The 72,089-nt window shown below is 36.2% G+C and overlaps 1 protein-coding gene and 3 pseudogenes across 3 annotated transcripts; 1 reads left to right on the top strand and 3 right to left on the bottom strand.

Annotated features, from left to right (window-relative positions):
• Positions 1 to 16,790: 16,790 nt before the first annotated feature.
• Positions 16,791 to 18,474, top strand: LOC143559086 (cytochrome b-c1 complex subunit 9, mitochondrial-like; annotated as a pseudogene). The gene is made up of 3 exons (XR_013139871.1): positions 16,791 to 16,963; positions 18,068 to 18,115; positions 18,319 to 18,474. The product of XR_013139871.1 is annotated as a cytochrome b-c1 complex subunit 9, mitochondrial-like (transcript).
• A 1,756-nt stretch (positions 18,475 to 20,230) lies between these two features.
• On the bottom strand, positions 20,231 to 25,765 carry LOC143559085 (transmembrane 9 superfamily member 5-like; annotated as a pseudogene). The gene is made up of 7 exons (XR_013139870.1): positions 25,498 to 25,765; positions 24,743 to 24,783; positions 23,675 to 24,262; positions 23,459 to 23,590; positions 22,263 to 22,419; positions 21,133 to 21,617; positions 20,231 to 20,509 (listed from the first exon to the last, which is right to left on the bottom strand). The product of XR_013139870.1 is annotated as a transmembrane 9 superfamily member 5-like (transcript).
• Positions 25,766 to 46,317: 20,552 nt separating this feature from the next.
• Positions 46,318 to 53,426, bottom strand: LOC143559084 (protein CENTRORADIALIS-like; annotated as a pseudogene).
• A 3,568-nt stretch (positions 53,427 to 56,994) lies between these two features.
• Positions 56,995 to 68,085, bottom strand: LOC143559091 (patellin-3-like). The gene is made up of 4 exons (XM_077047781.1): positions 67,162 to 68,085; positions 61,506 to 61,630; positions 57,447 to 57,597; positions 56,995 to 57,374 (listed from the first exon to the last, which is right to left on the bottom strand). Exons 1-4 carry the CDS (start codon positions 68,083 to 68,085, stop codon positions 57,120 to 57,122), a joined length of 1,455 nt encoding a protein of 484 aa, XP_076903896.1. The 3' UTR covers positions 56,995 to 57,119.
• Positions 68,086 to 72,089: the final 4,004 nt, after the last annotated feature.

The raw sequence follows: 72,089 nt of genomic DNA, 5'->3' as shown, positions 1-72,089 counted from the left end.
ACAAACCATTCAAGGAACAACAAAAAAGGCGCGCGCGCCGGAAGATGGTCACTATGTTCACACCGAACACGCTGATATTAGTGATGAGGAAGAGGTGCACAGCATGAGGAAGACGCGAGATACTCATGCAGGAGGGTCACAGCTCCGCGCGCACATGAACATAGCGCCGGAGCCAAAGCCGATATGGATCTATACACACCATACAACCCACAAGCGAAAGAGCAAGTGGACGTAATCACACCATATAGGCCAGCCATCTTGGTAAAACATTCAAAATTCACTGAGCGCATCGCGAAGGCTCCCATTCAACACAAAACCAAGATGCCAAGTGGTTTAGGCAAGTACGATGGCACAACAGATCCAGACGATTTCTTACAAGGTTTTTACAACACTGGAAACCTAGAAAGCTGGACGATGCCAACATGGTGTCACATGTTTGCTCGCTGCCTCACGGGCGCAGCGCGTGTTTGGTTCGAAAGCTTGCCGACAGGACAAATCGATGGGTTCGAAGAGCTATTGGAAAAGTTCCAGGCTCACTTTGTACAGCAGCGCAGACACACGCGCGACCCCGATGACATCATGCACTACGTGCGCAGGAATGATGAAACCATTGAAGACTACATAACTCGTTTCAATCAGGAATCTCTTGCAATTGGAGGTATCACTGAACAACTCTTGCGCGTGGCCTTTATACAAGGTGCGCGCAGTGATCAACTCCGCAGAGCTCTCGTGAGCAGAGATGGCATGCCAACCACTTGGGCTAAGCTTATGGAAGCATCGCGAGTCTTCGCGCGAAATGAAAAACAAATTGCCCAAGACAGAGCAAGAGATAGAGGGCATCAAACAGAAACACCACGCAACAATGAAAGGAGGAGCAAACAAAACTCCGTATGGTCCAGGTTGCAACAAACCATTTATTCTCCCGCATAAAAGCAAGCGCAACAAAGTTCACCCCAGCCCCAAAAAGACATGCTTAATCGCGGAGAGGGGGACAGGAAGGAAGGCGCCAGAGAGCCTAACAGACCTCTACCAAGAATATGGACCCCCCTCACCAAAACGCCTTCGCAAGTGTTAAACACAGAGAATGTCCAGTTTAAAAGCCCCAGGCCATTACTCCATAAGGGACCATCAAACAGTGGCAAGTATTGTGAGTTTCACAAATCCACAGGGCACAACACCGATGCATGCCACCATTTGAAGGATGCGATTGAAAAAGATGTAAAATCAGGCAAGTTGGCACACCTGGTAAAAAATCCAAGACCAGAGAATGAACAACCAGACGGAGCCCTAGCCAGTAAAAAGTTCAAAAGAATCTGTGTAGCTGAAGGAGGAAGGCAAGGGAAAAGATCGAGGAAGAGAAGCGCGCAAGTCCAAGGGGATTGGCACGAGCAACAAATAATCTTCCCAAGAATCAGAGGAGGCCCGTCTATCAGCAGTCCTCTAGTCATCACTGCACACATCGCTCATTATGAGGTGTCAAAAGTCCTGGTGGACACCGACAGTGAATCAGACATCATGTATGAGCAATGTTTCAGGAAGTTGGATCCAGCAGACCAAGCAAGGCTCGAAATTGTGAATGCACCAATCTCGGGTGTCTCAAATGAAATTATTCACCCCCTAGGTCAGGTACAATTCGAACTAACTATGGGGGATGAGAAACACAAGCGAGCTGAAATTGTCAACTTCTTGGTCTTTCCCACCACTTCATGCCATAATATAATCTTGGGTAGAGGAACGATTGCCCAATTCAACGCCATACCGTCACCAGCGCACGGCGCGTTGGGGTTCCCAACACCAACAGGAGTAACATTTGTATACCGAGATCATTTGTGCGCAGTAACAAGTATACCTCGAGAAGGGAGAATGAAGCTTCCAATGGCAAACAACGCGCCAGAGGAATGGATTCTCAACCCAAAATTCCCAGAACAAACAATCACAATTGGAGCTACGACATCAGATGACACAAGGGTAGGAATAAAAAGATTGCTCACAACGTATATATCGGTCTTCGCGTGGCAACATTCTGATATGACTGGGGTTCCGCGAGACCTGGCGCAGCATTCTCTCAACACATTCAAGTCTGTAGAGCCAATTGCTCAAAAGAAAAGAGTCATGGGAGATGAGAAGGCAAAGGCCATGAATGAGCAAGTAGAAGATCTACTGCGCGCAAATATCATCCGCCCAATACGATACCAAACATGGGTAGCCAATCCTGTGATGGTAAAAAAGAGCAATGGGTCATGGAGAATGTGCATTGATTTCAAGGACCTCAACAAAGCGTGTCCAAAAGATTGTTACCCCCTCCCAAACATTGACGCGAAGGTGGACTCTGTGGCGCCATTTAAGCTCAAATGTTTCCTGGATGCCTATAAGGGCTATCACTAAATTCAAATGGCACCACAATATGAGGACAAGACTGCTTTCAGAACTAACAAGGGTGTTTTCTGTTACACAAAAATGCCCTTTGGTTTGAAGAATGCATGAGCCACTTACCAAAGACTCATGGATGCAGTTTTCAACGAGCAAATTGGAAGAAACTTAGAAGTCTATGTGGATGATTTGGTGATTAAAAGCAGGGAGGAAAAACAAATGCTCAAAGACATCGAAGAAACCCTTCGGCGCCGAAGGGAAGTAAACATGAAGCTCAACCCGAGCAAATGCACATTCGGCGTAGAAGAGGGGAAATTTCTCGGTGTAATGGTCACCAAGGATGGTTTCAAGGTGAACCCAGAGAAGGTGGAGGCTATCCTCGACATGCCCTCGCCATCCACCATGAAGGAAGTTCAAAAGTTGAATGGTAGATTGATATCAATTAACAGGTTCCTAGCGAACCATGCAAGCAAATATACCCCATTCGTTAACACATTGAGAAATTGCTTAAAGAAAAGCCAATTCAAGTGGACGCCTGAGGCCGAGCAAGCTTTCAGTGAGATAAAAGAACGTCTGATAAATCTGCCTGCGCTCACAGCTCCACTACCTGGCGAAACTCTAACGTTGTACCTGTCAGCAGGCGAGCGCGCCATTGGCGCAGTGTTGTTGGTGGATCGCAAGGGAATCCAAACACCAATCTATTATGTAAGTCGGGTGCTGACAGATCCTGAGACGCGCTACACCATCATAGAAAAGTTAGTTTTATCACTAACACATGCGTCGCGTAAGCTTCATAGATATTTCAATGGTCATCCCATTGAAGTCCTGACTGATTACAACATCCAGCAAGTCTTGCGACGTCCCGCGCTCTCAGGAAGGCTGACAAAATGGGCGCTGGAATTAGGGGAGCACACGATCACCTACAAACCTCGTCTAGCAATCAAGGGACAAGTCTTAGCTGATTTCATTGCAGAAATCCCTGAAGGAAAAGTCGAAGAGGCTCAGCGCGAAGTAGACCCTCCGCAAGCCAATAATGAAGAAAATGTTTGGAGATTATTCACTGATGGAGCTTCAAACAACGAAGGGTCCGGCGCAGGCCTCAAACTGGTGGATCCAGAAAATCATGAGTATACTTACGCAATCATGTTGGATTTCAAAAGCACCAACAATGAAGCTGAGTATGAAGCCCTGCTAGCTGGTTTGCGCATCGCGCACAAGTTCGGAGTTAAAAAGCTAGAGGCTCATGTCGATTCATACTTGGTAGCAGCACAGGTCAATGGCCTTTATGATGCCAAGGAGAACACTATGCCTCTGTATTTAGAACAGGCGAAGAAACTCACCGAGCAATTTGACTTCTTCAGAATCATACATATTCCGCGCAGTGAAAACAAGTCTGCCGACGCGCTGAGCAAGATGGCATCAACCAGCTTCGATCACGGCAAAGATGTCAGAGTAGAAGTAATGAGCAACCCGTCGGTGGAAGCGAAGTCTGTTCTTGTAATTCATACAACACCTTCATCATGGATAACTCCAATAATGGAATTCTTGAAGGAGGGAAAAGTACCAGACGATCGCGCACAGGCGAGGAAGATAGGACACAAGTCGCAGAACTACGAAATGCTTGATGGTACGTTATATCGACGCTCTTATCTTGGACCGCTCATGAAATGCTTAGACGCCGAGGAAGCAAGCTACGTGATCAGAGAGATACACGAGGGAATCTGTGGAATACATGCTGGCCCGCGCATGGTGGTTGCCAAGGCAATGAACGCAGGTTACTATTGGCCAGGCATGTACTTGGACGCGTTAAAAGAAATCCAAAAATGCAAAGCGTGTCAGAGCTATGCGCCAAACACCATGCGGCCAAAGAACAACTTGATTCCGGTGACCTCTGCATGGCCTTTCCACAAATGGGCAATCGATATTGTGGGTCCCTTACCACAAGCGCAAGGGCGGTTAAAATTTTTGGTAGTGGCAGTAGATTATTTCACAAAATGGGTTGAAGCCAAGCCACTGGCAAAAATCACAGCCGAGGCAATGAAGCAATTTATTTGGAGCCACATCATATGCCGTTTTGGCCTGCCCATGGAAATTGTGAGCGACAATGGCAAACAATTCACTGACAAGAAGATATCCAGTTGGCTCAAAGAATTGCGCATCAACCAGGTCTTCACTTCAGTATACCACCCTCAAGGGAATGGCCAAGTGGAACGCGCGAACCAAAGCTTCCTGAATGGGCTGAAGAAAATGTTGGAGGGAGAATCCCATTAATGGGTCGAGGAGCTACCTAATGTCCTGTGGGCGCACAGGACATTAAGCAAAACCAGCAATGGCGAATCCCCGTTCAGCCTAACCTATGGAACGGAGGCTATGATTCCAGCAGAGATTGGATGCCCACCCTATAGAGTGCTCATGATGAGTAAGACTGATAACGAGCGCGAAAGGAGGTTGAATCTCAACTTACTTGAAGGGCGCAGGGAGGCGGCTATCATCAGTGAAGCCAAATACAAGAAAGCTAGAAAAATATTACAATCAGCGCGTGAAAGAATGCCACTTCAAGAAAAATGATTTTGTCATTCGGAACAATGAAGCTAGTCGCGCGATACCCCCGGGAAAGATGTCCCCCAACTGGGAGGGACCTTATCAAGTCTCGGAAGAATTGGGAAAAGGCGCATACGCTTTAAAAGATTTGAATGGAAAGAAGATCCCGCGCACATGGAACGCAGCACAGCTTAGAAAATGTTTCATGTAAAAATGGTCAAGTTTGTAATCAAGGCTTTTTAAGCCATTATGAATAATGATACGCGTTATTTTCTCTTAATGTGTGTTCTATTACCTTTTGCATACATGTTTCACACTTCCCTTTATTAATTTTGAGCAATATGACAACATTGTATTGACATCAAACTAAAAATAAAACGAAGTAAAACATACATGCGCGAGCTTCAAGCTCAAACGCGTTAACGAGTTTTAACTCTAAAACGTCAGGGCCTTAGCCCAATAATATGAGCCTTAGCTCAAATTACTCACAACATCCATTCTACATGCTGCGCAGCTAGACCATAAAAATACCTAAGCACAGCTAAGGCAAAGCACATGCCAAAACATAGTTGTTAAGGTCTCAGGTCGAGGTCGCGCATGGGATTATAATGGATATCAGAGTAACACATACTGACACGTAAAGGCTAAAAAACTCATTCATAATTCCCTATAATAAATGTGCGATAATGTCGCGCAAAAGAGGAATAATGAAATGCCAAGGCACGTGTCAGCATATTCAGAATATTGCAAAATAACTTGAAATATGACAAGGATTAAGTAAAATAATTTCCTTACAACCTTGTTCAAGTTTCAATGTGCAAGCATATCTTATATTCAACAAGCAAACACATGCAATATAAAGAGATGAATTGGGAATGCGCAAGATGCGAATAAGGAAAAAACAAAATTTCATTCCAAAACATAGAAGTTTACAAATTTACAAATAATGAGATAAAAACTACAAAAAAAAAAACATGAAGGGCTTTTCAAGTCTGTATATCAATATCAGCCTCTTCATCGTCCTCATCATTACCTCCTCCCTCAGCATCTGGCGCAGCCCGCTCCTCGTCATCTCCAAACTTACCATAATCAAGCTGTTCGTCTTGAATGGAGTCGTCTTCTATCACGATAGTGTCAGGAGTAGGTCCTTTGGCCACGCCAGAGCCGCTAGCAGAGGCAGCATTGCCAGCGCCATCATCGCTGCCACCAGTCCTTTCACATTCATCAAGTAATTTCTTTAGCGCGCCAAGATCGGGCTGGTCAGCAAGCGCGGCTATCTGCAAGTCACCAGGAAAAGTATGAGTACAAAAGATTAGGAAAATAAGTCAAAGTAAACTCATTAAGGTTAAAATACATGCTCAAGGATGGGAATTGGAGTATTCAAGTACTTCTCCCCCACCTCGGCCATGTCAGCGCAGACAGCGTCGAGTTGATAAGGGTAGTCGGATGGATTCTTCTTCAGCATGCCATATTCATAGCCATCCTTAAACCCTTCAGCTCGACCCACCAAGCGCGATGCTGCATTGCAATCCATCACAAGGGTCTGAAACTCGTCTGAGTATTTCATCGCATAAGCGCAACGAGTCACACCCTGTGAAACTATCCATTGACGATCATGCGCGAGGGAAGAAACAGACGTCTCAAGAGCAGGAATCTGAGAGTTTAACAACTCAACAGTTTCCTTGGCTTGTTTTAGCTCTTCTTTGTCAGACGCTGCTGCCGCCAAGGCTTCATTCTTTTCCGCTCGCGCAGCATCGAGCTCTTTCTTCAGGCGCGCAACCTCATTCTCTAATAAAGATTTGTCAGTGTTAGCCTGCGCAAGAGTTTGGTCACGCGCCTCTGCCTCCAACTCCAGGTCACGCGCCCGGCGCGCGTACTTGGCGGCATCCGCTTCTGCCACCTGCAGCTTCTCCCGCGCAGCTTGCAGCTCATGCCCGCGCTTCACAAAAGCAGCGTTGGCACTTGCCCGGTTCTCGCTAAGTTCCGCTTGGAGTTTCTCAGCCCTCTCTCGGGCATCAGAAAGATTCCAAGCTGAAACCTTAGCCTCTCGCTTGGCCTCCACAAGGGCATCACGCACTTTTATATAATCATTGCGAAGCTCTTGGGAGGCAGCAAAGAACGCAGACCCAGCAAAAAGGTGGTCATTAAGCAAGTCCACGCGAGCGCGTTCCTCTTGAAACTTCCTCTCAGCCGGAGGAACAGAGTGAGCCCAGAAGTCTTCACATACGCCCATTGATTGAAATGAGCTATCTTCAATGATATTCCAGCTCGGGCGGTATATGTGATCGGCTTCCTGCAAACACAAAGCAACGCAAAAGCAACGTTTTAGTCATCTAAACACTAATCTGGAAGTCCGCACAGCGGAGCAAAACAAACTTATACCTGCGGAGAGCCGGCATAAAAATCAGCGCCAGCCCCACGAGAAGAAGGCTGCGCCACGAAATCTCGTGGCGCTACAGGGCTTGCGCGGCCACCATCAGAGCCTTTAGAATTGACCTCCTCATCATCCTCTGTAACAGGTCTCTTCTCCTGCGACTTGGAAAAATCAAAAACAGTCTCACGAGGGCTGCGCGCAGGAGGAGGTGAGGGAGGTCTTGACGCCGTTAGATCAGCGCGTAAAATAGTCTCCTGCTCCTTAGTAATCCCAATGAGAGGAGATTCAGTGCTTGTTGGAGCAGGAGCAGAACTAACGGCGCCGGCGCCGGCGCCAGCAGTGCCACCAGCAGCTTGTGTGCCAGCTATAATTCCTATGAAAAAACCAACAAGGAGAAATGATTCATGACTTGATCTAAAGGAAAAAATCAGAAAATCAAAGCGCAATAAATACCTTGGCGCACCGCCGTCCGCGAATTGAGCATCACCATGAAGTCCATTTTTCCCCTTTTCGAGGGTAAAACAGGGGACTTCAAAGCAACCTTCGGCGCAGCCTCGGTACCTTGCTGCGCCTGAGGTTGAGCCACCAAAGTCGCCGGCTCTACAAACATTTGAGTGAACAAAGCTTCATTAATAACTCTATCGGAATCACGCTCATAAAACCACAAAATATAAACAAAGTATACCTGTTGGAGAAGATGAAACAGCAGGCGCAGCGCCGCTTCCCTTGTCCGCCGCGCGAAGAGATGAGGTGGCAGCACCATACCTCGTGTGGACGGGAGGATTGCCCACACCTCGAGGCAAAGAAGACGAGGAAAACTTGGAGGTAAATCCCTTGGTTTTCTCAAGTCCCTTCGCTTGGGTAGGAGGAAGATTCTGGGCAACAGGGGCATCATTTTTCTTCTGTTTTTTACTGGCCCCTGCGCCAGTTTTGCCTTTAGCTTTGCGCTTGAATTGTGGCGCCTCAGCTGCTTCCTCCTCCACCTCCTCTTCCGCAAGCTCCAACTCATAGTTCTCGAGCGCATCTACAATACGTGCAACAGAAATGTTAACCAAATTTGGTATTCTAAAGGCATAAGCATAAGTACAAAGGCTTACCAGGCGCATCGCTGTCAAAGCAAAATTCTAAATCGACAGGGATGAACATATCATCGAAGCCATCGGGGAAAGCAACTTCCCCAGCGCTCAGCGCGACAGAGCCGCCCTCCATATGCTCGTCATAGGCGGCGTGGACGTATTCCTTGCTTACTGCATAAAACAAGACAAATGATATCAGCAAAACGAATTATATTCGCGCAGAAATAATGCAATGAGCTAATAACTCACCTAAGCCATCAACATGGACGACAGGCTCAGTCGCGCTGTCGGTCCACCTCTTGCTCATACCAACCCCCACCAGCGCCTCCTCACAAATATTCTTGGCGGGGGATGGTTCAGCAGATAACTTGTTAACCCATGCGCCCGTTGGGTTCTTAAGAACATTCTCATCCGCGGGCGCAGAAGTGATCGAGCGCATGGTCATGCGGATGGGAATCACACCAGCCTTAATATAAAAAAATTTTTCTGCCCAGTCATGAAGGCTTTTGAAGGAAACAGTGCAGCACTTAACCTTCTGACTGCGCGGTATGAATGAGAACCAAGAATCTTGGATTTTTGGCTTGTAAAAATATTGAAAGCGCCGAGGTGTGGGCTCCTCGCGCTGAGGTTTGCACATGAACTCAAAATGAGTCATGCGCACTAGTCCACAAGGATGGACTTGGGATATGTGAATCCCTTAAAACTGAAGGAGCGCACCCATAAACCTTGTCGGAAGACGAAGGTTACAGTGAGTGAAAAAGTGAGAGTATAAAGAGATATAGCCGGTGGGCGGATCTGCCGCCGTTTGCCCGGTCACCGGGAGCAGACAGCTGTACTCAGGGAGAAAACCCTGAGAGGCGACGAGATTATCGAAGTCAGACGGTTTCAATTTGCAGGGAATCTCATCCCATCTCTTCACCTTTTTGTTCTTCCCCACCTCCTCTGACGAGGCCTCGGCAGCCCGTTTACCCTTGCCGGTCTTCTTCAAAGTGGACATAATCAACGACTTTACACGGCGTTTGCTGGGGGAAATTGTGGTGTTTGGGTTATCAGATATACAATTGTGAATCAAACAGTATGGTTACTTTAAGCACGGAAATCTGGAAGCAAAGGATAAAGGCTCTTAATCGGAATGAAAATTGAAGAAGAAAGAGCTCTGAAAATAACAATGAAGATGAAGAAAAAAACCACCCAAAAGGCTTGCTTTTATAGGCCCAGGAGAGAGAAAGAAACAGGTAATGATCAGAGTTACGCTCACGCGCCCCCACTCGCAGGTGCAGGCCAACATGAGCGCGACACGTGTTCTTGACACTGTATGAGGAGACATGAAAGGCCATTGTAGCACCTCGAGCACACGAAAAGTCTGACACATAACGTCTCCATCTCTGACGCATGTCAGCACCAACCAACCACGTACATGGACGATTCATTTCAACCAAAAGGATAGAATTTCGCGCAACTCACTTGTGAGAAATGAAAAAGAAAAGATAAACCCTATTAAAAAAGCAAACCATTAAGTCTAATATCTATCTTACCTCGCTCGCGCGAGACAAGACACACATTAGACTGGGAGGCTTGAAGAGGTATGCACCCGCCTTAACATCGAGCGGGGCGGGTCAACCCACAAGATATAGACAAGAGGCTTGAAATCAGGATGTCATGAAGACGCAAAGCCAAAACCTATGCGCGTGGCGCATATCACATATGCTCACGCATATCACATATGCTCACGCATCACATATGCTCACGCATATCGCATATGCTCACGCGTCATATATGCTCACGCATATCACATCTGCGCGTGGCGTATCTGCGCGTGGCGCATATCACATATGCTCACGCATATTACATATGCTTGCGCATATCACATCTGCGCATGAAACATCTGCGCGTGAGAATAAAGAGAAGACCTCGCGCATCCCCAGGATAGGCGCATATCACACATGCACACAATCAACCACGTCCTTATCCAAATCAGGATAAGGACAACCATGATTGTGCTCATCAGACAACCTTCCAGAAGGTATCCTTTAAGGAATAAAGAATATGCTGATGTTGACAGCTGCCAATGAAGGGTGGACAACTCAGCAAAGCCCATGTGCTACCACGTGATTGCACATGGGTCAGGTGAAATACCTTGGTCAGAGAATAATCAATGAAAAAGCACCAGGTGTCCTAAGGACACGTGGCGCGAAGCAATAGGAGGAGGCCAAAAAGACCCTAATTGGGTCTGAGCCCAATCATTGGAAACCTTAATACTATAAATACCACACCACCTCCACAGTGGGAGGTAAGCAAGAAAATATATTCTAAGTCCTTACTCACTTTTACATTCTTATCATCTTCTCCTACAATATCTTATTCTCACACCGGAGGGTTACCCCAAAGAGGACCCCTCTGTCCCTTTCTGAGGGGTAAGTTCACGGTGCTGCTCATTTTGTAGGTGGAAGAACTCATATTCCGGAAAACCATCGGTGATACAGCACACTCATACCCGAGGAATATAAGTAAGTCGATCCACGCTTCTTCAGTGGTGGATTCAAAATTTGTTGAATGTTGAATGAAAATGCAAGGTGGGTGGGATGGTTTAATATTATTTGGGTTTTGGTGGAGCGGATGATGGAGTCGGAGAGGATGATTGAACCGGAGATGGTTGGCGGTGGTGTGTAATTGTGGTGGGTATTGGTGGTCTGGTGGTGTATAGAAAGAGAGAAAGAAGGAAGATATGAGTTGAGAGAGAGAGAGAATTATAAATATGGTAATTTTTTTATAATTAATAGCCCCGTCAGCAGACCCGTCAACCGGTTACGACAACTAAGCAGCCACGTCACAAAAACTAACGGATGGTTAAGTTTCCGTTAATTTTCCACCCACATGCGTAGTTGAGATTATATTTTGCCATTTCGATAGTTGGTCCTTATATTTGCCAATGGTCATAGTTGGGATTATATGAGGCCAATATTCCTTATTTTTTTATAATAATGCTTCTAACATGCATTCGGTAGTCACGTTTATAGGTTACTAACACTTTATAATCTTATATTTTCTATGTTTACAGGAATAAAGGCTACAATTGTTAATCATCGTCTCAATATTTGATAGCATTCTTTGTCTCCTCACCCTAGTCTCCTCACGCTTATACAAGTTATGCTTTGAACTATCCTTAACCAAACGTGTTGGGTGCTTTGCCCCTTCCAAAACATCTCCAAAGCACCGTGCATACCGCCCCGGGGGCTCTATGGGGGCGCTTTGAGGGCAAAAATAGCTTGGACGATTTACGCAAAGTGCCTGGTGAGGTTGACTTTGATTCAAGCCAATAAAAAACAAGGTGGGGACACCACCACTACGCGTGATGTTAAAACTGATCAATTTGTACCAAATGATGCACAAAAGACCGTATAATGCATTTCTGCGATTCATAACTTCAACGCATTTGATACATGAACCCCCAAAACTAGAATTTAATATAAAAAACTTTGATTTCATACATGTTTTGGTGGACCTTATGTGTAGTGATACTTCACGAGTGAGCTAAGCCAACGTCAGTTTGCATGAGACTCAATTTTAGATGAGTCGGTTTTGGCTCAACTCGTTTGTTTGCTTAATTTTTAGTAAAGGTTGTTTGTGGCTCAACGAGCCAACTCGTTTATATTAAAACTAAATTTTAAAACTTAAGTAAATGCTAATATTAAAAATTAATATTTGGTCTCTAGTAAGCTTATGACCATGGGTATGTTTGGCATAACTAGCTGGTAGCTGTTAGCTGAAAGCTGGTAGCTGGAAGCTGGTATCTGTAGCTGGTAGCTGTAGCTTTTTAGATATATTTAGGTGTTTGACAGAGTAGCTGGAGCTTTTTAAATATATATTTAGATATTTGGCAGAGTAGCTTGAGCTTTTAATAAAACTAATTGGGTGCCAGCACGGTGCGGCGAAGTACGTGCGCAACTTGACATCAACCGCATAATTAGTGTCGGTACGTGATTGACTTGATATCGCATAACCCGAATGCAGACGTGTACTTCGTGCAAAGGCAGTAAGCGTGCAATCCGTGGCGAAAATCAAAAAATAAAGCTAAAATATACAGTAATTTCAAATAGATAATTTTTTAAACCAACCTTTTTTGATCTGAAACCCTTTCCGACCTGACACCATTTTAATCTGAAATATGTTTTGACCTCGCCTCTTTCGACTCAAAACCGTACCGACAAGAACCGAAGTAAATTAACCCTTTTTTATCGACTCACTCCGACCCTAATTTGGTCTTACACATGACCCGAGCTCGTCTGACTCGACTTGTTGCCAATCATAACCGGTAAAGAAGTATATCAATATCATACTTAAATTAAAGAGAATAAAATGCTCTTTTTTATGATGTAATGTGTTTAAAAAAATATTAACGTGTGAAAAAGTTATGGACTGTTAACGAGTCATGGGAGTAGTTAGTTTTGAATAAGGGTAAAATATGTAACTATTATATAAATTAACAAAAGTTGATTAAAGTTCAAGTACCAAATTGTAAATTCAATTGTTAAAGCTTATAGCTTTTTCTCAAACACTAGTAGTAGTAGCGTTTAGAAAAAGAGCTTTTTCTCCTAATATAAAAGCTTCAAGTCTATTGAACCAAACAAGGCTTTTTGTTAGATAGGAGCTTTTTTTAAAAAACTTGAAGCTTGAAGTCCCTAAAAGCTTCTAAAAACTCATTGCCAAACATACCCTATATGTCCATATTATGTAACCTTATTTAGGGTGCTTTGTGTGGTACTGATCTCGCCACAGAGCGGTTCCCTTTCTGATGGAGGGGGTGGTGCTACCACCCATACACCACACCATACTAGCAAAGTGTAACTGTGCTTGTACAAAGTAAATTTGGTGGTTGTTATAACCAGTGGCGGTCCTTTCTTTGGGCCAAACCGGGCCACAGCCTCACCATCTTTTTCGTTTAATAGTGTATTTTTTATTAGAAAAATTCCAAAAAAAATTATATTTATTAAGTTCGGCCCAACCATTTTATTTGAGTTTGGCCCATCCATGTTATTTGAGTCCGGGCCAACCAAGAAAGGTTAAAAAATAAAGCCCAATACAAAAAATAAGCCCGGATTTTGTTGGATGTAATTTCCATCTTAATAGGCTTGTAACGTGTAGATGACCGTGTCGGACCTATTGGGCCCGTGAGATTCATCAATATGTAATGGGTTTATGAGGTTGCAGTTAGGGTTTTATTATATTTGGTAATGTCTTGGCTAGCAAGTTAGGCTAGTATATATAAATCAAGTTTTTTAGACATTAGAAACACACACGAGATGCAACCGAGTTAGGGCTCATCTAGAGAAACACGATTTATGTGTAATTGAGGTTTTTGAGTTATATTTCCTCTATATAATATTGAGAGTTATTCAATATTAGTTGTTGTGTGTTTACGTTTGGTGAGTTATATCAATTCGTCCTTGAGATTTGAGTCTAGCCCATCCATATTATTTGTGTAAGAATGGTAATTAGAATGATTGAATTTAAATCTATATTATTGAATTGGTATTTGAGTTGATTGATTGAATATAGTATGTTTTTTATTGTTTGACCCAACCCGAACCGGATTACTATTACATTTCTCTCTCTCTCTCTCTCTCTCTCTCTCTCTCTATCTCACAACCAGACTCTTTGTATCCCCCCACCACAGTCTCTTCACCCTGCTTCCGTCTTGCTGCATCTCTGTGGTGGTCACTCCGATTGTTGCCAGGTTCCTTTTTGGAACCCTAGGTGGCGGTTGTGGGTGGTCATCGGTACGATTCACCCGATCGTTGCTGGGTTTTTCCGAACCCTAGGTCGCGTTTTTGGGTGGTCCGGTTCACCCCGATTGTCGTCGGGTTCCTTTTCTGAACCGGTGGTGGTCTGCTGAAGTGACGGTTGTCATAGTAATGCAAATTGGATTACATTGAGTTGGTTTCGTTTATAACGGTTATGATGATCATGTATCTAAGCCTATGATGATTCATTTTCTTATTCGTTTGAAGGTTAATTTAGATTTTCTTTTTCTTTTTTACTTTTAGTATGAGTTTTAATGAGGTTTGGTTGATAACGGGCCTTTTTGACTTGGTTTAGTTGATAACGACTATGATGATTGAACCCCACTGTTGTTGGGTTCCAATTATGAATCCTTGGTTACGGTCAATATATTGTTAATTGCTGGGATTGACGCGGGGGTGAAAAAGTTACATGATGTTGAAAGATCTTTACTTGATTCATAACAAGGCTACTATGATAACTTAATAAGTTGTGAACTGATTTGCTACAGAAGGTTGAGAGTGAAGGAAATAGGTTAAAAAACCTGTAATTGTGCAACTGGTAGCTCATCCAGTTCTTTGTGTATCAAAGTTCTTCGGTTTTGTGAGAAACAATTTGAATTCAGTCAAACTGGGAGGGTACTCTAAAAACCGTTGTGGGCCCTCCATATAATAAGTTCCATGAATCCCTATTCAAGTCCTAGAGTGAGTTTGTTGACCACAACGCAGGTGAGCCAGTTAACAAATTCAGTACCCATGTGTAGCCTTTTTGTTTAAAACCATGTACATGAGGCTCGAGCCGGTTGCAAGGCAGTATGCGATTTCGGCTTTGCACGGTCTGAATCAACTGCCACTTTTCGCTGTGGCGGTTGTCTAGCTGCACACATTTTATGATTTGATATTGAGGAATGCTACCTTTTACTAGCTGTTAAAGGCCACTACAAAGATAGCGAAGGTGTTATGTGTTCAACACACCCCCTACTCACAAGTTGGAAACTGAGATTTGAAATAATGTATATGTTTCTTTTCTTAGTTATTTGAAGTCATGTGATGTTGCTCTTGGTTTTTTTTTAAACTTTGGCATGTTGAAGACATAGGCGTGTTCATATAAAAGGAAATGATGTACACCTATTAAGGTTTTATAGTATATTATGTTTTGTGCAACATTCTCTTTGTTTGGCTAACTGCAGTTTATAGTTATTGTTTGGTGACAAGTTTTTTTTTTCTTGAATTTAAATTACTATAGTTTACACTTTGTGTATCACCTCACCCGCTTGCGGCAACGCGCGGGTTGAAAATCTTGTTATTTTCATTTTGAATCTTTTTTAAAACTTAAAAATAATTTTAGTTTCACTACTACAAAGTACAATCTCTTTGTTTAGATATACATATATTGAGAGCGATGATGATACAGTTAATATTTGACTTAAACTGATTCACCCATATATATTAATCTAAACTGATGATTGTATACTAGACCACTCGTTATGGTCTAACTAGCACTACCATATGAGCTTTTTTAAAGCCTTCAACATCATGCAAAGCAACGGAGGCGCCAAAAGCCAGGAAGGTTGCTCCTGTGCTCTTTTAACACAAAAAGAAGTCGGGGAGTGAATGAGGTCCATCACATTCCACCAATCACATGCCTCACCGTCACACATTTATTTTCTAATTAAATCATAGCACGCTTGTTAAATGATTGGTTAGTTAAAACCCATTGTCTATATAGCAGTAACATGATCGAACGTTATGCTTTTTTTAGTTATAAACCTAGAGGTGCACAAACCGGTTAATTTAAAAACCGGATAGAGATCAACGGTCAAATAACCGGTTAATTGGACCGGGTACTACCTAGTTTAGAGTCAAGAAACTCCTACCCGGTATAAACCGGTGTTTGGGTATAACTGAACTGGTTAACCGGTATAAAAAAACCTTCAGGTTAAATTGGGTACTAATCGATTAGGAAATCGTATAGAAACCGATTAACCTGGTAGGATGTGCCCCTCCATATACACCTATCGCCAGATATATATATATATATATATTAAAAACCAACTTTTGACACACTCACAAAACTTACTATTCATCAAAACATTAAATATGAATCACAAATTTTTTAAATTTGATAACTAGACGGTTATTCACGTAGACTCGCCGTAGTAACGTCTAGGACTGACAACTTTAGGGTTTTACCGATCTTTTTGTTTAGTTTCAGTGGTGTCACAAATGTAATTGAAACCGATTGAATTCACATAGACTCCCCGCGTTTTGTTTTAGTTCTGATACCGTAACGAAAACCGAACGTATGCCGATTTTTTAGTTATGGTATCGTAACGAATGTGACGGAAACCAACCGGATTTGCGTAGACTCACCACCTCAACGCCCGAAATCGACAATGGTCGGTTTTACCAGCACTCGAGTTTTACCGACCGAAGCCACCTCCATTGGTCTGTCTCAATTTTTTTATATATATTTTTGTTTTATAACACATGTAACCGAAACAGATTGAGTTTGCATCGACGTACTGCTTCAACGTTTTGAGTTTTAGCACTGGTATTTATAAAATTAGAATAAGAATAACGATAAAAACATTATTCCAGATTTTTGATAATATAAATAGGCTAAAGGAAGCAACAAGAGGCATCGCCACAGCCACTTTGACCAAAGCAGAAGAATCATTTCATTTCCGTCAACGAAAACCGTCGCGATGAGTTCGGCAGCTCGTAGAACCGGCGGACTATTCGAAGGACTGTACAAAGTCATCATGCGCCGTAACTCCGTTTACGTCACCTTCGTCATCGCCGGCGCTTTCCTCGGTTAACGGGTTAGGGTTTCCGATCTATATGCCCTAATTTCATTTCATTTCATTTCTATACTGTTAGCTTATTATTAGGTCTGATTGTTTAAATATTTGTGTCTCTGATTGCTGCTAGTAATTGAATTAAGGATCTGAGTTGCTACTTTGTTCGTTGTTTTTACCTAGATCTAGATAATAATAATAATAATAATAATAATAATAATAATAATAATAATAATAATAATAATAATAATAATACTCTATTTGATCATGAGTCTCTTTTAAAAACACGAGCTCGGCCGTGTATTATTTGTTAATAAATTTAATAATATTTTTATATTTAAACCTTAAACGAGTCTAAGATCGAGTCTATGTTCGGCTCGAGCTCGGCTGTGTAGTGTGAAATTAGTACATAGAAGTTCGAAAGTGCTAAAATTTAAGAATACACAAGGCTCGAGCCCAGCTCGGGCTCGATAACTAAATGAGCTTTATTTGAGGGTCGGCTTGCTTCGATCTTTTTATTGATCGGATGTTGAGTAGCTCGCGAGTGGCTTGGCTAGTTTGCACCTTTAGTTAAAGAAGATAAATATCTGTCTTAACATGCATCTGTTAGGAATACATTTAACTATCAATTTGTGAATTTACAAAGAAAAAAATTACTGGATTACGTTCTGTTGATTTAATACTGGACGTGCAAAGTTGTATTTAAGTTTTTATTAACCTATTGAGAAACTGTATATGCAGGATCTTGAATATTTGATTTTTTTCTTAGGAAAATTATGTGGCTTGTTTAGTTTTGGGGATAACCATAAGGTTATGTAGTTTGAGATAGATAATTGTTAGGACTCTCCCGTAATTGTTGGGTTTTTTGGCCCAATAAGCTCAAACGGAAACCAAACCGTTAATAACAGTTTGGTTTTGGTTTACAGTTATCAAAAACTGTTACTAATGGTTCTGTTAAAATTTAAAAGCCATATAAACCGGACCTTTACCACCCCTTATAATCATAGTAAAGGTTCAGAAACAAACATAGTGGTATTGTTAGTTTAATTTTGAATGTAATTGCTTCTTGAAGTATTTTATAATGTTTGTTAATCTACTCATGGAGCTGTGTGGATTTACATGTTACAGGCGGTGGACTATGGAGTTCATAAACTCTGGGAGAACAACAATATTGGGGTAATGTTTACTGTTTACACTTTTGTTAAAAAGCAGACGAGCACTTTCTGAGTGTTTGGATAAAGAAAACTTATGCTTATCTGCTTATTTGATGATGAAACAAGCTGTTTTCAATAAGCATTTTTGATATTGCTTATTGAAGACCGATTATGTTAGTCAAATCTGAATGAGCGCTTGTTAACACATTGTCAATTGTTATGCAGAAGCGGTATGAGGACATTCCGGTTCTTGGACAAAGACCAACTGAAGAATGAACGGCTTGCACTAGTTGATTATCTTTTGTGATTGTTTTGTCATCTTTTCAAGATCCTAGAAGAGAGGCCATATGAATCTTTTTAATAATTATGTATTTTGGTTCATGTTATAAGATTGCCCATTATGGCACCAAATTCACTTAATGTTCAATTTTCCGAATGCTTTATAAACCTTTTGGGCCATGGATTGAACCCAAATTACAAGTTTCAAATTGGGGATGAATTGGATATTTATATTTATAGCCGGCTAAGTGTGCAAGTCAGATGAATTGGATAACTAGTAAAAGAAGCAAAGCTAAGAGTGGTTTTTAAGTTCACAATTTTTTTATTATTTTTTTGGCTTGTTTTGACAAAATTTTGGGTCAACATGATAGCTATAATTTTGAAAAACAAAAAAGTACCAAACTGACTGGTTTTAGTGACTTAATAAGACTTGTCTGAACCATTTTTTAAGTTTGTATTGAAATAATAAAAATGATTATAGGGATTCATTCTTTTGAGAACCATAGAAAATTTAGGGAAGTGTAAGAAATGCATAAAACATGCGTATCTGGTGCATTAATGATTGAATGAGATAGTGGGTAGGCGGGTATGCAAATGACTTTTGCATGATATAATAAAGCAAAAGATAGGAAATGCGTTATGCGGTTCTTACAGTTTTCAACATTTCTTACATTTCTTTGTTCTCATTTGAATGCCAATCTTTTTGAATATGGTTGGTTTTAAGTTTTAAATCGCTAGCTAAAAAGGTAAGCCATCGAAAATTGATTCGTGAACCTACCGTAACAATTTCAAATCGACTAAAATTGTTGACTTGCTTCGTTTTGAACAATTCAATCTGTTACAACATTTTAAATGACTCAATCGGTTACAACTTACGATGGTATATGTCATATGACACCACTTAACTAATATATTAATTTTAATACTTTGGGTTAAAATGTACTTCATGCATCATGACAAGAAAACCAAATAACGAAGGCAAATTGAAACAACCGTCATAGAGGACGTGGTGGGAGCTCACAAGGGTAGTGAGTAAGTGCGGGTTAGGCGAGTAGAGCTAGATGGGTGCCCCAAGTGAAACGGGAAGCAAGAGGGTTGGAAATCGAGTTATGTATCCCGGAAGATACGAGGGTGGAAAGGGGGTAGGAAGGTGAGCTAGTACACCGCCCTGTCCAAATTTGGTTAAGTTGAGTAGAATTGAGTTGAAATAGATGACACAATATTATTGGTTGACTGATGAAATTGATGTTGGTTGTAGCAGGTGTCTTGTCCACCCTAACTGAACTGAAATAATCAAATCAATTAAGAAATTGATATTTTGGTCATGTTTATTTATAACCAAGTTTCACGATTTGATTATGGTTTTAATTAGGAGTGTAAATTGCGTTGAGTTGACATATTGAATTGTTTACCCCAAACACAACCCGTATTTTTGTTTGTGTCAAACCATCAACCTTAGCCCGTACACATTTAAGACCGTGTAGTTCGAACATGATCCGTTTCTCCAAACATGTCAAACATGATAACATGTAACAATCAATTGTAAACATGTTAATCAGGTTGGTGGGTTGTGAAATTTTTTTTAAACAAGCCATAAACAGTTTGTAGGTCGACATGCTTAAATAGGCAGACCTAACACACACAAGACCTATGTCATTAAACAGGTCAGCCTGATTCGCCTGAACACCGCCCGGTTATTAAACGAGTCAAATATGACAACCAAACATGTTCAAAAATTGCGACCCCTGGTATTAGTGGTTCGGTGAAGGACATTGTGCACCAAATCCAAACCTTAACTCAGCATCTAAAGCCACATGCATATACTAATGCCTCTGAACATAATATAAATCAAATGGATCACTTTTATAAAATTTGTAGGGAAAATCAGAAAGATCACCAACTGATTACATACAAGTAATTTCATTCACTTTTGACTGCATTGTAGATATGCTGCACGAATAACCACGATGAACGGAAACTGATCGTAGCAAGCATCAGGAAGAACACATAGCAGAATAGAAAATTGTAGCAAAAGAAGAATGTTGACTGCATGAACCCATTCATGTTTGACCTTGAAAAGTAGTAAACGCAATACCCGAACATAAAGATAGCAACCGAGCCCCCACGCCATATGGATCTATCACACAAAGTCAAATAATCAAGATTTAAACATTTCAAAAAAATAATTCTTTTTGGAAGTACAAATTGTTTAAAGTCAAAAACTTTCACATGCTTTTCAAAATTACAGTGCTATTGACGATAAAAACGTTTTTTTTTTCTAAACTTTTGGGAACTCATAAGAGAGATTCAATTTTTAATTTCATACAAATTTGCTCAAGTTTTACAAAAAGATTCATGAAATGTTCAAATTTCTACCAAAATGGTCCAAGTGGACACATTTTTGGTATTAAAGTTATTCTATAATTCGTATCAATTTTGCATTTCGTCGGTACCATGTTTGACCAGAAAACTCAAAAGTTAACTCTTTAACTTCAAAAGGAGGGTGTATTACAAATTTCACAGGTTTCCTTAATTTTCAAAGTAAAGATCTACACTTTGATTTTTAAGGTCAAACATACGGAGTTTCAAATTCTGATTTATTATGAACTCTTGAATGTTTATAGAAAAAGATCGACAATGCATTGATATTTCTAAGAAAATCTTTTCTTTAAATTTATTCAATCAACACCAATATAGATTGAAAAATGAAAAGTAATCCATTTGACAAAAGAAAAGGTCAAAGTCAACTTGATAACATACCTCCACCACCACTGATGATCTTCCACCGCCAACTGTATGTAAGTCAACCCGACACTCAAAAGTGACGTAAGCACAACCAGAAGAACAAACGTCAAAAACACAATACTCGGTAAAGTCAAGACTTTATAACTCCAAACCGTTGCATACACATTATGCAATTCAAGAACAATCGCACTAAACGATAAAAGGCCCGTGATTAACATTTGACCAGGAGTCTTCCTTAACCAACTCAACATAGGAATCTCTCTCGGTGAAACCTTTGTAGCAGAAGGTGCTTGAAACTTTGACCTTAAACGGTATCCCATAATCCCACCAAACGCAAGCAGAGGAATTGCAATTATTGTGTATGCAAGAATGATCACCATTATTGTGCCGAATGGGAGTGCGGTTGTAGCCCCAATTGATATGGAAATTGTATTAAGAATACAAATTGTAATAAAAAGTGGTCCAATGAAGAGAATTCCAGATAAAAGAACACATTGTTCCTGCAAAAATTTAATATATATAGCCTGATGAAAAGTGTACAACCAAATAAGTTTTATTTACAAGCAGAAGATGCGTCTCTATCATATGTCTTACGTATCAACCTTTTTATCAAGTAAATGTTTCATAATCCTTCATCTATTTGGTTGTTTTTACATATTAGCCTCCTACAGACCCAAATTTTGACCAAGAAAAACACACATTTTGAGTGGACGTGGCAAATGGATGGGTCAAGTCAACGATATATTTTTTTCTTTTTGTGTTAAAACGGGTCAGCATACGCTGGGTTGACTGGGAACACTTCTTGGTCAAAAAAATTAAAATTTTGATCATCGATAAAGAATCTGATATAATTTTAGAAATATCATATTATTTCAGAAAAATCCGGCTTTTAATAAGAAAATAATTAGGAGGTTTTAGGAATTAAAAATACTCTGGCCGACTTTAACCCGTTTCCATTACCGCAATTTTTTTTACAGTTTGACTCGTAGACCAATTCATAGGTAAACGATCTTCATTGCCACCTCTAACCAAGATTGGTATGGCATTTTGGAAGTTGAAAATCAGTTTATTTGACCATAAAAGTCAACATCCATCAAAGGATTATAAACTTGTTATATATGTTCTAGAGTAAGAAAATTACTTACCCAACTGGTTTCGTAGAATTGGCAAAAGAAAGAAGTAGCAGTGTATCCAGCTACCGGGGCAGTAAGAATAGAAAACACCACGAGAGAAGTTGAAATAACTCCACGACCGTATGGATATAAGACCCCGAAAAAGGCCAAAACGAATAACAAGCAAAGGCTGTAGAAGACATAAATATTATCAAAAGTTAAAAGAAACAATTAGGTATATGTTACAATTGGTAATCACACACACACACACAAACAATAACAAAGATGCCAATTTTGACTCATTTGTGCATAAATGAGTTGATTTGTGCCATGTTTTATCTCCAACATGTTAAATGGGCCAAATCATCATAAAAATAGTTAAAAAGAAAACAAGTCAAATAGTCGAAGACCCCCAAAGTGTGTTTTCAATGCAAACATCAGCCAAAATTGCTTTATGCAGTAAACTTATGAATGGGTAGATTTGTTAAATTTAGACCTGTAAACAAACCAAACGTTTAGTGAACCGTTTGTAAACGGTTGAAAGTTCGTTTTTTTTAATAAATGAACGAACAAGAACATTTTGTGTTCAGTTATTTAAACGAACGAACACGACAAATGTCTCGTTCATTCATTAATGCTCATGAATGTTCGTTCGTTAATATTTGTTTGTTTACGTTCATTTAGGCTCATTAGTTGATATTTGTTTAAGTTTGCTCATGTTTTATTCGTTTAAATCTTTTAGGTCTACTATCATGAAAATAAAAGATCACGTATTACAATTTAGATTAGTTTTATTAATTTTTAGATGTTCATGAACTGTTCTTTTTAACTGTTATTGAATGAACATAAACGAACATTAGCACATTCATTTTCTTAACGAACGAACACAAACAAGAAAAAACTGCTTGTTTAAATGTTCGTGCTCGATCATTCGTTCATTAAAGTTAAATAAACGAACATTAACATGTCCCGTTTGTGTTCGTTTGGCTTGTTTACATTCCTGGTTAAATCAGCTAAAAGGGAAGCAAGTCAAATGGTCAAAAGTTACCCGTCATGTATTTTTAATGCATAAAAACCTACTAATTATTTTAATCATAAGGTTACATTCTTATAGAAATAATATAAGTTTGTATAATATTTGACATCATAAAAAAATCAAAACTTTTGACAAAGTGTTCAAGTCAACTCAACCTAGCCCGACTCATTCGAAGTTACCCGTTTTGACTTACATGGTCAATAACTGAGTCCCGGTGCCCAAAATACCGCAAAACAAAGCCATTCGTGATGGACATCTAAACACATCACCATGAACATACTTCCAACCGACTTCTTTATCTTGTTCTTCATCTCCACTAGAAAATCTAAAAATAAAAAACCAACAAAATTATAAAAACAAAAACAAATAAAAGAGTTTCAAATTCAAATTAACTTCTTTGAAAAAGTACCTTTTTAAATCATTCTTCAGGTGTCGCATAAAAAGCAATATAAGCAGTCCCAACAAAAGCACAATAATCACCACACTATTAATAAAAGAAAACCAATGAATTTGCCGTTGTGTCGGCAACAATGAAGCTTTTGAATACTTGTTCATCCTGTTATTATACTTGCTTGTAGTCGAATTCCAATTTATCGAATAAGTAAACGTTACATCAATTTCAGTTTTGTCAGTTATATCCACAGCATGATTTGGGTCACTAAACGCACGTATTTCAATAACCTGATCACCATTGTAAAAGCATCGAACTGAACATGTTTGAACAAATTATAGGTGGGTCCTGACCCGTCACCAGCCCAACTGTTATCTTCCATCTTTCCGATAAATCCCCAAAGTGGAAGATTGTCGTAATACATTTGGAAGTAATATTCAGCTTTGATAGCGGATTTAAACTTTGTTATTTCGTCTAGTTTAAGGTTCTTGTTACATAGAAGTTGGTCAACTTTGTCTTCACGGAAGTTTAATGTGTATAAGGTGTTGGTCAACCTATCTCCATTTAAAACTTCCCCTAGTGTTTCCTTCTTTGGGATCACTTTATCTGCAAAAACATTAAAGAACATGGATTAAAGATATCAATTATATTATTAATTAGGGGGTGCTAAACAGGTTGTGTTCACGGGTCCAACCTGACAAGAACCTGAAAATCTTGTTAAACATATGAACCTGTACACAGAAGATATAAATGGGTTGACACGAACACGATCCGCTTAACCAAAATTATTCATTTCACATATTAATACTTTAAATTTGCATTCTTACAACAAAATAAACAAATGTACATAAAACAATTACAGTTTAATTATTTAATCTAATGCCAATTTCTTTTTTGGGTTTTAAATTTTGGCATCAGATACCCAACACATTTAATGTATGAAATAAAACACATTTGTAATAATAATAAAGGCTTAAATGGATCAACCCGTGAACCCGTCGGGTAGACACGAACGCGAACCGTGAAATAGTTTCAATATAAAAGATTAAATGATGACCATCTATTATTATGAGCCCGGGTGCTAACCTGGTTTGCAGAATGGCAAGTCATAATATTGATATGTTTCACTGCAAAAGATAAAATGAAAACAATCTTTAAGACAAACTTACACAAACCCATATTATAACTCTTGCAGTATATTGGTATTCTAACAGATCACTACAAGTTACAAAACATCTCCAGTTATCCATAAATCATGAAATCGAAATCCAAAAAACGAAAGCTCAAAATATGAGTATGACATTAGTAATTTCCCAACAAGTTTTTTCATGCTTATATACTACACAAATATTATTTGCTTTCCAATGACATAAAAATGCAAGCTTGGTGCTATCAAAATTCATGATATTTCTAGTCTATCACTCATACAACAACAACAACCATACCCAGTAAATCCCGGAAATAGGCAAAGGTATCAGTAGGGTCTCGGGAGGGTGGGATATCCCTCGGGCTGCTTCCAGTAGGACCCCCGACTCCAAAGCATTCTAGTCTATCACTCATCATATAGTTAAATGCAAATATGCAATTATCCACAAATCTTGTCAGTTGAAATCTTAAAGCAACTAACTTGACCTTCAAAAGTCAAAATATGTAACCCCTACATAATGATCAACCAAATTCCCATATGGGTATTCTTATATTCTACAAATTTTGACCAAAAAACCAAAACCCACATCGTATTTCCACACATTTCATCAAATTAATAAAAAAATTCTTTCAAAATAAGCAAAATTAGACTACAATTAATGATTTTTCTTCTAATTAAAACACATAATACTAACCTGGGATTGTTCAATGGGCCAACAATGTTGGCAAACAAAGGTACATTATCACCTACACTGTACCGATGATCAAATGATGAAGCTTTAATTTGGGGGGGAATTAAGTTTAGGGTTATTAACAGCAGTAAAAAGTAACTAATTAGGGCTGATGTTTGGCCCATAATAGATGGCTGGATCAATAATTTGGAGGAAAATTAACAAGATTGAAATGGGTTTCAAGAAAATTTGATGGATTCGTGAAGAAATTGGGGGAAAGGGTAACTGTGATCTGCATGATTCCAAGTGGTCAACTAAGTTGGTCAAAATCTGTTGGTGATAGTCAACGGAGAATTAGAAGTTAGGTTAACTTTAGGGGTGAAAATGAGCTTAGCTCGAGCTCGAATCATTTCGAGCTCCTTTTTAAAATTTGAGTTTAGCTTGTGAGATGTTTTTTAAAGCTCGAGCTGGCTTGGTTAGACTTGTTTATTATATACTAGTAATTAAATTATGCATTTTTAGTATATAATGTGTTGAGTCTAACATTAAACGAGCTAAGCTTGGTTTGAGCTAGAATGTAGTGCCTTAAACGAGTTAAAGTTTGGCTTGAGCTTGGGTGTGGAGTGTGTAATTATGCATAGAAGCACAAAACAGTTAAAACCTAAAAAAAATCACAAGGTTCGAGCTTTGACTTGATAGCTAAACGGGCTTTATTTGAGGCTCGACTTATTTCGAGTTTTGTATTGATCCGATCTTGAATAGCTTGAGAATGACTTAGCTCATTTGCATGTCATTCGGCATATTGGCATTTGGTTTCAATTTTCTAATGCATTTTCACCAAAAGGTACAATGCAAACAATAGTAATAAACCCCCTATTTATGTGTAATATTTCATCCAGTCGTTTCTGGACCTTATCTAAAGTTGTTACAACTTACATGAGATAACTCACTTGAAATGATGCTAAGGGTATATAATCTATAGTAGCATGTATGCAGAGAGAGTAAGAGAAGAAAGGAGGTGAAAGCAGAAGTCCATTCTTCAATTGACGACACCAAATGTTAATGTTGAAGTATCGGTTGTTAAAATTCACTTTTACAAGAGTTTTGTTTTTAAGTTGTCCCCAACTTGCTAGCAAAAAGGAAGACGTGGCTTGTGAATCATCATCGAAGACTTAAAAAAATACAAGTATTGTTTGAATCATCATCCAAGACTTTTTAACAATACATGTATCGTAACAAAAATGCTATGTTATGTTAAATGAGGCGTGTCCGACAAGGCCTCTTAAATACAATTATTGAATCCATGCACGACAAATTTAACTAAACATGTTATGTGACATGCGTATTGTTTAACACAACTTGTTAGATATCTTACACTAGTTATACACATTTAGATATCTTGAAAACAGTTAGACACATTGTTAGTTGTCATTAATGTGTCGACATGTTTATAACCAAAACCTGTTTATCCCAAACACTAACTCATCTTACTTCGTGCGGTGGATGAAACAAGACTACTAGTTTAAAAATAAGAAATATATATATATATATATATTACATTTTAGGCTTTTTTTTTTCCTTCTAAAAGATCCAATAAGGCCATGTTATTGGATCAAAAGCCCAAAGTGGTAAAAAGATAAGGAAAATTCTAATTCTTTAGTAAATCAAAACTTACTTATGAACTTACTTAAAAACTAGAAGCAAAATATATACATTGGATAATGAAGAGTTCTTACTTGAAAATTTTGGTAACATATTTGTTTTGATGGGTCATATATGTTCGACGAGTCATAGTTATAGAAATTAACAAATCCATGTATGTTCTTATATCCAGTGTCTTAGGAAATTGAGTATAAGTTAAAGCTATAACAAGTCCACGAGACCATGATAGATTGACAGTACATTTGTGGGCTACAATAATTCGATAAAATTATGAATAACACAGTAACATTTGATAAATTCTGTATGTATTTGAATTAGATTTTTGAATCTTTTGTTTGAAATAAATTTGCTATAGCTTTTTTATTATTAGTGTAATTATTTTGACCGATTTTAACAGATTCGTTTTAACCGACCTGTTTCTGGATCCATCACTGTATCTATAGCAAGAAATGCAAACAAATATTCAAATCAATAAAGCACCAAACAAAATAAGCATCAAGTCCTAAAATAACTATTATTAGAACACAAGGTTTGCTTCTCAATCTTTCCTAGGCATACAACCTTAAACATCAATTCATATACTAAGGCGAAACAAAATCAATTTCTATGTCTAAAGAGTCGATTTCAATGTCCAACTCAAGCTTGTTTGCCGCCCCGACTTCTATCTTTCATACGATTTTCCTACACAAAATCCAAACAATATTTATCAGGACGAAAAAGAAACAAGCTATTTATATTAAAAGCTAAGAATTGTTAGAAACCCGTTGTTTGAGCATGCACATTCGCCTGCGTCGCCTCGCTTTAGTAGCCATCGAAGTAGCAAGTCCTGTGGTCTGGTTGATTCCACCACTAAGCATCCCCAAAGGCACCATGACTGGCACACTAGTTATAGTTGACCAATGACTTACATCTTTCTTACGATTTTCCTACATGCAATTCAAGAAATATTTATCATGACCAAAAAAGAAACAAGCTATCTATATTCGAAGCCGAGAATTGTTACAAACCCGTAGTTTAAGCATGCGCATTCGCCGACGTCGCTTCGCATTAGTAGCCATCAAACTAGCGAGTCCTATGGTATGGTTGGTTCCACTACTAGACATCCACAAAGGCACCATGACCGGCATGCTAGTGATTGTTGACCAATGAGAGCCTAAAGAAGCACCTAAAGGAAAAAAAATATTCATTATATACACAATCTTTTCGTTTTAATAACATAACATGATTACTTTATATTAATTTGAAATTTGAAATATAAATAGATCTACAATATACATATACCTGTCACATGTGATAAAAAACTGTTATTTGTATCACGTGCTATGCTGTTATGTTGTTGAACCACTTGTTGGGGTTGTGGTGGGGCTTGCACTACACCCAAACCGATCAAAAGCTCTTCGAATGTCATCTCACCAAAGTTACTTTGTTGTGAGAAAGTTCGATTGTTGATATTTGAAAAGTTGGTCACATTTTGTGGTTCTTGAACTTGTCTTTGTGTTTGGTGTGGTTGGATATCCTGAAAAATGCCATTCAAAGTTTCTAGGGAGTTATCGAGTTGTAAGCTTGTGTCTACATTTCCTAGGCTTTGAAGTTGGTTATCACCCACTTGTCTTTGTGTTTGGTCTAGTTGGATATCATGCAAAATGTCATTTAAAGTTTCTAGAGAGTTATCGAGTTGTAAATTTATGTCTGCATTTCCTAGGTCTTGAACTTGGTTATCTCCCGCGTCAACATAAGCCAAATACTTTTCAATGGTCATTGACCTCAAGTCTTCCAAGTGTGAGTTGAGAAGCTCTTTTCCACATTGTCTTTTTATGGGTAATTTTTTCAACACCTGACAATTACATGTCACTTTAGAGTTGGAAACAAGTTTATTAAGCTATTGAAACAAGCCAAAATGATTGCATGAAACACAAACCAAACACCCGAATTATTAACGAATGAGGGAAATTCGACATTAACTTATGTTTTTTGAACATCTATTAATCATAAATGATGACAACTTCTATAAAAGTCTGACGTTTATAAACTTTTAAAATATCATATAAATACCCAGTTGAAACGTAAGTTATAATATATAATCCTTGAATCTATCTAAATTATCACATTCATTGATTTCGTTAAAAATAATTAAGAGTATTACTATTCTACTCGTATTCTCTCAACACTTTAAAATTTCATACTTGCCATAACACAACACAACACAACACAACATTCAATTCTATATATGATATCAACTAGGGATGTCGATCATAGCGGGTTGGCTTGTCGAAATTCTTCAACCCTAACCCAATCCATATATATATATATATATATATATATATATATATATATATATATATATATATATATTCATGTTGTGTCGTGTCGACCCATTTAAATTCGTGTCATTTTCTGGTTGTGTTTCGGGTCAATCGGTTTTATATTCATTTATGAATATGAGTAATACATAGAGACTTAGTAACAATTTAAACAATTAATTATTTTTAGATTCATATAAAAGATGTTAGTAATTTGTGATATATTTAATTGCATTTGTGTATTTATCTCTCATTCTTAACTAACAAACTTGGTTTACATACTTAGGTAGGGTTTGGTATACAAGAATGATAGTGAGAATGGAATGATAGTGAGAATGGAATGATTCATTACATGGGAATGGAAAAAGTGGTGTTTGGTTGCTCAATGGAATTGAATCATTCATTACACATGGAATCTCATTCCATTAAAACCATTCCTTCTCACCCTCTTCTTTTTTTTCATTTCATTCCTCCTTCACCCTACTTCCTCAACAACACCACCATCACCTAACAATGACCACCACCACTACCATTGTTGCCACCACCACCCGACCGCCACCGTTGTCGTTGTCACCACCGCCGCCGCCGTCACCACCGCCACCACCGTCGCTGCCGCCGCCCTACCATCGCCATCACTACCAATGCTATCATCGCTTGACCACTGCCACCCCCACCACCACCGCCCACCACCACTGTCGCAACCGACACCATCATTTTCGTCGCCGGAGCTACCACCATCGCTATTGCGGTTTTTTTTTGTAAAAAAAATATTTGTTGATAGGAGTGTTTTTATTATTTTTATTTCATTCCTACAATTTTTTTTTGATACCAACAACATAAAGTAATAATTCATTTAATTCCCATAGGTTAACCAAATAAGACAAAGGAATGGTAATGATTCATTTCATTCCCTTGTTCATTCAATTCCTTTTCCCATTCCATTCCCCCTTCATTCCATTACCTCCAACCAAGCATACCCTTAGTTCAAGACAAGAACAAACGAATGATAATAATTACAAAATCGACATTTAGTACTAATAAAATAAAAATGTTGGAAGTGAAAAGTAAATAAAAGTAGTTTAAAAAGAAATTAGTTTTACTTATAGAAGTGAATAGATATATGAAAAATTAAAAAAACTAAGTATTTAATTTTAGAATTTTGCAACTTTTATCTATAAAATTAAAATATTAACTTCTTTATAACTCTTTAAACGGGTTAACAGGTCAACCCGTTTTTAACGGGTCGGGTTCAGGTTGACCCACTTTTTAAACAGGTTGGGTTCGGGTATAACCTGTTTAAGATAACAGATTGTGTCAATCAGCCTAAAACCTATATTTTTTTGTGTCGGGTTCAGGTCGTGTTTCGGATCGTATCAAAAACTGCCGCCCCTAATATCAACCACATTCAATTGGGGCATTTGTTCCCTTGAATATTCAATTTGGTTAAATAAACAAAAGAATCATTTGGTTAGTTAAATAAAAAATCATTTGGTAGTAACAAGATGTCAGATAACACTTTATGTTTGGTTGGAGATAATAGAATGAAGGGGGAATGAAATGAAAGAAGGAATGTCATAGACAAGGGAATGAAATGGATCATTATCATTCTTTTGTCTTGTTTGGTTAATCTATAGGAATGAAATCAATTATTAATTTTTATTGTTTGGTATCCAAAAAAATTGTAGAAATGAAATACAAATAATAAGAACACTCCTATTCCAAAATACTTTTTAACCCCCCCCCACCCCCCAAAAAAACCCTACAATGGCGACGGTGGTAGCTCCGGCGACGAAAATGGTGGCGGCGGTGGTGATGGCGGCGGCGGCGGCGGTGGTGGTGTCGGCGGAGTTGGGGGTGGTGCCAATGGTAATGGTGGTGGTGGTTGTTAGGTAGTAGTGTTGTTGAGAAAGTAGGGTGAAGGAGGAATGAAATAAAAAAAAAAAGAATGGGGGTGGGAAGGAATGGTTTTGATGAAATGAGATTTCATGTGTAATGGATGATTACATTCCATTGAGCAACCAAACACCACTTTTTCATTCACACGTAATGAATCATTCCATTCCTACTGTCATTCATGCATACCAAACGCTACCTTTGTCTTTTAAAATAGTGATAGTTCAAGTCCCGTAATAATTAAAAAGTATTTACATATAATTTAAAAGTAGAGCTAAATAGTCGGTAATTTGTCGTTATAAAAAAATAATAGGAAAAATCAATTTAATTCAAGTTTACTTCGTGTAAAAAACAAACAAAAGGACAATGGAAACAAAATAAATAAATAAAAATCATTTGTTGTAATAAACAAATGAATCAAATTCGTGCTTTTCAAGAAAAAAAAATCAAATTCTAAGTATCCTAAAATAGCGTCCAATAACAATATTGAAAGAATTTTAATGTCCAACAATTAATAATTAAAAAGAAAAAAAAACAAATGGAACCAATAGATTAGAGATGCAAAACAAATCAATTTAGCATAAATTCTAGTTTCCAACTAAAGACAATGGAACCTTTTACACTAGCATATGGAAAGTAACAATTCAATTCCACAACATATGCGATTCAATGAAAATTTAACTTACATGTTTCAACAAAAAAAATCAAATGGGAACCAATAGATGTGATTCGACACAAGAAAACTGTGATTTAATAAGAATTTTCTAAATCAGTGCAATCGAAGTAACAGGCGAAATGAAATCAATATTTTTTACCTTAATTAAAGGGTGTGACGGAAGCAAGTCAGAGCAGAATCAGTAACATCCATTTCGGTTGAGAAACAAAATCCCAAAATTTTGTAAATGATGTTGAAAACTAATAAATACAAAGGTTAAGATGTAATACTTTTAAAGGGATATAAAATTGTTATAAGCTAAATATATGATATCTTATTGCATTGAGTTTCAAGGGTAAAGCTAAAATGTAAAGGGAGAAAAAAAAAAAAAAAAGAAGTGTGATAAAGATTTGTGAAAAAAAAAACCTTTCAAAACAAATAATAAAAAAATCATAATTCAAAATATAAATAAAAAACAAAAAATTATAAAACTAAAAGGTTTCACCAGTCATTTCCGTTAAAAAAACGACGAAAAAACACAATAATGAAAATAAACAATAAACATAATAATATATAAAAAAAGAAACAATAGATTGCAAAATATAACACAATGACGAACAAAATATAACACAATATTAAAAAAAAGACGTAATGTCAAGGAAAAAATACACAATTAATTACGAAAATAAAAACAAAATATAATGATCTTTTTTCCTCAACTTTTTTTTTGAGAATGAGGAGACGGTAGAACAATTTTTGTGTTTTTACTTTTTTCGTTTTTTATTATATTTTGAGTTATGATTTTTCTATTAATTTTTCATTAATTTTTTTTTGATGTTTTTTTTTTGCTATAAATTCTTCTCAGCATTCTTATTTTTTTTCCTTCTTTGTAAAATAACCTAATCCTGGTTTTATTGATAGTTTGAAAGTTTGTGGAGGTATATACGAAATTCTTCCTTTATAATAGGGTTTTTTATTTTTATTTTTTTTATAGAGTGGCAAACTAATCTAGTCTTACACTTACACGCTTTGTCCATATAAGACTTAACCCTTACAACCTTACTATTTGGGAGTGAATCCACTTATCTAATAAATTGATATCATTGAACTAAAATCCCTTTGGTTTATATAAGAATAGATAACTGAGTTTTATATATGGATTGATCCAGTACAAGTAAAACTAACTACTAAGCATACAAATAACTATAGTGATTACAGTTTTGAACTAAAGTAGTTATGTTATAGAAAATAAAATAGTGTAATAATAATTTCTTTACTTCAGAAATTATAGAGTAATTATGTTATAGAAAATTAAATAGTGTGATAATAATTTCTCTACTGTATCAGCGTTTTGACATTTTAAAATTAAGTTTGTGCGTCCAAACTCAGTAGTATTTATTGTTGTTATTTGCACATGTCACTACTATAACTTGGTGTTTAGCCTTTGAATATATTAAGTAAATGTTTTACTTAAGACATATTATTTGAGTTACGGAGCCAACTGAGCTGAGTAATTTTATTTATTTTAACAATTGTCGTCACATTTGATGAAACATGTTCATGTATATCTATATCTATATATATATTAAAAAGATTCATTTTCCTTCATTCTTGTTGGTCTATTACCATAATTTTCTAAAATACTAAGTCATCTTAGAATTTCTTGATAATAAAATAAATCAAAAATAAATTAAATTGCATTCAATTACCATGATATCAATTTGTCCGTTTCATTCTTCACCACCTTCATTTTTGTTCAATTCTCTCGTCGTTACAAACACAAAATCCGCCCTTTCTACAAACATCAAATGATCATCTAAGATTTCATGCAATCTATGTGATAATTGATTGTAACCCAATTCACAGTCGATCTCTTTTCATCAACTATTCATGATCGATTTCGGTATGTTCTCCTTATTATTATTATTATTTTTATTTTCATTCATGGGTTATTCATCTCTGATTTAATCTCTCGCACCCTCGGTTGATGTTTATGTCATTGTCGGTATCTTGCTTCTAGGGCTTCATTATTTGATTTAATATGAATTGGGTTTTATTTATTTTTTTGTGATTTTATTCTCATAATATTGTATGTTAAAAAACAGAGATCGAAGGGTGAATGAAGTAAAATCAGGAACACTTTCTTCTTGTGATGTTGATGTAGATTCGAAGAATAAATAGAAGAAGTTACAAAAACTTCATCACGTGTATGCTAATTGCTTTGTAACCATGAACAACTTTTTTCCTTCAATTAACTATATTGACAAATTTACTAATTTTGTTGTTTGAAGGAAATAGAAGAACTATTCTATCAAGTGTTGAGGAATTTTGTTTCATCACAAATCATATTTACATAAAATCAGAGGTTTAATTTCTATAACTACTTCACCTTTTTTTAGCTAATCATTATGGTATTTTAGTTATGCAGTTTTGCAGGTTGTGAAAATTGATTGACATGAATCATGTCAAATACGAAGGCCATACACACACGCACGCACATATATATATATATATGGCTAATCATTTTAATTATGTCAAATAAATGGCTTAAAACGGGTTATTTGTGTAAAAAAAATATCGGTTTGGTTCGGGTAAAAACGAGCCATTTTAAAAAATTATTTGTTTGGTTCGGCTTAAAACGGGCCATTTTATAATGGTATCACTTCTGTAGCACTGTTTGATCTAGCAAAAAATAAAAGTAGCGTTGTCAACACCATGATAATTTATAAAATTATTATAATATTCATTATGTATATGCTTTGTGTTCTTTCAGGAGATAACAAGTAGCATACACTACAGTCAAAATGTCAACACCCTTTATAATAAGCATAAACATGTTTATATTGACATTACTAATTGTAGTTTGTTCTTTTGTGTTTGCCTTTTTATATTATTCTAAAATATTACTTACTGGTTTTAGAGCCCGTGTCACACTGGATAATTCAAATTATAAAATTATAAGTAAAATAAATAATTAAATAGCATATATGAAAAAAATGTATTAAATCTTAAATTGATTTTATTTATATCACAAAATGATTTTTTTAAATGAACTTAATAAAAAAACCGCCCGTGCAAAATCGTACCCGAGAATGCATCTTTCTATTGAAAAATTCATTCTCGGTGTCCTATATGTATAATTGAAAAAGTTTTGGTTATGAACCAATTCGAAAATAAGACGTCTCATACGATAGTAGTTCTAACCACTCAGCCTAAATACAAAAGAGGCATTACCTTTATTGATATATTCATCAATGTACCACCCATCAAAGGAAATTAAGTAGGACATTAAATTATAGCAATGAATGTTCTTCAAGAACTATGTTTTTCAGAGCTACACCATAAAATTTTTTTTGATAAGTTTCAGAGGGCTTCTTGACTTTGTCATAATGACAACATAAAAAATAACATGTTAACCCATTCAATTTTGTGAATATTTTGTTTCATTTGAGCATAGTTTTGCATGACATGATTCACATACAACATTCTGATCACTATTGAAGGAAAAATTAATGTTGACATAAATATTTCAAATTTGATAAAAGTAAAATAGTCAATTTGTCAAATCCCGAACCTTTTGATTATTTCAAAAAATACCCTTAAAAATAAACTTGAAACTTGAATCATGTTTAAAATTCTAACTTTCATACTTTTAACATTTTAAATTCAACACTTTGAACCCATAACAAATTTAACGATAAATCTATTTTGCATTCTCAAACTTTTAAAAATACTCAAAATTTTCATTTTTGACCCGTAACAAATTTTGACCTAAATCTAGTTAACTTGTACCAAACAATCTATTTACCAACTTTTGACTCATAAAATCAAATTTAACTTCCACAAAAAACCCAAAACAATTTTCATTTGAGAAACATGATTTTTTATTGATTTTTGTAATTTACCAAGTATTTTGAAATATATAGTAAAATAATATTTTAATATTTATATTTTGTAAGGCCCCGTTCCCGGTAACCCTACTTTGGTGTTGGATTTACTCATAAACATAGTTCTAAAATTAGAGTTAATAAAAATTTTCGCGGAATAATTAAAATTTCATGCATTACATTACAAAACATCAAATCATGTCTTAACATACAAGTTGTCTTTTCATAAACATTAACAAAAAATAGTCATGACACTTCTTCATAGATGCCAATCTTTTTAGCTCGTGCCATGTGTCCCTCCTCAAGCCAGCTGCCTCAACCTATTTGCCTGCATGCATACTAAAAGTCAGCTATGCTGAGTGAGTTATAGTTAATCAATTCATATACATTACATTCATACCATACTCATATGTGTCCGGAGATACGTATTCATACCTTATTTACTATCACTTCTTTCATACATACTTTACATACATACATACGTTCTTACATACTTTCTTTCATAAAACCTCTATGGTATATCATAAGCTATTCTATCTTAAACATCACAGATATTATAAGGGTCTGGTCCCTAACATCACAGATATTATAAGGGTCTGGTCCCTAACATCACATATATTATGAGGGTTTGGTCCCTAACATCTCAGATATTATGAGGGTCTGGTCCCTTCTGTCTCGAATAACCATACCTTTATCATACGCGCATACTTTACGTATCTTCTAGTTATAAATATATATACATGCACGTATCATACACTTACCAATCAAGTATGTGTATTATCTACCATATAGGAGTATGCATGTAGCCCCGAAAATATAATAGATAAAGGGGGCTAGAACTCACTTGGAGTCGGTTTCTCTCGCCGTTAATGGTAATGCCCTTCCTTAGTTGTGCACGGCTAACTGTACAATACATTACGCGTATCATTATCCATTACTACTACTTCCTACATCTAAATTAATGAAACCCTCAACTAACGGGGGTCTGGGGGTAGCGCCCCTGGTAGCGGGGTCTAGGGGCGGCAGCCCCTAGCAGGGTCCAAGGGGCAGAGCCCCTGGCTAGGGTTGAGCTGGAAGAATTTCATGAAATTCACATGGAAGAATTTCATGAAATTTTATTTACATTAACAGTCCTTTAACAAAAATGCATCAGAAAATGAATTTCATGAAATTTCGCATGGAAGAATTTCGCTTCGCATGACTTTTTCGCTTCGCATGGCTGTGCGATGCGAAATATTGATTTCGCTTCGCATGGCTTTTTTGCTTCGCATGGCTGTGCGGTGCGAAATATTAATTTCGCTTCGCATGGCCGTGCGATGCGAAATCGATTTATGCGAAAATACCTCATTTTCTTCATTTTTTTGCCATTTTAAGCCAAATTACTCCGTGACTGTTCTTTAGGACCCGATTTTACCCTTTTTATGGGTTTTGGGTCGTACCAACTTTGTGTACCCGTGTTTTATGAGGTCCGAACATCACCTTTTTATCCTATATCATACCCGTGATGTTATAACTCACCAAGTTTATGGTTTTCTTACATCTTACAACCCGATCTATCATTATATCTCTTTGCATGTCGATTTTAACCATAAACTTAACCCTTTGGCCGAAGCTTACCTTTTGTTCTCGGGTTCGGTTCAGATCTGAAACTACTCGAGGATCTGGACGTGATTCTTGTTGTTTTATGGTGTTTACACCCACGATACGTTCTTCCTTTAACACGGATTTGGATCCGGAATGTAAAGAGAAAGTGTGTTTTCTTGAGTGTGTGTGTGTGTTGTGAAAGGAAGGAAAATGGTGAAAGGAAGGAGGGGTTGAGTTTATATAGGAGGGTTATGGGCCTCACAACCCACTCACAATTCCTAATCCAATATTATCCAAACTCTTAACACACGACTAATTTAACGACACACAGTTAACAACAAAACTTTCCGTTATTTATTATTTAACAAAAGTTGGATGTTACATATTTACAAAAATATATAGATATTATATAAATATAGTGTAAAAGGAAAGTGAATAATTATTGATTTATTACATATATATTAGTTTTGGAGGAAAAAAATTGTGATAATTAACCAAAACATGACATGTGTCCACATTTATTTATTTTATTAGAATAGGTAGATTAGTAGTTGTTCCGATTTAGTAAGAGAAAGTAAAGGAAGGAATCTACCTAATACTATTAAACTAACATCTTTTTTAGACACTTGGCATGTTCCTTTTGCTATATTGTTAGAGTTTCCATATATACTAAGCCATATTATAATATCATAATAATCAAATAATTTAAAACTAAATAATTATATTTTCTGGACGACCTGCATCTCTTTTTAATAACCCAGATCATCGAATCAACCTTTTAAATTTAAAAAAATGTTCGACTATTAATAACAAGAATAATTACATAAAATATAGGTTTCAACTCTCCTATTTTTGTTGTGTCTATATGAAATCATTTTTATATTAAAAACCGTTTGACTATTAATAACAATATTAACTAGATTAACTTTCAAATTTCAAATTTATATGCCAACTGATTACATTGAATGAAATTGAGAATAACTTTCATTTTTAAATTAACTAACAAAAAATATTTATGTTATTACTCCTCTTTATATACTTTCAGTTTTACACAATAAATTTCACACCACATCTTTTCATCTATCAAATTCTGCAATTTCGCATTTCTTTGTAAGGTTTATTTGTATTACTCAAATTATTTCATTCATTCATATTATTGATATCGTTCATATATTTTAATTATTATCAATTTAATACTTTGTTTGCGTTCTTATTATTTTATTACAAACAACACAATGGAGCCAAAAAAAAAAAGACAACCATGTTTAATAAGTTGGATACGGTTAAGAATGATTGTTTTCTCAAAGTCCGTATATTGAAGTTATTGCGTCTAAAGGCCAATAACAAACCGGTGAATGTTGATGAAGGAGCGATGTTTGGCACCTTAAAGGTTGATATGTGATGGACGTTGAAGGCTCAAAACAAATGCAACATTTGAAGACCTTTTTTTTTGCCTTTCAGTTTTAGTGTGTTTTGTTTTCTAAGACAATTTATCCATGTTTACAATTTGGTTTTATTTGTGTTGGATTTTTATATATCGTCTAAATTTATGGTTTGCTTTATAATTTAGTTATTTTATATTCTAAGGTAACATGTCAAAATCTAAGTCTTTAACATACCCGGTGTTTGGAAAAGTAAATGTTTTTAAAATTTGTTACACTTAATTGTTTTAATTATCTTACTTTTCAAAACATACTTTTATAACATTTGCATTTTGTTGTCTTTTTTGTGTGTTAAAAATTAGATTACCCATGGTATATGATTTTCCAAATCATTAATAATTAAACATTTTATTGAAGTCAATATAGTGATCAACTCGAAAATTTGTACTCAACATGTTATCTATTATTTGTTAATCAACAAAAAAATTTTTATACTCACAAAAACCATGAGTAACGAAAATGGATTATTTATCAACTATAAGGTGTTATGTTTATAACAAATTTTTAATTCATGTTGGTTAAACATGTAGTTCATTGAGCCTTAGTCAATTTTTCTTATGAAACGTCTCTTTGATTTCCTGGTTGAATATGAATATGAACTCATGGTAGACAAATGCCTTGCTTTACGCTTACTACACACTTATTAGTTTATGAATTTTAAATTTTTAACTTTTAATTGTGTTTCTAAACATTGTACTTAGTATCTTATTTTGGTTTATCATTATGTCTGACAATAATTTCTTTTCGTACCAGTATTATTTACAACTAAATATCATGTTGTCGTCCTAGAAAACATATTACAAATTACAATATAATATAAAATTATATATGTTTGTTAGACGATTTTTATACATCCACCCGTGTTGTGCACGGGTCAATAACCTAGTTACTCTAATTATTTGTACATTTCTAACAATAAAAATCATTTATAATTTATCCAAACACTTAAAATATATCGGTATCAAGAATAAAATATAATCAAAATATATCAATCGGTTATAATTAAACCATCAATAAATGCAACTCTTTAAATACGGATATATGTTTTTTAAACAACATACTATCACAAACTGACTAATACAAGTTTTAAGGTAATGTTTGGTATGCATGAATCAGATCGTATGGACTATCGTGTGGAAATGCAAAAATATTTTAAGTTTGTCAATGAAAACCTACTCCACAAGAAATCTATTCCCTTTACACAACCCAAAATCATTTATTCGCTCCCCTTTGTTTTCTTTTTTCATTCCGTTACCACCACCATCATTAACACCACCACAGCGACCACCACCACTGTCACACCCCGACCAAAGGCGGCGGAACATGCCGAGTTGTAACAATTGTCCATAAGCACATGACACTAATTAAAGTGACAATATTTAATAAACTCATTTCATTTCACAACATCGAAAATGTCACATAACAATTATCCATAAAATAACCATAAACAAGATATCACAAAATATGGCAAATTTGATATTGTTCATTTTTACTAATATCCTAAGGTCTTTGATGTCGTTTTCTTCACAATCATAAATCAACCAAGATGCAAACCTGCAACATTTCATAAAATAAAGTTTGTCAACACAAAGGTTGGTGAGCAATTCATAAGTTTAATCATATTAGTATATAATAAAGATAGCCACAAAACTTGCATACGAAACGATAAATAAAAGTGATAATTTGGATAAATAGATATCGCTAAACACATTAGCGACACCTAGCTATAAGGGGATGCCAAATAGTCTAGAATTTTATAGTTATCGTTAATTGCATTACGTTAACGACACCTTGCTATAAGGGGATGCCAAATAGTCTAGGGTTTTATAGTTCCACCAACCAAAAGCGATAAACACATAGGCATATAAGCATAGAACACCAAATCGAGCAATTATTTAGGTAAAGTATACAACTACGTTTGTGGTTTAAGATTCAAATATAAAGCATTTTGTTAAATAAGTATGAAATGTCACCCCCAAAATAAAAGATGGAAAATGGGGTATGAAGTACTCACTTCAAGTAGTAAACTTGAAAGATGATAATTTGGAGATTTGTCGGAACGACGAGTTTAACACACAATGCCTAAAAAGAAAAGAAGTCTTGAATTTAGAAATGTTGTCTTGAAGGTCTTTAAACAAAATAAATGTTGAGAAATGTAAATAATTAAAGTTTAAGGTTTTAAAATGTAACTATTTAAGAATTTATAATAATAACCCTTTAAAAATGTAAGTTTGCTCGAAACCGGGTTAAAGAATCTAACCTTAATATTTACTCAACCTATGTTAAGTAATAAGGTGGGTAAAATGCAAGAATGCAAATCCCTTTGGAATAAAGATACTAAAACGGTTTTTTTTATCGAGTGTTCGGGTTGTCGGTTCGGGTCTTGATAATTGGTCAAACCCAAAGTCAACTTTCCAAAATATTGAATGTTATGAGATAACTCAATAAAATTTAATAAGACTTAACCAAGTATGTAGTTCCATTGTTTTAGAACTAACAACGCACGTTAAGCGAGTGTTCGGTTTTGTCGGTCCAAACTTTGTTATGAGATCAAGTTGGATCCAACATTTCCAAGTACTTAAGAAAATATTTAAAAATCAATTTGTAACTATTTTTAAAGAAATATACAAGTCTTGATGGCTAAAAAAAACACACTTGTGTGTCTTAAGCGAGTAATAATCGGTTTGGTTCGGTTTCCATCTCACAAAAAGTTCATAGATGGTTTCCATATGTCCAAACACTAAAGAACTTGTATAATAATGTACAAATAAAAATACTTTAAGTTTTACAACCAAAAGTTAACAATAAAGTCTTTAAACAAAAGTTCGGTTTTCGGTTCGTATCGTGTTTCGGGTTAAGACCGAGGTAAGATTCTACAAACCCATAACCATAGAATTTGTAAAAATGATTTTAGAAACTTAGATCTAACAATAAGTATGTTTAAACAATTATTTAACAAAACTAGTAACAAAGTTCGGTTTACGGTTTAGAGCTATTTACGGTTAAACCGAAGCATAGACTCTTAAAAACCCACAACCGTGGAACTTGTAAACATGACCAACAAACTAAAATAAGCAAGATTAATATGTATGAACAAGTTATATAGATGTATATATATCAAGGACACGAAGTCCTCCATGAAGCCTTGCCTTATGAGGTCCGAAACCTCACCGACCGAAATTGGAGAAGTAACTACCAAAGGTAAACAAGGGGTGTGTATTATATATATGTTGCACAACCATAAACAAGTATTAATAAGGCTACATAAACTAATTAAGATGAAAGACTAAAAACCTTCAAGGACACTTAAGAAGATAACCTTGAATCTTTGATATTTAAGAGAGTTTTTTTTTGGGAGTTGTAGCAAGGGAAAATGAAGAGGAAAGGTGATGTATATATAGGGTAATGTTGGTGGTCAAATATGGGTGTGAGATACAAGAGTTTTTATGCAAAATGGATCAAGACAAAAACACAAAACAACAAAAATAAATAAATAAATAAATAATAAATAAAAATAAGAATAAAGATAGGATGTTTTCAAGACCCAACAAGTGTGAAATAATATTGTAACATAAATCCATCATTTTGATTATAACATAAGCTTCGGTTTACAAATCGGGTCGGTTTACATAATAAACAAATACAAAAACGAATACAAATAAGACTCGAAATTGACGAATGTCACAACCACTACAAGCAATCACCATCTCTGCCCGCAACCACCACCACCACCACTACAAGCATCACCACCTTTGCCCCCAACCACCACCACCACCACCACCTCTGGTTGCCAACCACCACCACCATCGGCCCCACCACCAACCATCACCACCTTCGATCTTCACCACCACATTTGTCTTTTTCTTACTTCCAAACAACATAAAATATAGACCATTCCATTTCCATTGCATAAACCAAACAAGCCAATAGAGTGATCGAAGAGTAAGTATAGATAATTCCAAACAATACAAAATATAGATCGTACAACACAAAATATATATCATTCCATTCTACCTTAATTATTTGTTCATTTCATTTCCTTGAAAATCCTATTATCTAATCTATTTTATTAGCCTAAAAGTCCTTTGATAAATACAAATATACGTAACGATATGGAAGGAAAGAAATCGAAGAGTAAAATTCACATAACATCATATTAATAAAGAAAAAACTCCATGAATATAATTCTACGAAAAATCAAAAAGAAATTAAATACTTACATCCGAAAAGGTTGGTCATTGTAACCACAGTTCGTTAATTGATCAAATTATTTTTCTTTCAAGTAAAACTTGAAAGGATAGTCGTAACCCACGATCACGTACACTTTTATTTTTTGTATTTTAGTGTGTTATATATACATATAGAATTATGAGTGAGAGAGAAAGAAAAAAAAATACGTCATAAAATTAAGCCTTTTTTCGATAGTTTAAGTTGCAATTAATGGGTCCTATTATGAACCGATAATCATGAAATTTAGAAACTGACTCATAAGAAAAACTAAACTAGAAACTTTTAAATGGGTTGTATGAGTAAACCGAAATACATTATGTATTTGTAGTGACGTTTGAATTACTTTTACAAATTCATGATTATTTTTTTGTTAATATGACCCAACATCCGACTCGGTAAGGACTAAAAATTTATTATATACCAATAACCATACGACCCTTTAAAGGTTTCACGCCACTGAAAAAATTTTTTAGACAGGCCACTACAAAATAATCATATTAGTCCAAAAGTTTTAACTTCCCTTTTTCAATTAATGTGGTAAAAAAAAAGTTAACGTGCTTTCATCTTTTCGATTAGATCCATGCGTCAAACGCCACCCAGTCTTGCTATTAATTTGCCTCTATTAGCGGAGGCATCGAAGCCCTTCCACAGTGTCACGTCAGCGCCTTGTGGACATCGCTGCACCGGGGGCTTCAAAGCCCTTCATAACGCATCGCTATGGTTTAAAGCCACTTAAGTGCCCCATTATATATATATATAGGAGGGTTCAAATAAAAATAAATAGTTTCATAAGAATAGTGAGAACCAATTAAATTTCGACACGTGACATAATTCTTAACTTACACCAAAGGGTATTATGGTAATTTTATATTTTTATTAAAATTAATTAATTTATTAAATAAAACCGTATGTCCTACAATTTTGGGATTTGAACATGATTATTGTCTCCAAACAATCAAAAAATCGATCCTTGAGTAAGTACTAATTTCTCAATTGATATCCCTTTTCCATGATAACGTGATTTTCATTCAAAACCCTAATAAGCATGAATCCTATGATGGACGGTGAAAACTACTGTTTTTTTTTTTTCAGTTGTTCATGTCATAGTTTTTTAGTTTCTAACATGATTGTGTTTGTTATTTATTAATCTTCACGTTAACATCTACAGAATCCTTTATTTTTGTTCAATTGTTCATGTCATAGTTTTTTAGTTCATGGAAACAACCAGCATAGTTTTTTATTAAATAATTGTGAATATAGGTCTGCGTAATTATGTTTATAGTTTGTACGTAGCACATATGTTAGAATGGTGTAAATTAATATCCATTGATCATGAGATGCGAGAAGTTTATGGTGATAAAGAGATGGGTAGATCATGGATGTCTGGAGTGGATGCCATAAACTAGTCAATGGAGGTGGGCTCACCTTAATGGATGACTTTAAATTAAAAGAGAATCCATGCGATTCCTGATGATGATAAACTGGATGAAGAAGTTTGTGAAAGATATACATGGATATGGTTTTTTGAAAACTATTTGGAAAAGCCTACATTGTAGGCATAAGCATCGCACATTCCTGGCATAATATTTTGGCGGTTATTTATTTTTTTTGAACTATTTGGACAAAATTGCCCTTAAAAAAATTTAGTGAAAGATTAAAGTTAAAAAACTATATGGTTTTTTGGTAACTTCTAATATTAACCGTTGGATGCGATGATCTAAGGGTTGAGATTTATTCTCACTATTCCTACAAAACTATTTATTTTTACAATAACTCATCCCTATATATATATGTATGTATGTGTGCATGAGAGGAAGAGAGAGAGAGAAACAACCGAAGGCGCCGGTCGTTCCTTCTGTGCCCCCACCCACCAAGCCCTGCGGCGGTGTACGGCACCCACCGCGCCCCTATAACGCGCCCATAACGAGGGGTCTTATCAAGCATGCCACGCATATTTAAGGTCAATCATATGTTTATATTACTTGTCAACTATATAATAACCATCATTATATTAACTTAAGTGTCACATTTGGTATAAATAATTTTTGAATTATGGACCCGTTCGGGTAAGTTAATACGGCCAACTGGGTTATGACCTATGAGAGTTACACCGTGAGGTAACGAACCATTAATCCGCTTAAGTTAGTTAACCGGGTTAGATACTTTAGCGAGATATAATTACATGGAATGGGCTTTGGAGCAAGAGGTGAACTTATTGGCCTATTAGGTTTATAACTAATTGGATTAGTTATTCATAATTAAAGGTTATATAAATACATGATGTTGTTGACATAACCTTAACCCTAAGACAATCCTAACAAGTTCATCTCATCTTTCCTCCATTTAGCCGCCGGCCGACCTACACCACCTCCGCTGCCTGACCACCGGCGCTATCCAGCCAGCGCCACCGCCGCCAGCCGTCGCCCCTGCCGCCGTCGATTGAAGCCAACCAGGGCTTACAGCCGCTGTCCGCTCTCTACCACTGCTGCCCGGGTTGCCGTCGTGCACTGCCATCGTTGGTCGTTGCTCTCGTTGTGTCACCTAGCTCGGTTCGTTAGCCTTTGGTGTCTCAACCGGTTATTTATTAACCGAGGTAAACTTAAATATATTGTTAGTTTATAATTATATATTTAATGTTTTTAACTCGTACTCGTATTGTTTGTAACCTGATCCTATCGCGTTTAGTTTCGGTGCTGATTAATTGAATGCATTCCGCTGCGTATAACTATAATTAATAAGATTAATTATTATTAACAACGTTTATTGAACCGGTTTAATAAACAAAATTTTAACTGATCATCACTGAAACCCAACAATAATCTAGCATTATCTAAGAAGAGATCAAACATTGCTATTTTTTTAACGACAGATTAGATATTATCTAAAATGCCATAAAATGTAAAAGGCAAGTAAAAAATCATGATCGTAGATGATCGGGTGGGCCAGTGGCTCGTCGGTGATCCAAATAACCGTTAATAAAAAGTATAAAATCATGATAGAGATCCAACTCATAAACCAACTAGTATATCCAAACATTTTTCATATGGATCAAATCTTTCTAACTCTTAGTCACAATTCACAACTCACAACGATTATTATGCAATATATGAAACCTATAATGCTAGTTTATGTTCTTATTTAGATGATATATTAGCGTTCTCAATTTGTTTACGGTTTGAGTTTGACAATAACTACCGTCTTCTAGCCGCAGTTTCTCTTTGGCAGTTGAAGTAAATAGCAGCAACAGGCAAACCCAATTCATTTTCACGAGCAAAGGCTCTACTGTTGAATCTATCTCTTGTAGATGGGCAACTCACAGTGTGTCTTCCTTTTTGTTTGTAGAGAAAAAGACATACCTATGTCCAGACAGTAGACCAATGGAGTAGTTAGGTTAGAGGCATCGATGATTGATACGTCCGATGTAAATGAAAACAAGTAATGTGAGCAAGTACCTGTGGATGCCAATGTTTGGCCTCGGCATCTCATAACGCACTCTCTTTTCCTGAAGAAAACACACACAACCTAACCATATAAGTATGTGTGATCAACAATCTTTTGGAAATCAGTTTTCGCAATTTTGAATTGTCTAAAGTGAATTCTGAATTCAGTTTTCGAATCGAATTCAAATGTGATATTCGAATAGATTGGAAATGAATATTCGATCTTGTTTTATGTATAAACATTTTTGATGAAATTTATATCTATATTTTTATTTAGTTTATATTAAGAGATCCATAATAGGCCGGTTTTGGATGTTTTTAAGAAGAGACAAGATAATGTGAATGAAATAGGGAGGATGGGCATTGCCGGTTTTGGATGTTTTTAAGAACACCTACCCATAAGTACCCTAAAACTTTTTTTTTGTTTTATGTTAAAATTTAAAAATAAATAAAACAATTAAATGTAATTAAAATTAAAATTAAAATTTCATTAAAATTAAAATTATTACATAATTGAAACCCGGAAAAATAAAATATGACAATCAAAACAAAAAAAAACACGAACATCTAAACTAGATCATTCGGCCAATTATATTTTTTCGCAACATACGGAAGTTGTATACTTGTTGTACTCATCACTTCTTTTTCTATATTTTAGGCAAATTGGAATAAATAATCTCAATCTTTAATTTGTGTATTGATCGATAATAATCTCATCTTTAAATATCTATGCCAATGGTTCCACCTTTCGACTATTTTTGATCGGAAAAAAGATACGAGTCGATTGATGTAATAGTCGAGAGGTTGGACCGTTAGCATGGAATTTTAAAGGTTAGATTATTATCGACCAATACACAAAAGGTTGGATTATATATTTCTAATTTGCCTATATTTTAAAATGATTATTAAATATATATAAGTTTTTATTTTTTATGTAGTAACATTTCTATTATTGTTACATGACATGACTCTACACACAATTTGATTTTTTCACGTTCACGTGGGAAACGTTTTGGTCATATTGGTAGTTAAGGAACCATGCATTACTAAGTACTTAAATTTTTCTTTTTTAATAGAAACTGATGATGAAAAATAACTAATGAAAGTATACAAATGTTTTAAAATTCGTTTTTTATGCCTGTGCGCTCAATAAGCCAATAGATTGTTACGCGTTTTAAAGCCCATATGGTTTTCTAAACAATATTAGAATGTACATATTTAGAACACTTGAATAGAGGTGTCACTTTTATCTAAAACCTGAAACCTAACCCGAAAAAATTGTACCCGAACCTGAACTAGCCCAACCCGAAAAAACCGAACCCGAGAAATGTCACACCCTGACAAAAGGCGGCGGAACATGCCGAGGTGTAACGATTGTCCATAAGCACAAGACACTAATTAAAGTGACAGTATTTAATAAACTTATTTCATTTCACAACATCGAAAATGTCACATAACAATTATCCATAAAATAACCATAAACAAGATATCATAAAATATGGCAAATTTGATATTGTTCATTTTTACTAATATCCTAAGGTCTTTGATGTTTTATTCACAATCATAAATCAACCAAGATGCAAACCTGCAACATTTCATAAAATAAAGTTTGTCAACACAAAAGTTGGTGAGCAATTCATAAGTTTAATCATATTAGTATATAATAAAGATAGCCACAAAACTTGCATACGAAACGATAAATAAAAGTGGTAATTTAGATAAATAGATATCGCTAAACACATTAGCGACACCTAGCTATAAGGGGATGCCAAATAGTCTAGGATTTTATAGTTATCGTTAATTGCATTACGTTAACGACACCTTGCTATAAGGGGATGCCAAATAGTCTAGGATTTATAGTTCCACCAACCAAAAGCGATAAACACATAGGCATATAAGCATAGAATACCAAATCGAGCAATTATTTACGTAAAGTATACAACTACGTTTGTGGTTTAAGATTCAAATATAAAGCATTTTGTTGATTAAGTATGAAATGTCACCCCCTAAAAGATGGAAAATGGGGTATGAAGTACTCACCTTCAAGTAGTAAACTTGAAAGATGATAATTTGGAGATTTGTCAGAACGACGAGTTTAACGCACAATGTCTAAAAAGAAAAGAAGTCTTGAATTTTGAAAGGTTGTCTTGAAGGTCTTTAAACAAAATAAATGTTGAGAAATGTAAATAATTAAAGTTCAAGGTTTTAAAATGTAACTATTTAAGAATTTATAATAATAACCCTTTAAAAATGTAAGTTTGCTCGAAACCGGGTTAAAGTATCTAACCTTAATATTTACTCAACCTATGTTAAGTAATAAGGTGGGTAAAATGCAAGAATTCAAATCCCTTTGGAATAAAGATACTAAAACGGTTTTTTTTATCGAGTGTTCGGGTTGTCGGTTCGGGTCTTGATAATTGGTCAAACCCAAAGTCAACTTTCCAAAATATTGAATGTTATGAGATAACTCAATAAAATTTAATAAGACTTAACCAAGTATGTAGTTCCATTGTTTTAGAACTAACAACGCACGTTAAGCGAGTGTTCGGTTTTGTCGGTCCAAACTTTGTTATGAGATCAAGTTGGATCCAACATTTCCAAGTACTTAAGAAAATATTTAAAAATCAATTTGTAACTATTTTTAAAGAAATATACAAGTCTTGATGGCTAAAAAAAAACACACTTGTGTGTCTTAAGCGAGTAAGAATCGGTTTGGTTTTCACATGTCCAACCACTAAAGAACTTGTATAATAATGTACAAATAAAAAAAATATTTTAAGTTTTACAACCAAAAGTTAACAATAAAGTCTTTAAACAAAAGTTTGGTTTTCGGTTCGGATCGTGTTTCGGGTTAAGACCGAGGTAAGATTCTACAAACCCATAACCATAGAATTTGTACAAATGATTTTAGAAACTTAGATCTAACAATAAGCATGTTTAAACAATTATTTAACAAAACTAGTAACAAAGTTCGGTTTACGGTTTAGAGCTATTTACGGTTAAACCGAAGCATAGACTCTTAAAAATCCATAACCATGAACTTGTAAAAATGACCAACAAACTAAAATAAGCAAAAATAATATGTATGAACAAGTTATATAGATGTATATATATCAAGGACACGAAGTCCTCCATGAAGCCTTGCCTTATGAGGTCCGAAACCTAACCGACCGGAATCGGAGAAGTAACTACCAAAGGTAAACAAGGGGTGTATATTATATATATGTTGCACAACCATAAACAAGTATTAATAAGGCTACATAAACTAATTAAGATGAAAGACTAAAAACCTTCAAGAATACTTAAGAAGATAACCTTGAATCTTTGATGTTTGAGAGTGTTTTTTTTTTTGAGTTGTAGCAAGGGAAAATGAAAAGGAAAGGTGGTGTATATATAGGGTAATGTTGGTGGTCAAATATGGATGTGAGACACAAGAGTTTTCATGCAAAACGGATCAAGACAAAAACACAAAATAAATAAATAAATAAATAAAAATAAAAATAAAAATAGGATGTTTTAAGACCCAACAAGTGTGAAACAATATTGTAACATTTTAAATCCGAAACCCGAAGAACCCGACCCGAAAAATCTGATTTAAAACTTTGAAACCCGAAGAACCCGACCCGGAAAATCCGAAACCCGAACAACACTCCTACACTTGAATAGATGAATTATTAAGAAACGTTTTATCTCGTCAAGAAATTCTTACCCATCTGGCCATCTTTATTATAGTCGATTAGTCGGGGTGACTTTTAAAGAGGAAAAGCAAAGGGTTGTCAGACGTTTCAGGTTGACAGGTTAACGAGTCAATTTGAATAAAATTAATGTCGACACGTGGATAAAAAAAGTTCATCTCAACGGCGCATTCGGAATTTTGTAAAACTTTATATTTTAAAAGCTATAAAAAAACTAATTATAAGTAAAATTACTTATAAGAAAAGTAAAAAAAGTTACCTAATTGAAAATATCCGTCCCAACAATTTTGTTATTCAAAATACTCACCCTTTACATTTTATATATAAAATATTAGTCCGAACAATTTTTTTATACTAAAATACTCGTGCCGGTCAATTTTGGTGTCACGCGTCAGTTTTTATTAGTTTATGAAACTACTCGTTGACTCTAAAAATCTAGACGTAACGAGTAGGTTTCGGTGGATATTTGGGAAATTCTTTGCAAATTGTGGGAAAAAATCGAAACTTATGAACCTCTGAGAATGGGTATTTTCACTTTTCAGAATTTCACCGATAGTAAAAGAGGATATGCTTGATTAAGAAAAGAAGAATTTACCAAAAGAAGAGTCAGTGGTGCCTGGGATGTCTGTAACTATCCTGAAAAAGAAGGAAACAAAGAGAAGCCAAGTGTCAATTCATTGCTAAGGGTAATATTGTAAAATACCAATTTATTAATCTTAATATTTCATGGGTGTATTTATACTTTTAGGCTTTTAGACTTTTTAGTTTTTTTTTCTTCTTTACTAAATCGATCTTTAGAAATTCAGTGCTTATTTAACTCCAAAAGTAATTTTGACAAAAGTGTTTATCTACTTATGGATTTTTCAAAAGTAGTTTTTAGAAAAGTGTTTGGATTAATGTTTATGGCTGGAAAAATCAAAAAGTAGGTAAAATGATCAAAACGTACATTTTTATGTATGTTTTAGTTTTACTGAAAATGGAATGGTGGATATATTTGTAATTTGATAATCTAAAAACAAAAGACAAAAAGCAAAACAAAAAACTTGGATTTTTTTTTCTTCTGAAAAACAGCTTTTTAACCCATAGCAAATAGGAAAAACGACAAGTGTTTTTGTGATACCCAAACATACTTATTTGCTTTTTGAAAAGTTAATAAGTAAATAAGCAAGTTTTAAAAGCTTAGCCAAGCATGACTTAAGTCGTTAACCACTAAGGTGATGGCAATGGAGGTGGGAGCCAAGAGCTAGGCAGTGTCGCATCGGTACGAGTGGGAATACCGCCCACTGCCTCTTGTGGTATTGAGAAAATGAAGTCACAACGTGGACTAGATGCCGGATGTCATGCCGAACAAAGAAGAAAAACTTGAAGGATAATCGGGATGGAGGTTGGATTTTGGTAAGGATGGAGGAACACTACTCCGCCCATCTAGGTATCGAAGAAAGATGAGCGAGGTGGCAGGAGCACTCTATCCACCCTAAGGTACCTAGCCACTTTATATACACACACGTACATGTGTGCCATAAGTTTCAAACATTTATGTTTTTCGATCCTCAACTTTATTTATAAACTTTGGTTCAAAAGACTTTTGACACAAAAGTTTCACATATATACTATTTTTACTCCTCAACTTTAGTTCAAATATTACTTTTTAGCCTCTCTACTTGGTAATGAAAGTTTTGTTTTTTCAGCGTACATCTTTACTTTTTAACCCTCAACTTTGGATGATCAAACCTTTTTTACAAAACTTTACCACAACGAATCAAACCGATAGCGACTAACTTCCCACCGTGTTTCCGCACAATGCATGATAGCTTCAAACATGCAATGCATTTAACTCGCTTCGCCAAAATGCATGGATAGAAATACTTGTAATATAAATATAGAACATATACTACTATGCTTGTTATGTATTATAATGAATTAAGACATGTGCTAATAATTAATTTTCACATGTTTATGTTTTTTTAAAGGTCAAAAGTCCTTTGGCACATGTAAAGTACAAAACATCATGATACCATTTCAGCATTTCACACAAGAAATTAAGCACGCTAATAACGTACACCTCTTTTGTGACTCTAAATTCGGAATTTAAAATTCCATTAGGGTTTCAGGGCAATTTGAGCATGAGAAACTTAACCAATAAAACTTGTAATATAACTATAAATACTTAGTTTTGTTCCTTCAAAAACCAAAAAATTATTGATTATTTATTAATAACAATAATAATATTACCAGTGTAAGTGCTCCCTGAGATATGGACCACTAGGACCTGGAACATCTGGATCTGTCATTATCTGAAAAATTAAAAACATATTTGATAAATTAGATTCCTAATGTCCGATTAAAAGAATCAAATTATTAAATTTTAAGGTTTGTTATCGCATTCCGAATCAAGGACATCTCAAAGATATTCTTTGACTAAATTTTAGAAATAAACAGTTGTAGTTTAAATGCTCATTTCCACAAATAATTTAAATTAACTAGTAGTTTGTGTTACGGTAAATTAAACTACAAACATCTAAAGTAAGAAATGTAACAAATAACAAGAGTACTTGTGTAAAAATTAGAAAGTATTATTAGTCTATAGTTTTTGAACCAGAAAACTTAATGTTACTCTATTTTATTTTTTTTGTATTGTAATTACTATATTTCAACTAGAAGACTAATAATAATTTATCTAGTTATTTACACGTTTAATAGATTAATTTCATTATCTGTACCTCGGATCCCACTTATAAACATAAACTAGTCTGTAAAACTAATTTGCAAGAAAAAATAAGACTTAATGATCAGAAGGTGGTGTACCAATGTGAAGAAGGACCTCATGTCACCACCCTGAAGGCCTGAACATCAACCTTAGGTTTAACAGTGAGACAAGACGGAAACAGCTCATAACCATTGTTCACTTGGTTTGACGAGTTGTATGTTACACGCATATTCACACTCGGGACGAAACTGTCAACGACATCTCCGACCACCCGCCCGATCACTAGAGGATGATCTGACGTTAGTCTTGCCATTTGTTAGTTAAACCGGTAGGTTTTTAGTGACAAAATGTGTTTTTTGGTCAGTAGAGTTTTAGTAAGGTCATCAGCATGGTATGGCCATTTATATATTTGTAGGGTTCATGCAGAGACACCACTTTCTCTTGTTCCATATTAATCTTTGTCGTTTTTTAATTGTCACATATAGAATCAAACAAATGATTGGTTTTCTATTAAATTAATTAAAAGAACAGGAAAATTATTTTTTCTCTAGCTAGAACTTTATTAAATTTGAAAAAGAAACACGCAAAAGTAGAATGATTCTATATGCTATAAAAATATCTTAATTAAAAACGTACATCTTCATTAAAGACATCCCATCAAATGTGGTTTGACTTTTTTTTTTCTGAATAACGAACACTGGCTAAAGCCCTGAAAAACTATCACGATAGTTTGATCTCGTGAGGTCTAATTCACCCACTGGTGCTTCACCCATGCTTAAACCGGAATATGACACATAAATGGGATTCAAACCCATGACGCCAAACAGAAAAAACTCTTAGGTGACCTAAGTCTTGAGGTAAAACTCCTAAGCACCCCGCCAAAGAGGTGATGACAAATATGCAGTTTGATATATTTCAAGTTTTAAATGAAATTTTAGTTTGGTTCTCTAATTCATAAAAAAAACTATCAATTTTGTGTTAAATTGTCAACAAACATTAGAGTTTTTTTTTTTTTTCTTCTCGTAAGGTAAATTATATTAACGGAAACACCATAAGCCAAAGCAATGTCAACCAGACATCAAATAAATTACAACATACAAGAAGAAAAAAGTAGATCAATCCTTTCCATTCAGAGAGAAAGATTTTTGTTTCGCGCTATTTCTAAACCATAAGAAACTGACGTGCTCGTTTCACATAATAGAATAAAATTAGAATTGAAATTTGTATAGGATTGGGAATTTGAAGGAATTGGATTTTGAATCTGAACATTCCAATAGGAATTGGAATTTCAAGGAATTGAAATCTAATTCCATTCTTGGTGTTCGTTTGACAAATGAATTGGAATCGAGATTTTTTTTAAAACGAAGATAACAGCGGAAACATTTTAGATTTTTTGTTTTTTATTTATATTTTGTGTTATGATTTTTTTAATTATTTTTTGAATTTTTTTAAGGGTTTTCTATTAAGATCAAAAACCCCTCAAAAAAATATTCAAAAATAATAATAATAAATTCATAACTCAAAATATAAATCGAAAACAAAAAAAAGTAAAAAGACAAAAATATTTTATTCGTTGTTCTCATTAAAAAAACAAAAAAAAATCGAGAAAAGATTCCAACGAATTCACTTGAAATCCTTCACATTTTGGAATGATTTAGAATCTCTTTATTTAAAGGAATTTGAAGGAATTGAATTCCAATTCCCATTCCAATTCCTTGACAACCGAACGCACCAAAAGGAAATTAAGATTCCAATTCCAACGAAACGAACACGCCATGTCATGGGATTTTAATTCCAATTCCTTTTCCCACGAATCCTGTGAAACGAACGCACCCTGAGTGATTTTAGGTCTTCCATAGTTTGTATCGCCTTTATTCTTTTTTTGCGAAATCTTTTTCGTTCCTTGCTTTCCACAACGAACATAGACTAAAATATAGATATAAACTTCAAAGAGTTTTTAGAAGGATTTGTTCTCACATTAATAAGAAAAAACAAGTGCCCTCATCCAATGGAGTAAAGTAATCAATCCCAAATTAATTTGGTACAACATCTTGTCTTGGTGCAAACTACCGTACTAACGTGGACTGTGAACGGTTACAGATTTTATGAACTGAAATGGTTAACGAGGGCAAACCACAAGGACCAAAACCGTAATTTACTAGTTTGTTTATGTTTAGTATCAAAGCTTTTTGTTAAGGATATTATACTTAAGTTTGAGCATAAGAGAGTTGGAGTATAAAGTGACTCCACCATGACTCTTGTTTGAGGAAGTGACCAGGAGTCATTTCATCAAAGCAAAAGATAAAAAGATATTCTCATGGGTTTCTACTTGTAGAAATCTGCTACCATAAATGTATTGGGGGTATTATATTCTATACATGTTCTAGTTTCGTGTTTTGTTATGTTTTTGAAGGGTGAATATTTTTTTCATTTTTTATTGTCTGTGCAATGGCGAAGCTCCCTTAGGGCCCAAGGTGGCCCTAACACCCCCCTGTTTTTTTCATAATAATATAAATTGACTCTTTTTTCGTTTGAAAATTTGTATATATAGTGTAAATTTACCCGTTTTTGACCGAAAATTTGAGCCTGGACCTCTCGTTTTTGATTTTTTTAATACATTTTTATTGCGTAGTAGTGTGAATTGACCCTTTTTTCGCCCGAAATTTGTATACATAGTGTAAATTTACTAGTTTTTTACCGAAAATCCCTCATTTATGATTTTTTTAAGAGACATTTACATATTTCTCCTCAAACCTTTTAATTACATATTTTCCCAAGGTTAAATTTTAATTTACATATTTCCCCTCCTCCTTAAGACATGTATATTACATATTTACCTATTTCATCAAAATTAACTTAATAAATGGCAATTTTACCCTTTCATTTAATTATGAATTAAACAAACAAGAAGATTTCATTCTTCAAACGGTTGACTTGCTGTCTCAGTCTCATAGTTGCATATGGTTAAATTGTTAAGAGGCATTTTGAAGATTCACATTCTAAATACTATTAATTAGTTTAATAATTAGGTATCCTTTGAATATCAAATAATGTTTGTGGTAAAAACTGGATGGCTATCAAAAACGACAAAACCAAACATTTGCAACCCGCTACCCTACCCATGTAGAATTCATTTGATGGAGCTGTGATCAAAGTCGGCGTTTCCGGCCTAGAAACAATCAAATAAATTGTAGTTGTTGAAACAAGAAATAGCTCGGCATACCAGACATGAAACAAAGAAGAACCGAACATCCACACTTGAAACAAAAACGATGAATTGTTGTCATTCCCGTTGCGTGGCCGGATGCCGGAAGAATTGAACAATCGGAAAAATCGAACGATAAGGTGAATGTTTCAATGTCGGAATAATCGAATGTAACGTGCGTGAATGGAGCAGGAAGAATTGAATGGCAAAGACAATTGGGGAAATTTGGTTTGGATTTGAGGTCGAAGTTAGGTTTTTTCGGTGTTTTTAAATTCAAAAGGTAAATGAGTCATTTGATATAAGAAGGCAAAGGTAGGTCTGAAGAAGGGAACCAGTTGTAGACGACATCTTGAAAATTGCTTGATTAAGATCCAAAAACTTTAAAAAGCCGATCCAAAGTTCTGTAACAATTGTCAATCCCCCAAAATTATATGGATCTAGCAATGCATTGTATCAATCCGTATTGTGAACATAAACGAGCACGTGCATGCACATTTTTTAAACGAACGAACACGAACGCAAATATTTGTCTGATTAACAATTCAAATTCATATTCATGCTCTTTGAAGTTTATGAGCAAACACAAAAATACCCTTGTTCGCGTTTAATCTGTTTATTTACAAGTTTAATTGTGATTGAGAACTATGGGCCAACTTTCATGGGCTTTACTAATGATTGGTATGTTCCAAGACACAAGGAAATATTTACATCTTTCCAAACTAAAAATATGTCAAAATATGAAGAAAAAAGTCAAAAGTCAAAGACAGCCATCAACCCAACCCAACCCAACCCAACCCAACCCAAGTATATGCTACTCTCAACATAATAATTTTTCAAACCTTACATGCCTTTTAAACATAAACATAACACCATGGAATCAAATTCATACCAAACCATAAAAACATAAAACATTTGGCAACAAAACAAATACTAGTGGAACAGCAAACTATTCAGAAAGTGGGTTCACCTTGAACCTATAGATCAAAGTTTTCTTCTTTGAAGTTGGGTTGTCGACGGTCAAAAGTATCTTACCGAGCTCACTGATCTTGAAACTGTGGCTAATCACCGGCTCATCAGTTGGAGTCATCTTTCTAGCCTTCTGTATGATTATGGTGTAATGGCTTTCATCAGCGGGTACATATTCAGCACTATAACTCACTTCCCAACCGACTACACGTAGCTCCCATACAAGCATGCACTTCTGCAAAAATTTACAGGTTTGACCAACAATTTGACCAGCTGTTAAATACACAAAATGACATGTAAACCGTACCTCGTTTACTATAATCTCCACAGTCTGCTTGGTTGCTGGTTTAATAGTAACCATTGAAGCCGGATCATCAATCGTGAATTCTGGATTGCAATCACAATAATCTACACTCAGCCCGCCATATTGAATTGGTACGTGCTCTGGTCTTACGTATCTGTTAAAACAACCCAACTTAGTTAAAAGATAAATATAAAGTAGTAAAGGAAATGAGATTTGAAAGTTAAAAGTAGAGGTTGCAAAGCCACAAAACAAGCAGGTTCGGCTGGTTGGCTTGAGTTTAGCAGTGTAAATGAACCAAGCTACTCATGAGCGACTCGGGATTGGTTCGTTAAAAGTTCAAATCGATCCGACCTTAAATGAACTCGAGCATGAGCCTAAAAATAAGCTCATCTAATAAACAAGCCCGATCCTGAGCTTCACCTATCGAGCTCGAAGAGGATCGCGAGCTTAAACAAGCATGTTAACTTTTATTTACATAATAATTATTTTTTATATATAAAATAATTATAAAAATAACTAAATAATATATATTATGTTATATTAAATTCTAATTCTAAATGCATATTAATGTATACAAATTGTTGGAGTTAATTCCCGAACCGAGTTATGGGTCGGGAAGGTGGGGCCGGTTCGAGCTAATGGATCGATCTCATTAATTAATTAATTAATTATTATAATTAGAGATAAGTATCTATTTTATTTATTAGATAGAGATGGAATTTTATTTAATAGATAAATAGGAGTTTGTATTTAACTCTAATTGTAATCGAGCCTCTAGATAAACCCAAAGAATTTATGTAAGGGTTATATTGGAGAATTGATCAAGTTTTGAGTTATTTTCTTGATTAATAAAATTGGTGAGTTGTGTCAAAATATTCTTGTGTTTAATTCGATCTGGGCCATTAATTAGTATCAGAGCAAGGATCAAGGATCGAATAACCTGAAGATCGCAGGAGGAGCAGACTAAGAATCAACCGGGTCTCTGTTCAGACGGCGATACGAATGTTGTAGCTCGAAACAAGGGATTCTTTCGACTTCAACGGGATTCGCAGGCTTTTGTATAAGCAAGGCAGGGGCACGAAAGAGAATAGCAAATCAAACAGAAGCAGACGAGTTTGTTGATTAAGAACCAGGTGGGTTCTTGGTTGGAAGAAACAGGCACGTGTTCTTGGTTTATTCAGGAACTAGGTTTTGTTTTAAAAGGGGCTGTTTGAGGTGTTCAACAAAGAAGAAAGAGTCAAAGGTTAAGAAAAAATAAAATAAATTTGCACAAGTTACGAAAAGGTAAAAAGAAACAGAATACTTTATTTTGTTTTTTTCACAAGATTTGTTTTTTTTTCTTCATGTGGTACTTGTGATTGGGGTTTTTTCGAGCAAATGGGTTCGGTTCTGATAGTGGTTCGGGGCTGATTTGTTTGTGTTTGTTCCAACGGACTGGAGCAAGGGAGTTCAACACCATTAAGTGTTTACCGACGGTAGAAAAAAAGGACGTCAACGGCAGGTAACGAAGAAAGACCAATAATCCAACCCAAAGCGACCGGGGAGATATCATTGCAGGTTCCAAAGCTGAACGGAACAAATTACATCACATGGGCGATTGTGGTGGAAGCGATTTTGGACGATCAAGGGTTATGGGAAGTCGTTCAACCAGAAGAAGGTGCGGCTATTGATGCGAAGAAGAATAAAACAGCAAGGTCGTTTTTGTTTCAAGTTGTGGAAGGTGATATTCTTCTTCAGATTTCTCAATACAAGAATGCGCGAGAAATATGGGCGGCTTTGAAGGCACAGTATGTTGGGGCCGAGCGAGTCCAAAAGGCTCGACTTCTAACGTTGAAAAGTGAATTTGAGGAACTCAAGATGGCAGAAAACGAGACTGTTGATTAGTTTGAAGGAAAAATAACTGGTATGGTTTCAAAGGCAACGGGTCTTGGTTACGTATTCGCGCAAGATGCTTTAGTGAAGAAGTTACTCGACGCGGTTCGAGACAAATACTTCAACCTAGTAGCCTCAATCGAGCAAACCGTTGATCTCGATAGTATGAGGTTTGAAGATGCTGTTGGAAGACTTAAGGCATTTGAGGAACGTTTACGAGGGCGAGAGCGCGCTTCTGAGTCTCAAAGTCAGTTACTTTTCAATCGATCAGAAGGTAGTTACAAAGGTAAATCATATGATCAGTCCGGTAGCCGAGGTAGAGGTGGGCCGAGTTCATGGGAACGTGGAAGAGGCCGGGAAACCGGAGGACAAGGATCGTACCAAACCGAAGGACGGGTAAGAGAAAGGAAAGACTGCTCCCAAATTAAGTGTTTTCGATGTGACGAGATGGGACACTTCGCGTCTTCGTGTCCGGAACGAAGACGAGCAAGGCTGAAACAAAAGAAGAAGCCGATAGTGAGCCGGTGGTTATTTAAATCTTCACGAAACGGCTTACTTAAACGAAGAACGAGCTAACCCGAAAAAGCTTGAAGCCGAGAAAGTGGAAGAAGGCACTTGGTATCTCGATAATGGAGCGTCGAACCACATGACAGGTAACCAGTCGTATTTTCCAAACTCAACAAAACTATAGCGGGTAAGGTAAAATTCGGGGACGGGTCGTGTGTTGATATATGCGGTAAAGGGAAGATTTTGTTAAAATCGAAAACCGGAGATGATCGGGTTTTATCCGATGTTTATTTTATACCTAGTTTGAAAGATAATATAATAAGTCTTGGTCAAGCAACGGAGAACGAGTGTGATGTTCGTATGAAGGTGAATTATTTGCTCTTGTATGATGACGGGGGTAAACTTATGATGAAGGCGTTTCGAACGAGAAACCGGTTATACACGATTAAATTAACAGTGGAAGTTCCGGGTTATGTTAAAAAAATCACGCCGATTCAGAAAAGGTTAAACGATTCGGGAACAAAAGATGATCAAGGAAAACTGTTGTTCGCTCGATTAGATGACAAGAATCGCAACCAAAGGAGCGGTTATGCGAGTTCATGCGGCCGAGGGAATGGTCGAGGACATGGTCATAAAGGCTGTCGTGTTCGGGAGAGCCGAAAGTACAAAGTCATGGATCAAGAGAAGTTCCAAGAGGTGAAGACCAAGATGATGAGGACCAATATGGATGTGAAAGCCGAGAAGATCAAAATCGTGGGTCAAATCAAAAGGAACAAAAGAGACGTGCTTGAAGTTAAAGGTCCACTTATTCTGGTTCGGAAATTAAGGGGGTGATTGTTGGAGTTAATTCCCGAACCGATTTATGGGTCGGGAAGGTGGGGCCGGTTCGAGCTAATGGATCGATCTCATTAATTAATTAATTAATTATTATAATTAGAGATAAGTATCTATTTTATTTATTAGATAGAGATGGAATTTTATTTAATAGATAAATAGGAGTTTGTATTTTACTCTAATTGTAATCGAGCCTCTAATTGTAATCGAGCCTCTATATAAACCCAAAGAATTCACGTAAGGGTTATATTGGAGAATTGATCAAGTTTTGAGTTATTTTCTTGATTAATAAAATTGGTGAGTTGTGCCAAAATATTCTTGTGTTTAATTCGATCTGGGCCATTACAAATAAATTAATAAATAATAGACGGGCCGAGCTCAAGCCAAAAACTAATCACAAGCTGAGCTTGAGCTCTAGAAATAAAGCTTGAAACGAGCCAAGCTCGAGCTTGATCTCTCATATGTTAAACGAGCCAAGCTCAAGCTTCGTCAAGCTTGAGCTCGTTTACACCCCTAGTTAGGTTGAACCAAATCACCCTTGTTGTCCACCATGTTAAAAGATTTTTTTGAGTATTTAGCTTGTTAAGTAATTACAAAACCTACATTTTTTATTTTTTCAATAAAACGATTTAAAAAGTTGTATTTATTAAAATTTTACACTGAACAGATTTTAATAGTTGCATGTTAACCTGTTTTCTTTTGGGTTAATTATGTTTTAACCCTCAAAGTTTCATCAGCATTTCGTTTTGACCTTTACACCTTTTTGAATGATTTTACATTAAACTTCTTGAATAAACGCAGTTTTTAAAAGAAGAACATTTGTATAAATAAAATAAATGCATAACTTACTTGAAAAGGGTTTCGGGAGTCCTTGCAGTGCTAGCGAAAACAAACTTGCTCTTAGTTCTTTGAGTCATAAATGGACTGATCATTGTGTAGAAAGCTAAATACCACCAAGGAGCATTGATGAAAACCTTCAAACAAGATTTTAGGATCAGCAATTGCGAATAATATTATTGCATTAAATGGAGGTGGCAAATATGGTGGGCTGGACGGCTTGTCTAACGCGTTAAAATGAGTTCGTGTTTTTAGTATATCGCCTCGAGTTGAACTGCAATCACATTTTTGTCCTTTCTTGCCTTGTTCCAGATAATCAATGCGCTAATTGTTAATTATGGTGAAAATGTACTATTTTTATATTTTGAGGACTTTATAGTTTAGACCCTTTTGCTTTTTATTTAACTTTGTATTTGGCCAGTTTGAGATAAAACCTAACTCGATCGACTAAAGTAAATGGGTTTAAGTGCCCATATCGGGACCAAATCTTGAACGCATTAATAATGGCTTGAATTCTCTAGTACGAAAAACAGGCAACTTCATAATAACATATTTGCCTTTCCAAAACACACAAAATATCATATTTCACCCGCTTCACATATAACAAAAAAACTAACTTCAACATAACAATTACTTCACTGATTAAACAACAATGAAACCGAGCATTATTTATTGTTATAAGTAAAAGTGTTTATGGTATTGAATAATTCATTGTTTCATTGAATAATCAAGATCCCTTTAAATAGGGTAAAGGATTACATAAAACAACTCCTAATAACTAGGAAACATAAATCAACTATGATACAACTTCTAGGAATAGATAATGATTAACTAATAATAATAATATAAATATTATCGGCTAAGACTCCCCCGCAGTTTGAGCGGGACTTGGACGGACGCTCAAACTGGATCGAAAAGACTGAAATAACTCCCGTGGTAACCCCTTGGTGAAAATGTCAGCATACTGAAGTGAGGAAGGCACGTGTAGTACACGGATGTGACCTATACGAACTTTCTCTCGAACAAAGTGTATATCAATCTCGATATGCTTGGTGCGCTGATGTTGAACAGGGTTATCGGATAAGTAGACAGCAGAAACGTTGTCACAATAGACAACGGATGCCTGTCGTAACGGAAGATGCAATTCTAACAATAGATTGCGTAGCCAAGTAGCTTCAGCAACAGCATTGGCGACACCTCTATACTCGGCCTCAGCACTCGAACGAGAGATAGTAGGTTGACGTTTTGAAGACCATGAAATTAAATTGTCACCAAGGAAAACACAATACCCGCTAGTAGATCGGCGAGAATCAGGACACCCGCCCCAGTCAGCATCAGAGTAGGCGACTAACGAGACGATACTAGACCGAGTAAGCCGTATGCCATAGTCGATTGTCCCCTGTAAATATCTAATAATACGTTTCAAGAAGACAAAATGTGGCTCCCGCGGCTCATGCATGAACAAGCACACCTGCTGCACGGCGTATGTAATGTCGGGACGAGTAAATGTAAGATATTGAAGGGCACCTGCGAGACTTCGATATAGTGATGGATCATCGTAAAGAGGCCCATCCTTGGAGCTGAGTTTGGCTTTGAGGTCCACCGGGGTATTGCAAGGTTTGCATGCTGTCATAGAGGCCCGTGAGATAATATCTTTCGTATATTGCGACTGATCGAGGAATAAGCCGTGTGATGTGTGTGTAACCTTTATCCCCAGAAAGTGATGTAGTCTACCAAGATCGGTCATGGCAAATTCGCGGGAAAGCATCTGAATAATGTGCTGCAACAGTTCATTGGAGGAGGCAGTAAGGACTATGTCATCAACATATAGCAAAAGATAAGCCGTATCCGATCCATGAGAGTAGATAAACAACGAGTTGTCACATACACTGCTGCAAAAACCGTGAGATAGCAGGTGGGTTGCGAAGCGAGTGTACCAAGCACGCGGCGCCTGCTTGAGTCCATAAAGCGACTTCTTTAATCTGCAAACAAAATCTGGGAACCGAGTATCGATAAAACCCGGTGGTTGATGCATGTACACGGTTTCATTTAGATTGCCATGTAAGAAAGCATTTTTAACATCAAGTTGGTGAATTGGCCATGATTTGGAAACAGCGACGGATAAAACTGTCCGGATGGTTGCAGGTTTGACAACCGGACTAAATGTGTCCTCACAATCGATGCCAATAGTCTGAGACTTGCCGTTGACAACAAGCCGAGCCTTATATCGTTCCAGGGAGCCATCGGATTTGAACTTATGTCGAAATAACCATAAACAACGTATCACCGGTCTATCAATCGGGCGTGGAACTAGCTCCCAGGTATCATTTTCTTGCAAAGCACTAAATTCGGTCCGAATGGCTTGTAACCAATTTTGGTCGGCAAAGGCTTTGGCATAGGATCGGGGAATAGGAGAAATATTGGCGGACATGTGAATGTGAGCAGCTTTGGAGCGTGTGATCATAGGGTGTGTTCCTGGGGGTCGGGCTACAGGAACAGCTGGAATGCGGGTGGGAGGTGCAGGTGGTTGGGGGGAGGATGGGTGAGAGATGTTAAGAGGTAAATGAGGGCTGGTAGAAGGTTGGTTCATTTGGCGGTTCCGCCGGGTATAGTGAAAAGGATAAGTGGTGAGGGATGGTGGGGTGGGTTTCTGTGGGGAGGAGGGTGGTGCAAAAGTGAAACCGGGTGGGGTGGCCTCGTCTAGAAAGGAGTAGGAGGCAGGTGGGGTGGGTATGGTGTAGGGAAAGTCATGTTCATTGAAGGTGACATGACGGGATATGGACACTTTACCGGTAGTGGGATCAAAGCACCGATAACCTCGGAAATCTTGTGGGTAGCCGAGGAAGATACAACGCGTGGCGCGTGGGTGTAGTCGGTGGGGCTGGGTGGCCGAGGTATTGGGGTAACAAGCACACCCAAATACCCGGAGATGGTCATATGTTGGGTGGCGGAGATATAAGGCAAAGGTAGGGGTGAAATAGTTTAGGCGTTTGGTGGGTAGGATATTGTGAAGGTAGGTGGCGGTGTGGATGGCTTCAACCCAGAACGTAGGTGGTAGGTGAGCATGGATAAGCAAGGAGCGAACAATATCGTTTAATCGTCGTATCATACGTTCCGAGCGCCCGTTTTGGGAGGATGTGTGTGGGCAAGAGAAGCGAAAAAGAAGGCCGTGTTGATGGGCGAAAGTTTTAAAAGCATGGTTGTCAAATTCGCCACCCAAATCACATTGAAAAGTTTTAATTTTTCTATTGAATTGAGTGGCAATTAGCTGATGAAATTTAGTGAATGTTGAGAAGGTGTCGGATTTGTATTTAAGAGGGTAAACCCACACAAAGTTTGAAAAATTATCGATGAGAACCATGTAATATTTGTATCCAGATTTACTTATAATGGGAGAGGTCCACAAATCACAGTGAATGATATCAAATGGTGTGAAAGTAAAAGACATAGATTCATAAAAAGGTAAACGTTTATTATTGGATAAATGACAAGATTGACAAAAAGATAAAGTGTTTGTGCGATTACAAAAGAAACCATAACGTTTACTAAGTAAATCTAGAACTTGTAGGCTTGGATGACCAAGACGATCATGCCAGGGTAATGTTGAAGTTGTAAGAGAGCATGCTTGTGGTGGGAGTGTTGGAGGAGTAACTGGATAGAGATCACCCTTGCTGTTGTGGCGGGAAAGCAGCCGCCCCGTTAGGAGATCCTTCACAGAAAAGCCAAATGGGTCAAACTCAATAGATACATGGTTATCTCGAGTAAAACGACGAACAGATAAAAGATTTTTGATAATGTGTGGGCTATATAAGATATTAGGAAGAATATAGGTTCTATGAAGAATGGGTAACGAGCCTGTACCGGAGGCCTGGATTGGTATACAGTGACCATTGCCGACCATAACTTTAGTGTTTGCAATAGATGAATCGGGGATAGTAATCATACCTTGATTGTTGGTGAGATGTTGTTCGGCGCCGGTGTCCATGATTGTATTTGGATCCGTGTACTGAAGTTGCATCGAAGTGAAGGCAGCACTAAGATCAGAGGGACTGAGCGCATCAAAGTTGCTGTAGGTGGGTTTGGGTGGGCCGTAGGGGGAATATGTGAAGTGGGCTGTGGGGGGGTTAGTGGTGGGTGGTGAAGGGTGGTTCGGCCGCCAGGTTGTTTGGGTCGGATAGGGGCAGGGGGGGGTGTTCCACCACGCCCATTGGGGGTAAGTAGGCTGCCCAGAAGGGGTCTGAAAAGCCCAGGTACTGGTGTTCTGCTGCCCGCGGTAACCGCGACCACGACCGCCACGAGTGGACTGGTTGCGGCCACGGCCACGTCCGCGGCTGCGGTAAGGAGGCTGGGATGGATTCGAGGTAGGGGCAGGAGGGTGCGGGGAGTGCTGCGGCTGGGTGGTAGTATTCGGGTTGGGCGGTGTGGTGTGGGAGGTGGCTGCATAGACCGAGGCAGGCTGGTTTTGGCGATTATCTTTGCGAATAACCTCATCCTGGAGCATAGTTCCGGCCAGATCCCAATCGGCGTTTTGAGCGTGGATTAATTGAGCGGTGGTGTCGAACTCCGGGGAGGAGCCGAGACCACGAACCAGTTGGAGTACTAACCTCTGATCGGAGATGGGCTGATCAACATCTGCAAGTTGATTTGCCAATTCTTTGAGCTGCTGACAATAGTCATCTACCGAGGAGCATGCCGAGAGGGTGAGGTTAACGAATTGAGTTTCGAGAGCTCCGGCTTTGGCCTGCTTGTTGCTGAGGAAGATTTTCTGCAGCTTGACCCATGTATCCCTGGCCGAGGCATCCATATCGAGTACACGGGACAGCAAGTCATCCGACAAAGTGCTGTAAATCCATTGAGACACGAGAGCATCTAATTCCTTCCAAGTTTCATATTCCGGATCTGTGGGGGACGGACTTGGGGTTCCATCAATGTGGTGTAAAACCTTGTATGCAATGGCATTAAACTTAAAAAGTTTTACCCAGGAGGTGTAAGAAACCTTCTTCCCATCTAGGGTGCGGATCTTGGATTGGATGTTGGTTACGGAATAAGCGGGATGCATGGACTGGGGTGGCGGCTTGGAGGAAGAAGCATCGGCTGCTGGTTTCTCCGTGGCCGCTGGTTTCTCCATGTCCGGTAACAGCCGGCGGCAGCAGGCGGTGGTTAGGGTTAGGTTTAAGGAATGTTAGAACCGTAGCTCTGATACCATAAAAGTGTTTATGGTATTGAATAATTCATTGTTTCATTGAATAATCAAGATCCCTTTAAATAGGGTAAAGGATTACATAAAACAACTCCTAATAACTAGGAAACATAAATCAACTATGATACAACTTCTAGGAATAGATAATGATTAACTAATAATAATAATATAAATATTATCGGCTAAGAATAAGTTCCAGGTTGCTTTATCAAAACTTCAACATAACAATTAGTTCACTGATATGGGCAATCCATAAAGATACATGTAAAATTTTAAACTTTTAGAAAGATACATATATACCTATACAAGAAATTAATTCTACATAAATTCACAAACTTGAACCTAAATGCAGGCAATCTTCTTTCTATTCATCATCTTACAACATTCAAATGGTCAATTCAAACAATCATCTATAACATTCAATTTATCCAAAACAACAATCTTATTAACAAATTAAATCAGCATTACCTGTTTCACCACAAACTCCGGGTAATTGTCCTGCAGCAGCTGCAAAGCCTGTCCGGTAGCCAACCGAAGCTCCCTCTTCGCAGGCCCGGGCGAGTTCTTCAAATCATTAATCTGAAAAATAGTATTCACACCACCCGGCCTAAAATCCAACTTCCTTATACTCCTCTCAAGAAACTGAATCCTCCACCTCAAAAACCTCAACCTCTTTTCGTCATCCGAAAACGTCTTCTGATACAACTCTTTGTTCTGAAACTCACCATACACATTATAACAAATCGGGTGCCCGTTTTTATCGAACCCGTGATTAAACACAACTTTCTCAAGATCATCCACAAATTCTTCTTCCAATAACGAATCAATGCCGAATGTTTTTCGCCACTGGAGGGTATCTTTCAGCATTGTGAAGGAGTCTTTAACCTTAAAGTCCCGGGCTCGCAGGAATTTGAGTAAAACGACATCGGTTTGGTTGTCTTTTAATATGGGTATGCCCCAAATTGAGATATCTGAAATGGGTTGGTCTTGGTTTTGCAAAAAGGTGAAGTCTTTGTTGTGGGTTATGGATTCTTGGATTAGGGTTTTGAAGTCTTGAAGTGATTTTTGCTCTGAAGGTGAAAGGTCTTTGATCTGGTTGCTTTCTTCTTTGAAAGAAGCCATGGGCACAGGGGTTTTGGTGGTGGTGCTGGTGGTGGGGTTTTCCGGTTGTTCGATGACGTCAGCAACGGTGGCGGTGGTGGGTGGTGGTGGTGAAGGTGGGGTTTGTTTGTCTGTTAGTGGTAGTGGTGAAGCTGGGGTTTCTGGGTTTTGTGGTGGTGAAAGTGGGGTTTCTGGGTTTTGTGGTGGTGGAGAGTGGGAGGAAGTGGGTGGCTCCGGTGGGAGTTCCGGCGGAGATGCGGTGGCAGTGGTGGTGGTGTTTTCATCGGCCATATGTTGAGTATCGAGATGAGTGTTGTCTTGGAAGGTTGGAGAAGTGAGGAGAATCTATGTTTCCCGTTGGAAATATATAAAAAGAATTTGAAAATGTTATTATATATTTTGTTATTATATATTTTAGGATTTAAAAAGGACGTCGGCATCCGTAGGGCTGTAAACGAACTAAATGAATATAAATAAATTCATCTTGTTCGTTAAAAAAATATTGTGTTTAAGAATGGTTCAAGAACACCAATAAAACTGACGGAGCCTAGAGATTGAAGTTAACATATTCATTAATGTGAATAATGAGGAAATAAATGCAAAAACAAGATGATAATATATTAATATGGTTTCCTACTTTATGTTACGAGAGGATAATTAAAGAATATAAAATGTTTAGATAAAAAAAATACTTTTATAAACAACATATACACATGAACATGAATGAACGTTCATAAATACGTTATCGAACACAATTGAACGGAGGGGGGGTCTTTGTTCATGTTCGTTCGTTTAATTAATCGAACGAAATTTCTTGTTCATGTTCACTTATTTTATTAAACGAGCAAACATCAACAAACTTTCCACCAAACAATTTACGCTCGATTAAGTGAATATTTGGTATATTTATAACCTAATCACAAACCTTTTGTTTTATATTTGAATTTTAGCCACTAAGTTAGTTTTTTTTTTCCTTTTTTTATCTTTTGATTTTGGTATATTTACTACTTGTTACTTATAATTTCAAATTTTTTATTTGATTTATCATTGGGTTTAGTTCTAGTATCATCATAAACCTAACTAATGCCGACCGAACAGTCACAAACCAAATCAATATTGACAGAATTTTTGTCAAATCGCACCCACAAGAAGTGGATTTTGCCAATACCACACCATAAAGATTATTTTTTTTAGTTTCGGGAACTGTCACGAGTGTCCCGTACGGACTGAATTCATGTCAACTCGTAACCGCAACGAATGAATTTTATCAACCAAACAACAAAATGTATCGAATTTTATTTTATGTTTGTTGTTATAATTAAGGGTCATTGGATTCTAATAATACTAAATTTGACTAATTGGCCAATGATAAACCCAATTTAAGAAATTTATGTACCACGATAGTCACAAATTTCAACATATTTTCTTCCACATTTTTTTAACTGACGGAGTCTAACCATGTTAGTTTTTATGACGTCGTTGCTTTCGTGAATGTTTTTATAGAAAACCCATTATTTTGGGTGCAAAGTTTCCTTCTTAAACCAACTAATAAACATTAACAAAATTTAAAACCAAAAGTTCTGGTCCTACGTTTTTATTTTGAGCAAATTATTTGATGCCGAAAAATTTCACACGTAGATATAAAACCAAGGCATAATTAAGCCAAACTCATACTTAAACCTATCCATCGGTTTTCTACAACGAAAATTGTTTTGAGCTCAAAACCGAGTCGTGCACTCGTGCACGCTTCTTTGACTCATGGTGATTTTTATAAAAACTTCTACTTTCATAATTTCTTTAGAACGGTTTGAACATCTTTACCTGGAACTACAAATCAAATAGAATAATAGTTATTGTATATTCCATCATAATTAGTAATTAGAACACATGTTAAACTTTATATGACATGAAACGAAGTAATTTCTTAGTAAATGAGTTGTGGACCATGAAAAGTTGGTTTGGTGAGATGTAATGTTATTATCACTTTTTTGGTGTGTGATGTGACCAAAGTTGTACTAGCAATCAAGATGTATAACTGTTGGTAGATAAATCAATTAAGATCGTGACCACACAAGGCCTATATACTTTTGAACTTTAAACCATGAGAATTGGATTTTTAAAAGAAAAAAAAATATACTTATACATTGGCAATCAAGATGTATAACTATAGTTGTTTTAAATATACTGTAAAATGTAATCTAATCAACTTATACATTGGCAATCATATAATTCAAATGATTACATAAAATGGCAAGTAAACAGAAAACAAACTGAGGCGCAACATCCTTTTGAATAGCAAAATCGATCGGTTTGTTTACGATAGTTATTAGTTAGGTTTTAAATTCGTACATACTTGAATTAGCGTACCTGATAATTCACATAGAGAGGGGACAGTTTTGATCAAACTATTTATTGACATGTTCATTGTAGTTCTCCCAATTATGTCATAATTAAGTAACTTTACTATAGCACATTCATTGGAGCTTCTAGCCTTTTAAAACATAAAAGTGAAGAGTCTAGAATGTTACGGCGACTTTAAATTATAATTATCATTATGCTTGAATCTTTGGAATTTCTATGCCACTATTAAGGATCAGCACTCCAGGGTGTGACATGCACATTTTTTTTAATATTCTAGGACAATCATTTTGTCTCGTTTATGATCATAAGTAATTGCTTTTATCAAGCCTTGAATAGACGATGTCAACGGTTATCGAGCAGTATAAGACTTCCGACACAAATATTCGCTTACTATCGTGTCAATCCCAAAAAATGAAAAAGCGTCTAGGAACCCACACATTTTCAAAACACTTGATATATATGTTCAAACATTTGCTTCGTCACACTATATGCATTAAATAAAGACTATTTATTCTTTTTTTTTGAACGACTAATTTGGATCACTCACGGACCACTGAAGTATCATTGTGTCACTAGTGGCACCATGCGTTCATATCCATCACCAAGCCACCAATTCAAGTGGAAACTCAATATTTGAGAAAAACTCCTTATTGTGAGATTCGAACCTAGGACCTTATGGTCACTAAGTCTTATCCCACCACCAAGATACCATTGGACTAGAAGTCATTTGGTAAAAATAAGAAAAATAAATAGGATTTATAGCCACACTAAAAAAATCTATTAAAAACACTTAAAAAATTAATAGAAAAATCATAACTCAAAATTTAATAAAAAAACAACAAAAGTAAAAAACAAAAATGTTTACATCGTCTTTCACATTCTTAAAAAATATATATATTGAAGAAAAAGTTAATTGTGTCCTTTTTATTTATCACTGTGTTTTGTGTTTGTTTTCGTCATTGATTGTGTCTTTTTTTCTTATTATTATACATTCTTTCTTGATATTGAGTTATATTACTTAACATTGTGTTATATTTTGCGATGTATTGTGTCTTTTTTATTAATAATTGTGTTTTTTTGTTTATTTCGTCATTGTGTCTTTTGTCTCGACATTATGTTTTTTCGGCAGTTTTTTTAGAACGGGAATGACAAGCGAAACATTTTTTATTTTTTTTAATTTTTTCGTTTTTTATTTAAATTTTGAGCTGCGCTTTTTTTATTAATTTTTTTGAATTCTTTTTTGAGTAGGTTTTGTTGTGTTGCCACAAATCCTTTTCACACTTCTAATTTTTGTCTGCCTTTGTATTTTAACATTTCTCTTAAATAAGCTAGCCCAAACAACAATTAAAATTTATTTATATTTATAGAAAGAAAAAGAATATCTCATATAATAGTAACCAATTTTCAAAAGTGTTTCAATTAGGTCACTTTTGCATATTTTCCCAAAATCGGGTCACTAAATCTTCAAATCGAGTCTCACCGATTTTTTTGTGCGCTGAGAAAGAAATGGATGATAAGATGTGGGGGTCGGAATTTGCAATATATGTAGTTAAATTTTAAAAACATTAATCATATTAAAATTAAAAATAAAAAAATAAAATCCAGGCCGTCACTCAACGTCAACATAAAAAAAAAGATAAAAAGATTTCTTATGTGAAACAAAAAAGAAAACGGCTAAAAACATGTTAAAATCTTTAATTTAATAAAGAGATGCAACTTCATAAAATAATAATCAACTTTTAAAAGTGTTATAATTAGGTTACTCAACTTTCATATGTTATCAAATTAAAGTTTTTAACGTGTGTTTTTCGCCTTTTTCTTTTTTCTTTCACATAGGAAATCTTTTTTATTTTTTTTGAAGTTGACACTAAGTGACAACGTGAATTTTATTTTTTATTTTAAATTTTAATATAATTAACGTTTTTAAAAAAAAT

The sequence above is a fragment of the Bidens hawaiensis genome, unplaced genomic scaffold (assembly GCF_021521415.1).
Source record: "Bidens hawaiensis isolate Kalapana, Puna unplaced genomic scaffold, B.hawaiensis_p1.1 tig00019696_1, whole genome shotgun sequence".
NCBI lineage: Eukaryota > Viridiplantae > Streptophyta > Magnoliopsida > Asterales > Asteraceae > Bidens > Bidens hawaiensis.
This window is presented reverse-complemented; position numbering and strand designations above follow the sequence as displayed.

Coding starts and splice junctions, on each gene's coding strand:
- LOC143559091 (XM_077047781.1), bottom strand. CDS start 68,085: ATGGCCGATGAAAACACCACCACCACTGCCACCGCATCTCCGCCGGAA. Junction 57,598..61,505: donor ACTCCCGAAACCCTTTTCAA/GTAAGTTATGCA, acceptor TTGTTTTAACAG/ATACGTAAGACCAGAGCACG. Junction 57,375..57,446: donor TGGAGATTATAGTAAACGAG/GTACGGTTTACA, acceptor AAATTTTTGCAG/AAGTGCATGCTTGTATGGGA.